The following is a 72,089-nucleotide window of genomic DNA, read 5'->3' on the forward strand; positions in this document are numbered from 1 at the left end:
AGTCTATCAAGGCTTTCGTAGCTGAACCCGCTATAAAAATTTTCCCTGAAAGGTTGGAACGCTAAGTTGAACCCAATAGTTACAAGAACTAAACTTATAGACATGCAAAGGCCAGAGTTCTCCTAAAATAAATTCCCAAAAATAACATTGATTAGAGCATGCAATCCTATCGTCAATTCTATGTTCAAAACCTCGACCCGAAACATAAATTCTCAAAACATTAAATTTCGAATATTAACTTAAAAGCTTTAAGATACCTGTCATGAGCATGGTGTCGGGGTTCGTCTCTGCTGCATGGAGAGCAAAGACTTTGCCTTGGGTAGGCAGACTCCCTTGTGGGCATTGCTGCAGCAAGTGGTCTTGACTAACACATTTGTAACACTTCCCAGAACCATACATACACGCTCCAGCATGGCGGCATGTGACTTGGGACAGACTGGATGCTCAAAGGTCCTCGGGACTGTCCGTCCCTGCGGCTTCTGCTACTGCCGTCCTCTGTTCCGGGGTGGGCCTTGATGAGGCCTCTTATTCTGATGCTGCTGCAGCTGAGGAGGAGGGCGGTGTGGCATCTGGACTGGGCACTTGCCCTCGCGGTCTCTCTCTATATCCTGTTGATCCTGCTTCGCAGCTAGAGCTCTGGAGATGGCAACATTATAAGTAGTAGGGCCAGGCACTCTATCGCAACGCAAGATCGGCCGCAGACCATCTGGAAAATGCCTCAAATTCGCTCCAGAATCATTCGCAATCAGGGGCATGAAATGGCAACCCCTCTCAAACTTACGGATGAACTCCGCAACAGTCGAGTCTCCCTGCCTCGGGTCATGAACTCTCCGGTCAACCTGGAACGCACCTCATCAGTAAAATATTTGGAGTAGAATACCTCCGTGAAACGCGTACAACTCAATGTAGCCGAGTTCAGGCCTACTGATGCCCCTTCCCACCATAAGCGAGCATCTCCTCAGAATAGATAGGCGGCACAACGAACTCTGTCCGCATCTCCAAGCTCCATGAACTCGAAGATAACCTCGAGGGACTTAATCCAGCCCTCGACAATAATGGGATTTGTCGTCCCTGAAAACTCCTTCGGCCGCATCTTCATAAACCTCTCATAAGTAGCCTCGGGCCCTGTCGGCCTGGCTATCACAGCATTGTTCCCCGCAAACTGTGCGAAGAACTGAGTCATCCCAGCTAGCATCTGGGCATTCATGAAGGTGGAGGGGGTGGAGGTCCGTTCATCTCCTGCCTCTGTTCCTCCCTGTCCTCCTGGCAAGGCTCATCATATCTCGTACGCTCAAGAATTCGTCTAGGAGGCATACTGTTCCATACATATAACCCATACGTAACTAACGTGCATAATTTCTATCAGTTCTTTAAAGTTAAATAAATACTGCATAATCGTAATCTGAACGTAAAATATTTCATGAAAACATGCTGTTAAAATATTTCATGCTGTAAACAAAAATGCATAAACGTAAAACTTACACACCGAAGACGTCACTTCGTGAGCTTCTCGAAATCAGTAGTAGTACAACCCTTTACAAGAACATAGGCTCTGATACCAACTGTAGAGGCCCGAAATTCGTACTTGAAAATTTACGAAAAATTTAAAATTTTCTCTTAAAATAAATAAAATGCATCATTCATAAATAAACTGGTAAAAAAATATTCAACGTTTAAAGTAGCAGCGGAAGTAAATGTTTGTTTCAAAGTAACAACTTAAAATAATTCAACAAAATAAAATATGAGTTAGAAATAAAAATGTAAGTGCTGAAAATGAGGTCATCGGGTTCCTACTACTGCCGACCCAAGATGGCTCAATGGTCCTCGCCCTCGGTCCCGACCTCATCAGTACCTACAAAAATCAAGTCTAGTGAGTCTAAAGACTCAGCATGCATATATCGTAAATAACAAGTAAATATAGTAAAATCACATGCAAGTAAAAATTATCATAAGTCTGGAGTAACGTGAAAATATCATGTCATGAATAATTATAAATACGTGCATAAATGAACTGAAAATCGTAAGTGAAATGTTTGCTCAATCGAGCCCTGTCATAAAATAGTATATCATAATTTTCTGTTGAGATTATGTTCTACGCAAGTGGCCCATAAAATGAACTGAATCATCTGATCAGACTAAACCACAGTATACTGGGCGGTAGAGATCATTACAGTCCTTGGACTGGATATCCGTACCAATAAATGAACATGAACCGGTCAGTGGCCACCGGATGAAGTAATAATCCCATGATAAGCTGCAATCCCATGATAGTGAATTGGCCACAAGCAATATCGCATAAATCTCAAAAATGAACATTTTATATTTTTATGCACGTAATATAATTAAAATTCCTGTATCATTTTACCGAATGGGTTGGATCGTTCCCAGGATTGCTGCGACCTAATTCTAGCATGAAAAATATGCGAATGATTTAACTTGACCAAAACTTCGTAATTGAATCCAAAACCAAGACAATTACGCCCAATGACTTAGTATTTAATCATGACTTCGTGCCAACCCGAACCAACACCAAACCATCATTTAGTCATGATTAAATACACTTACAATCATGTCATAATGCTCCAAAACTTACAGTACTCGAAATTTGTGGAATGGAGGCCAAAACATGAAATGCTTTTTCGAGAGTCATTTTGGCACATTGCACCGTAAATTCTCTTACTACCTCTAAACTCAACCGAATCACAAACGGCCAAAAACATGACCTTCCTAACTTGATGAGGCACTGTCCAGTCCAAGACCATAGGCTAAAAGCCAACCAAGAACTCGAAACACCTATGAACCACGGGTACAGCTGCTGTAAAAAATACAGCATCTGTTGGTGCGTTTCCTTGTGTCGTTTGCAAGGATAATGGCCATTGGGGCTTGAACCACCGACTAGAGCCTCTTCCCAACATACTAAGGGTTGGCATGAACCATGGCTAAGGGCTCTAGGCCAGCCACAATCCAAGCAACACCAGAAACAAATTACACGTTCCACCCGAGAGCCAAGCTGCACGTTGGGGACACCTTGCTTGTTCTTGCTGTCATGTGTCATTCCAGTGGCCATATGATCGACCGTGGCATGATATAGAAATCAAGGGGTATGGTGTGTACAATGGCTAAGGGACAGAGGCCAACCAAGATCCACACCAACCCACATATACCGAAACCACTCACACACACGAAAATCAGAAACAGAAACCGTGGGACACTTGCGTTGTTGCTGTCCAACCGACTTGGGACGTGACTCAAGCCACTTAAGGCCGACTTGACCACGTCCTATGATAGCTAAGGAAGAGTCCTAGCGGTGGCTACCATCCCTTGGCCAGCCATGGCGCGAACACTAACCCAAGCAAGCCATTGACCGCAATTGAGTTTAGAAAATGACACTCGATTCATGCTTGCGGATTGGAGCGTCTAGCTCACGATTTTGGGACTTGAATCCTTGATCAAAATTGACCCTAACATACCCTAGGACATGAACTTAAGCAGCCTTGAGCCCCTGGAATTCGATCCATACCTGAACCATGAAAACAGCAGAATACATGAAGTTCACAAGGAAAGCCGAAAGAAATCTGTACATGTTTCGAAAATGTTGCTGTCATGAAATTTCGGTTTTCTTGCATTTAAATCATGTACATGTGATGTTTAAAAATACCTATATGGCTTGATTGAAGAGTGAAAGAAAATATAAACATTCCTTGGTTTGTTTTGAAAGAAAAACAAACGAAACGACGACGCGGCGCGTAGGAGACGGAGTGCTTTACTTTCTACAAGTTTTCTCTCTTTCTTTCTCAAGGCTCTCTCACGATTTTTCCTCTCTGAAACCTACTGAATTTCGGTGGTATGGTGAGGGAGGGAAGTTTAGGAAGATAAATGGGAGGTTGCAAGATAAATGGGAGGAAATGAATCTTTCTATCCTTGAGTTGTTGGTGAGATAAGGGAAATGATTTGATTGAGGGAGATTTGAAGGATAATTAGGAGTGTGTTGGTCGATTTTCCTAGGCTAGATACATGGGAGGAGATTGCTTATTTAATAATTATTGGTGATTTGAAAGTGGGGGAAACTATCTACCAAGAAAAGATTAAGAAATGGTATCAAAGGAATAAGTTGTCAACTAAATCAAATCCTTTATAGTGATGGCCAAAAATTAATAGATAAATTGAAATGAAATATTGCTAAATTATTAATTAATGAGGATTTAAAGTGAAAGGATTATTTATCATGAAAGGGATAAGGAAATAAATCAAATAATAGTGAGTTGTAAATTAAATCAAATCTTTTATGGTGACTGAAATTTTCATGATAAATGGGGATGAAATATTAGTAGATAAACATGGTAGAAAAATTGCTTCAATATTAATTAGTGATGAATAAAATTTTGGGAATTATCTATTGCAAGAAGGGATAAAGAAATATATCAAAAATTGTGGGTTATTCAAATATAAAATTAAATTTCCTAATGGTGGCCGAAAATATGCTACTAAATGGAGGGGAAAATATTTCTTAATTATTGAATTTTCAATCTTTAGTGTTTTATCTACCCAAATATTTTAGTGAGTTAATAAATTAATTATTTAACCTAAATGAACTTATTTATTATTTACCTCAAATTACTTAAATAATTCCTTAAACATTCTTTTACATTAATTTAACTTATTATTTATCTTAAATGAATTCTAGGAATGTTTTCTAAATATTAAATTTTATATCTGTAATGCCCGGAAATTTAATCCCAGTAATCTGTAATTATTGATTTATAATCGATAGGATTACAAAAGGATTAATCGGGACATTGAGAAAAGAATTAGAAATGAAATGGTGAAGGTGAGGCCGAGGGGACACCGCACCCGCGGCCTAGGAAGCACCGCACCCGCGGTTGTGCCTCGGGAAATATTGTGCATCGAGACAGTAGGGTGACCGCACCCGCGGTGCTAACGCGACCGCACCTGCGGTGCAAGACCGCACCCGCGGTGCTAACACAACCGCACCTGCGGTGCAGGACCGCACCCGCGGTGCAGCAATGACCGCACCCGCGGTGCTGCGTGTTGCGCGGAAATCGTGCCACCTCCTTGAACGCATGCACGGCTATATATATAAGCATGCAAGTCGGTTTTCAGAGGAAGAAAATCGAGAAAGGGTCTGAAGAAGAAAGGAGAAAATCCTTACGCCTTTTGCGAGAAATCCGTCCGTCTGATTTTGAATCCGACTTCGGTATTGAGTTCCTGGCAACGTAGGCTACAACTGGACATAAGTTTTACTACGTTTTGACATGTTTTAGAATTATGATATTGTCAGAATTGAATGGAATTCATATATGATGTTCTTGACATATTAGACATCGTAGAATCGAAGTCAGATTAAGAAACGGACTGATTATGAAATTGTTATGAAATTTCTGGGGTATAGTGATTTATACCGGACAGATTTGAATTGTGACGGGATTACGGATTGTATTGGATATGAGTTATGGATTGTAACTATTATCTGTTGAATTGGTATTGACGGGGATATTGAAATTGTACCGTTATACCGTTGATTTGAATTAAATCCAGATTCATCAGATTGTTATTGAGTTGAACGGTATATTGACATGAGATTATTGATGTTGTCATTGCGAGACAGGCTGTGAGTTCAGGATTCGACTGAGCCAGAAACCGACGAAAGAAAGGTATAAGTCAATGTGGTATTGGGAGATGGACTTGAGTCGGTTTGGACTTGAGTTTCCCTAAATCACATACTTTACTTTATTGCATTGATATTTGCATTGAATTGATGATGTACTTGTTCTCTTGATTTTAGATGACAGGTATTAGACGATTTATCTTGTGACAGAAGTGCCTGATAGTAGTGGAATCGCCACGGGCACATTGCACGATGTCTCAAGATAGGATATTAAAGATAGAACTGCAGTCCATGACGGATAGGTCAGGACACCGGATGTTTGGTTATATCGAGTAATAGGAAACAAGAATTCATCTATTACGGAATTCGATATAGGAATACCAGGATATTGGTTATATCGAGTAATAGGAATACGATTCCTTCTATTACGGAATTCGATATAGGAATACCACATTTGGAAACCGGGATCCCTAGACTAGGATTGAGTCTAGTCTGAATTATAGAATCATGTCGACAGATTGATATTGATTATGTTTCATATTTTGGTACATATATCTGTTACCTGATTACATGCTTTATATTGTTTTATATGATTGCATGTTTCGTTGATTTATACTGGGATTATATTCTCACCGGAATTATCCGGCTGTTGTCTTGTCTGTATGTGTACATGACAACAGGTGGGACAGGATCAGGGTCCAGGAGATGAGGAGAGATCGTGATTAGAGTGGAGGCTCCGGACTTGGATTAGAGATAGGGTTGAACACTTGACATTAGTTGTTAAACCTTAGTTTATTTTGAATGCATGCAGTACAGGACTTGTATTGTATTTTATACTGATATGTATATGAGTTTGACTTCACTACGTTCCGCATTTTAAAAAAACAAAAAATTTAGACCCTGTTTTATAATTGATTAATTAGTCCCAATGATGATTAAGAACTTGATTAGCGTCCGGGTCTCCACAATATCAATACTCCAACTCCAGTCCAGCCTCACTTATTTAACTGAAAAAATAACAATTAAACTACTGCATAAAATAATTAAATTTAAAGAAAAGAATTTAAATCCTCATACAATAAAATCATTTTAATTTAAATACTAGAAATTATGCATGGCTTATACATAGTCTGATTTACGGGTTCTACACTACAGCTCTCAGAATATCTTCCAGTGTCTGGATAGTCCGCTCTAACTGTCCATCGGTTTCAGATGATATACGGTACTCAAATGTAATTTTGCATATAGAGCCTGCTGCAAACTCTGCCAAACGTGTGAAGTAAACCGAGGATCGCGGTATGAAACAATCGATTTTGGCACTCTGTCCAGTCTGACCACTTCTCTGACATAGATCTCTGCCATATGGTCATGTCTGTACGTAATCGTTACGGAATAAAACATGCAGATTTGGTCAATCTGTCAATCACAACCCAAATCGCATCGCAACCTCGGGAGGATCTCGGTAGCTTCGTCACAAAGTCCATGGAAATGTGATCCCATTTTCATTCAGGTATAGACAAACTCTGTAATAGTTCTCCTGGTTTCTTTCTTTCGGCTTTCACCTGTTGGCAATTCAGACATCTGGAAACATACTCTGCAATATCAGCTTTCATCTGTTTCCAGCAAAACTGTCTTTTCAAATCATTATACATCTTTCTGCCACCAGGATGAATACTGAATCGACTACTGTGTGCTTCTGATAATATCTGTCGTCTCAAATCCGAAACATCTGGCACAACAAGACGATTATTCACATACAGTACATTATCCCGTACCTAATTCTTTGATCGATGTCCTGCTATGACCATCGATATCAAATTCTGCACATTCTGATCAACTCTCTGAGCCGCTTTAATTTTCAAAATCAACTCTGGTTCAACATGAACGGCATACAATTTCATCGGTCTATGATCTGTCTCAAATACCAATCCGGAAAAACAGCAGTATTCTATCAAATTTGAAACACCCATAGTCGATAAGGACAAAGAACATACCTTTCGACTCAGTGCATCTGCTGCTGCATTAGATTTTCCCGGATAGTATTTGATCTCACAATCAAAATCTTTCAGTAAATCAAGTCATCTTCGTTGTCTCATATTTAACTCAGATTGTGAAAACAGATATTTCAAGCTTTATGATCAGAATAAATCTCAAACTTCTCACCGTAAAGGTAGTGTCGCCATATCTTCAAAGCAAATACAATGGCAGCCAATTCAAGAACGTGAATTGGGTAGCAAGTCTCATGTGGCTTCAATTGTCTCGAAGCATAAGTGATAACATGTCCTCGCTGCATCAGAGCACAACCCAACCCTCTGTGAGAAGCATCACAATAAACAACGAAGTCACCAGTACCTGATGGAATAGTCAAGATCGGAGCACTGGTTAGTCTCTTCTTCAACTCAAGAAAACTGGACTCACAGTCTTCTGACCACACAAATGGAGCATTCTTCTGAGTCAGCTGAGTAATCGGCTTGGCAATGCTGGAAAAATATTTAATAAATCGACGGTAATATCCTGCCAAACCCATAAAACTACGTATCTCTGGCACAGATGTCGGTCTCGGCCAACTGTTCACAGCCTCAACCTTACTGGGATCAACTGATATACCATCTCTGGGTATGATGTGACCCAGAAATACAACCTGTCTTAGCCAAAACTCACATTTCGACAGTCTAGCATACAATTTCTCAGCCCTCAAAATTATCAACATAGTTCTTAAATGTTCAGCATGCTCAATAATATTTTTCGAATAAATCAAAATATGAATATAATTACAAACTCATCAAGATATTTCTGGAATATACGGTTCATCAGACCCATAAACACAGCTGGAGCATTAGTCAAACCGAACGGCATTACAATAAACTCATAATGTCCATACCTGGTTCTAAATGCTGTTTTCGAGATATCAGAATCTCTGATTCTCAGCTGATGATATCCAGATCTCAGATCGATCTTGGAATATACTGAAGAACCATGCAACTGATCAAACAAATCATCAATGCGAGGCAAGGGATATTTATTCTTTACCGTTGCTTTGTTCAGTTGCCGGTAGTCAAGCAGAGTCTCATTGAACCGTCTCTCTTTCTCACAAACAATACTAGAGCACCCCAAGGAGAAACACTCGGTCTGATGTACCCCTTGGCCAGTAAATCCTCCAACTGCTCTTTCAACTCTTTCAATTCGATTGGTGCCATTCTGTACGGAGCTCTAGAAATCGGAACTGTACCTGGTACCAACTCAATGCTGAAGTTTATTTCTCGAATCGGAGGCAATCCTGTAATCTCATCTGGGAAGACATCAGCAAACTTGCACACCACTGGCAAATCATCCAATGATGGACTCGATTTCAGTAAATCAACTGAATAGATAAAGAATCCTTCTACTCCTTTCTGCAATAATCGAGTAATAGACAATACGGATATAAAAGAAATTCTAGATCTAGAACCCTGACCGTAGAATTTCCGCTCATCAGCCATATCCGGTCTGAATCTCACAATCTTGTGGAAACAGTCAACAGTAGCTCTGTACTTGGTCAGCATATCAATACCGATAATACAGTCAAAATCAGATAATCCAAGTACGATTCAATCTAACTCAATCTCATGCCCATCATGCTGTAGCATACAATGTTTCACAGAATTCACTAATATCAAACCTGTACCCAATGGAGAGGAGACAGACACTACAGATGATAATGAATCAACAGGCAATGCATGACTCAATGCAAATCTTTCAGAAATAAATGTATGAGAATCACCCGTATCTATCAATACATAAGCAGGGTAACCACATAAAGAACAGTTACCTGCAACAACATCATCTGGTGCTTCCTGGGCATGCTCCTCTGTCAAAGCAAATACTCTGGCTTGTTGTCTAGGAGGCTGGCTCACAGTCTTGATTCCTCCTGGCCTTTGCTGTGACTGAGCTGGTGCTGGCTGGAACGAGTGAACAGCAGCTGATCGTCTATCAGTCTGTGCTGCTGATCCCGATGATTCGGCTCCCTGGGATCTTTGGAACCTCTCTGTGGACACACCCTAGAAAAGTGTCCCTGCTGTCTGCAGATGTTGCAAGTACCAGATACTCCTTGGCATTGCTCCGTGGGATGTCTCCCTCCGCAAGTTCTGGAATAAGCCCTGGTATAACTCTGGCTCTGTCTGGAACCACTGGAGCTAGAAGAACTGCTGCCAGACTTCTTAAACTGCTTTCCTCTAGCTTTCAGAAAATCTTTCTTCCCACAACTACTACTGCCACCCTCAAATATGGGAAGCTGTTGATGTGGTCTCGGTTCTGGAGGAACATAAGAAGCTCCTCTTTGCCTCATCAGGCCTTCTTCAGCTCCGTTGGCTCGGTCTATGGCATCAGCAAAGTTATTCGGTCGCCCTGTGTTCACCAATGTAAATATTTCCGGATTCAGACCATTGGTGAACTGATTAGCCACAGCTTCGTCATTCTCAGCCACATGTGGAGCGAATCTCAACAAGGCAGAGAACTGGCCACATACTCTTCAATGTTTAACTGGCCCTGTCTCAAATTAGCAAACTCTTCTCCCTTGTCTTTCTTGTACGATACTGGGAAGAATCTCTGATAAAACTCAGTTTTAAAAACCTTTCAGGTAATGTTCATACCTCGATGCTCCAAAGCCCTCTTTGTCGTGATTCACCAGTTCTTTGCAACATCATGCAACTGGTGCCCTATCAATCTGACTCGGTGCTCATAAATGTAATCCACGGAATCAAACAGCATCTCAATGTCATCTAACCAACACTCACAGTCAACTGAAATCTCAGTACCCTTCAGAGTCGGTGGTTTGAATGAGTGAAATCTCTTCAGTAACGTTTCCATCGAAGTAGCCGTGACATCCATCGGATTAGCTAAATTTCTACCCTATTCTGGTACTCTTCGAAGGGGCATATCTGATGTGGGGACCCGGAATGACCACTCTAATCTCGATCTGTCTTCACCTCTGTGACCCTGTACCTGTCCCACCTGTTGTCATGCACACATACAAACAAGACAACAGCCGGATAACTCCGGTGAGATATAAATATCCCAGTATAAACAATGTATTAAATGCAATCATATAAAACATATATAAAAGCATAAACAAACATCAAAACATGTATCTAGTCTGACTACATGAATCAATGACTCGTGATCTAATCTTATCTTATCTTAAATCTAGGGATCCCAATCTAATTTAGACTTTGGTATTCTGTATCGAGTATCTGAGATAGACGTCGATCTACATCTAAGGCTCTTCGATACACCGTAAGTCTAGAGTCTTATCGGTTCTGAGAAAGACTCGGCGGTTCTGCCCTAGCTAGGCTGATCTGCCCTAGACTCGGACTCTGACTCTATTCTAAGTCAATACATTAACATATAAATCTGATAATCTGCAAATATCAATGCAATAAAGTAAAGTATGTGATTTAGGGAAACTCAAGTCAAACCTAACTCGAGTTGTGCAATCCGAAATTAACATTCATTTATACCTTTCTTGTTGTCGATCTGATACAATCAAAGTCTTGATTCAAAGTCTGTCACTGTTCAATCTGGCAATGCCAATATCAATATTCTGTATCAATATTCTAATCAAATCACAACATCTCTGTTTTATCAAATTATGACAGTACAGCAGTACAATCTTGCGATACTGATAATACTATATCAGCCTTTTATCAATTCCAAACATTTACAATTAACCACCGTACAAATTTGATATCACTTCCAGTCAATTTCCTTCTGAAATTCATAACAATTCCATATTCAGTCCGTTTCTTAATCTGACTTCGATTCTACGCTGTCTAAAATGTCAAGAACAACATATATGACGTGTATTCAATTCTAACGACATCATAATTTCAAAACATGTCAACATGTAATAAACTTACGTCCTGTAGTAGCCTGCGTTGCTAGGAGCACGGTATCGAAGTCGGATTTAAAATCTAACGGACGGATTGCTCGAAATCAAATTAAACGTGATTTCTTCCCGGAAGCTCTCTTTCTTTTCCTCTGAGATTCTAAGGAAATTTTGCATGTATATATATATATATATATATATATATATAAATATATTTATATATATATATATATACGAAACATGCATCAGGACGAGTGGCTCGATCTTGGCTCAACACGTCTCGCGCATATGCGCGACTTCCTCGGCGCATATGCGCGAGAGCATCGGGTCTCCGCGTTGAAGCTCTCGACAACTCGCGCATATGCGCGCCTCATCGCCGCGCATATGCGCGAGACCTACTGTCTCGTGCCCACCTACACTCGCGCATGTGCGCCGATGCTACTGTTCTCGCACATAAATTTTCACACGCGATCTCTTTTCGTATCTCGGTTAGCCTTTTCATAATCACATTAAATTAGTATCCAATAATGGTTAATTAACCGTGATTAATTCTCGGCCATTACATTTCTCCCCCCCTAAGATACTATTTCGTCCTCGAAATCACAGGCATTTTATTCGTATCAACAAGGAGTATATATACAAAACTGTATAAGAATTTACATCATCGAAATAACTCTGGGAACTCTTGTCTCATATATGATTCAGTTTCCCAGGTTGCTTCTTCTACACCATGACGAGTTCATTGAACTTTCACAAGTGGAATCGTCTTCGTTCTGAGCTGTTTTTCTTTACGATCAATAATCTGAATCGGTTTTCCCACATAGCTCAACGTTTCATCCAATTCGGCCTCGTCTGGTTGAATATCATGTGAAGCATCAGGAAGATATTTCCTTAATAACGATACATGAAAGACATCATGTATCCCAGATAATGAAGGCTGTAAAGCGAGTCGATAGGCACGATCTCCTATCTTCTCGAGAATCTCATAAGGCCCAATGTATCGTGGAGACAGTTTCCCTTTATTGCCAAATCTGACAACTCCTCTGAAAGGTGAGATCTTCAAAAATACTCGGTCTCCGACCTCAAATACCAACGGTCTACGTCGAACATTGGCATATTTGGCCTGTCTGTCTTGTGCTGCCTTCATTTTCTTTCTAATTAGCTTCACTTTTTCTGTCATATCTCTGATCATATCTGGTCCAATCTCAGGCACTTCAGAGATATCATCCCAATAAAGAGGGGATCTGCATTTCTTTCTGTACAACGCTTCAAATGGTGCCATCTCAATACTCGTCTGATAGCTGTTGTTGTACGAAAATTCACAAAGAGGCAATGCATCTTGCCAATTAGTGCTAAAATCAAGCACTACTGCTCTCAGCATATCTTCCAGTGTCTGGATAGTTCGCTCTGACTGTCCGTCGGTCTGTGGATGATATGCGGTACTCAGATGTAACTTCGTACCGAGAGCTTGCTGCAAACTCTTCCAGAAGTGCGAAGTAAATCGAGGATCACGATCTGATACAATCGACTTCGGCACTCCATGCAATCTGACCACTTCTCTGACATAGATCTCTGCCATCTGGTCAAATCTGTATGTCATCTTGTACGGAATAAAACATGCGGATTTGGTTAATCTGTCAATCACGACCCAAATCGCATCACAACCTTTGGAGGAACGCGGCAACTGCATCACAAAATCCATGGAAATGTGATCCCATTTCCATTCAGGAATGGACAAGCTCTGTAATAAACCTCCTGGTTTCTTTCTTTCTGCTTTCACCTGTTGGCAATTCAGACATTTGGAAACAAATTCTGCAATATCATTCTTCATTTGTTTCCACCAGAACTGTCTTTTCAAATCATTGTACATCTTTCTGCCACCAGGATGAATACTAAATCGACTGTTGCGCGCTTCTGACAATATCTGTCGTCTCAAATCTGAAACATTCGGCACAACCAGACGATTATTCACATACAAGACGTTGTCACGTACCTGATATTCTGATCGATGTCCTGTTCTAACCATCGATACTGATTTCTGTACATTCTGATAACTTCGCTGAGCTGCCTTAATTCTCATAATCAGCTCTGGTTCTACTTGCACCGTATAAAGTCTCAACGGTCTATAATCTGTTTCAAATGCTAATCCAGACCAACAGCAGTCTTCTATCAAAATTGAAACACCAATCGTCGATAAGGATAAAGAACATACCTTTCGACTTAGTGCATCAGCTGCTGCATTAGACTTTCTTGGATAGTATTTGATTTCACAATCAAAATCTTTAAGCAAATCAAGCCATATTCGCTGCCTCATATTCAATTCAGACTGTGAAAACAGATATTTCAAACTCTTATGATCAGAATATATCTCAAACTTTTCACCATAAAGATAGTGTCGCCATATCTTTAATGCAAAGACAATGGCTGCGAATTCTAGGTCATGAATTGGATAACGGGTCTCATGTGGTTTAAGCTGTCTTGAGGCATAAGCGATAGCATGCCCTCGTTGCATCAACACACATCCCAACCCTCTGTGAGAAGCTTCACAATAAACCACAAAATCACCAGTACCGGATGAAATAGTCAACACCGGTGCACTGGTCAACCTCTTCTTCAACTCCAGAAAACTGGTCTCACATTCTTCAGACCAAACAAATGGATCATTCTTCTGAGTCAGCTGAGTAATTGGTTTAGCTATACTCGAGAAATATTTAATGAAACGACGGTAATATCCTGCTAAACCCATGAAACTGCGAATTTCAGGTACTGATGTCGGTCTTGGCCAAGAAATCACGGCTTCCACTTTACTGGGATCAACTGATATACCATCTCCAGATATAATATGACCCAGAAATACTACCTGTCTTAACCAAAACTCACATTTCGACAGTTTAGCATATAACTTCTCAGCCCTTAGAATTCGCAACACAGTTCTTAGATGCTCAGCATGCTCACTCATATTCTTTGAATAAATCAAAATATCATCGATGAAAATAATCACAAAATTATCGAGATATTTCTGGAAGATACGGTTCATCAATCCCATGAATACAGCTGGAGCATTCGTCAGACCAAAAGGCATGACAATAAATTCATAATGTCCATACCTGGTTCTGAATGCCGTCTTTGAGATATCAGAATCTCTGACTCTCAGCTGATGATATCCCGATCTCAAATCGATCTTGGAATATACCGAAGAACCCTGCAACTGATCGAATAAATCATCGATACGTGGCAAAGGATATTTATTCTTTACCGTTGCCTTGTTCAGTTGCCGATAGTCGATGCAGAGTCTCATCGAACCATCTTTCTTTCTTACGAATAGTACTAGAGCACCCCAAGGAGACACACTCGGTCTAATGTACCCCTTGGCCAGTAAATCTCCCAACTGATCCTTCAATTCTTTCAATTCAACTGGTGCCATTCTGTACGGAGCTCTAGAAATCGGTACTGTACCTGGCATCAGTTCAATGCTGAAGTCTATCTCTCTAACTGGAGGTAATCCCGGGATCTCATCTGGGAAGACGTCAGCAAACTCACGTACCACTGGCAGATCTGCCAATGCTGGACTCGAATTCAGTAAATCTACTGAATATACAAGGAATCCTTCTGCTCCTTTCTGTAATAATCGAGTCATAGATAATACGGATATTAAAGGAATTCTCGATCTAGAACCCTTACCGTAAAATTTCCACTCTTCAGCCATATCTGGTCTGAATCTCACTATCTTGTGGAAACAATCAACTGTCGCTCTGTACTTGATCAGCATATCAATACCGATAATATAGTCAAAGTTAGACAATCCAAGTACGATGCAATCTAATTCAATCTCATGCCCGTCATACTGAAGTACACAATGTTTAACCGAATTCACGGATATCAAACCTATCCCCAAAGGCGAAGATACTGACACTACAATAGCTAAAGACTCTACAGGCAATGCATGACTCAATGCAAATCGTTCAGAAATAAATGTGTGTGAAGCACCGGTATCAATCAGTACATAAGCAGAGTAACCACATAAAGAACAGTTACCTGCCACAACGTCATCTGGTGCTTCATAGGCCTGCTCCTCTATAAAAGCGAAGACTCTGGCCTGCTGTCTCGAAGGCTGACCAACTGTCTGGCTTCCTCCTGTCCTCTGCTGTGACTGAGCTGGCACTGGCTGGAATGTATGAACAGCAGCTGATCGTCTCTCAGTCTGTGCTGCTGATCCCGATGACTCGGCCCCCTGAGTTCTCTGCGAACCTCTCTGTGGACACACTTTAGCAAATTGTCCCGGCTGTTTACAGAAATTGCAACTACCAGTCACTCCCTGGCATTGCTCAGTAGCATGTCTTCCTCCGCAAGTCTTGCAATAAACTCCAGTATAACTCTGGCTCGGTCTGGAACCACCGGAGCTGGAAGAACTACTGCCAGATTTCTTGAATTGTTTTCCCCTGGCTTTCAAAAATTCTTTCTTTCCTCCACTACTGCTGCCACCCTCAAATCTGGGAGGTGGTTGTTGTGGTCTCGGTGCTGGAGGCACAAATGAAGCTCCTTTCTGTCTCATCAGACCGGCTTCTGCTCCCTTGGCTCGGTTCAGGGCATCAATAAAATTATCCGGTCGCCCTGTGTTCACCAATGTGAAAATGTCGGGGTTCAGGCCATTGATGAACTGGTCAGCAGTAGCTTCTTCACTGTCAGCCACATGTGGAGCAAATTTCAGCAAGGAGGAGAACTTTGACACGTACTCCTCTATGTTCATCTGTCCCTGCTTGAGGTTGGCAAACTCCGCCCCCTTGTCCTTCCGGTACGACACTGGAAAGAATCGTTCATAAAATTCAGTTCTAAATATATTCCAGGTAATATTCGTACCTCTATGCTCCATGGCTCTCTTCCTCGTAATCCACCAGTCCTTGGCAACGTCGTGTAACTGGTGTCCAATTAATTACACTCTCTTCTCATCTGTATACTCCAAGGATTCGAACAACATCTCTATATCATCGAGCCAACTCTCGCATTCCACAGCGTTCTCTGTTCCTTTCAAAGTCGGCGGATGAAATGATTGAAATCGTTTCAGTAACGTTTCCATTGGAGTCGGTGTGACATCCATTGGAGGATTGGATGTACTTCCCTGCTCTGGTACTCGTCTCGGAGGCATATCTAATAATCAAATAGATTAGTAACAAGTACAACAATTCTGTTTCAATCCTCCTCTGATCATCTTACTGCTGATCTAGAATCAGTACTGATCCAATCTCAATAAAACATATTACTATATCAAATCAGATAAACAAGTAACATGTAATAAAGCAGTAAGACATGCTAGCATTCAAAAGCAGGAAAGAAAGCCTCAATCTACCCCGCTCACTAGCCTCTTCTATCTTAATCTAAAGGATCTATCGCTCTGATACCACCTGTTGTGGGGACCCGGACGCTAATCATGTTCTTAACCGTTATTGGGACTAAATCAATTATAATAATCAGGGTCTAATTTTTTTTTTTTTTTTTTAAATACGGAAGGTAATGGAATCAAACTCCTATACATATCAGTATAAAAGTATAAGTCTCAAACATCATACAATAAGTTAACTCTCAGGTTCAACACCTAACTATCAAGTGTTTAAACCCTATCTCTAGTCCAAGTCCGGAATCACCACTCTAATCTCGATCTGTCTTCACCTCTGTGACCCTGTACCTGTCCCACCTGTTGTCATGCACACATACAAACAAGACAACAGCCGAATAACTCCGGTGAGATATAAATATCCCAGTATAAACAATGTATTAAATGCAATCATATAAAACATATATAAAAGCATAAACAAACATCAAAACATGTATCTAGTCTGACTACATGAATCAATGACTCGTGATCTAATCTTATCTTATCTCAAATCTAGGGATCCCAATCTAATTTAGACTTTGGTATTCTGTATCGAGTATCTGAGCTAGACGTCGATCTACATATAAGGCTCTTCGATACACCGTAAGTCTAGAGTCTTATCGGTTCTGAAAAAGACTCGGCGGTTCTGCCCTAGCTAGGCTGATCTGTCCTAGACTCGGACTCTGGCTCTATTCTAAGTCAATACATTAACATATCAATCTGATAATCTGCAAATATCAATGCAATAAAGTAAAGTATGTGATTTAGGGAAACTCAAGTCAAACCTAACTCGAGTTGTGCAATCCCAAATCAACATTTATTTATACCTTTCTTGTTGTCGATCTGATACAATCAAAGTCTTGATTCAAAGTCTGTCACTGTTCAATCTGGCAATGACAATATCAATATTCTGTATCAATATTCTAATCAAATCACAACATCTCTGTTTTATCAAATTCTGACAGTACAACAGTACAATCTTGCGATACTGATAATACTATATCAGTCTATATCAATTCCAAACATTTACAATTAACCACCGTACAAATCTGATATCACTTCCAGTCAATTTCCTTCTGAAATTCATAACAATTCAATATTCAGTCCGTTTCTTAATCTGACTTCGATTCTACGCTGTCTAACATGTCAAGAACAACATATATGACGTGTATTCAATTCTAACGACATCATAATTTCAAAACATGTCAACATGTAATAAACTTACGTCCTGTAGTAGCCTGCGTTGCTAGGAGCACGGTATCGAAGTCGGATTTAAAATCTAACGGACGGATTGCTCGAAATCAAATTTAACGTGATTTCTTCCCGGAAGCTCTCGTTCTTTTCCTCTGAGATTCTAAGGAAATTTTGCATGTATATATATATATATCCGAAACATGCATCAGGACGAGTGGCTCGATCTTGGCTCAACACGTCTCGTGCATATGCGCGACTTCCTCGGCGCATATACACGAGAGCTTCGGGTCTCCGCGTTGAAGCTCTCGACAACTCGCGCATATGCGCGCCTCATCGCCGCGCATATGCGCGAGACCTACTGTCTGGTGCCCACCAACACTCGCGCATGTGCGCCGATGCTACTGTTCTCGCACATAAATTTTCACACGCGATCTCTTTTCGTATCTCGGTTAGCCTTTTCATAATCACATTAAATTAGTACCCAATAATGGTTAATTAACCGTGATTAATTCTCGGGCATTACATCTGAATAACACAAGGATTAGTAACCCAATACAACAAACCTATTTCAGTTCAGTTCCCTCTCTGATCATCTTACTGCTGATCAAGAATCGGTTCTGATTCATTCTCAATAGTACATGCTTTAAATAAAATCAGATAATCAATTAAACATGTATTATATAAAGTAGTAGAACATGCTTGCACAAGAAAAGTAGGAAAGAAAACTCAATCTACCCCGCTCACTAGCTTCTATCTCAATCTAAAGAACCTACTGCTCTGATACCACCTGCTGTGGGGACCCGAACCTAATTCATTTCTTATTCATTATTAGGATTTTTATTTAAATATGGGTCTAAATCTTTTTTTAAAATGCAAGTGTGGAAACGTAATGTACTCGATCTGATATACATATCAACATAAAGTACAAGTTTTGTACAACATATGTTTATCGCAAACTAAAGTTCAGCCACTACATCAAGTACTGGAAATCAATCTACTCTAAGTCCGGATCTCCATGCTAATCTTGAATCTCTCATTCTCTTCGTGACCCTGATCCTGTCCCACATGTTGTCATGGACACATACAAACAAGAAAACAGCCGGATAACTCCGGTGAGAATATAATCTCAGTATAAACAATGTAAACATGCAATCATATAAAAGCACATAAAAAGCATGAACCACATATCAATAGCATGTATCAAATCTGAAAAACATGTATCGCTATCAAGTAATAAATAAAACTATAGACTCGTCACTTCAGACTCGACTCATTTCTCATCTAGGGATCCCGGTTGATTAAGAACACAACGTCCTTATTCTCAGAATTTGGCTATCTATATCGAATAACTGCAATAGAAGTCGATATACTCCTAAGCACATCGATATATACCCAAAAGTCCAGTGACTTGGCGGTTCTGCCAAATACTAGGCATATCTGCCCAAGACTCTATCTCATGCTTTGCTATAAATCAATAGAATAAGCATATCATTATCACACATTGCAACATATCAAGGCAATGGTAATTCAGTATGTGATTTTGGGAAACTCGAGTTAAATCAAACTCGAGTTGTGCAATCCCGAATCAAAATTGATTTATACCTTTCGTTCTATCGATCTGCTGAAATCGAAGTCTCAGATTCAAAGTCTGTTAATACTCAATCCGGCAATGAAAATAGCGAGGAAAACAATATCAATACGCCACTCAATCAATACTGGATATAATCAGAATTAAATCAAATTCCGTTTCAACGGCATAACGGTATAATCTCAACATACCAGCAATACCATATCAATAAGATATCAATCCCAACATCTCATAATCGATAACAATACGATTCAGATATCAAATCTCAATCAAATCAACTCTGAAAATCATAACAATTCCATACGGTATTTGTTCTTTAATCCGTTTTCAATTATATGATGTCTAACATGTCAAGAACATCATATATGAATCATATCCGATTCTGACAATATCATAATTTCAAATCATATCAAAACTTAAGAAAACTTACGTCCAGTTGTAGCCTGTGTCGATAGGAATACAGTATTGAAGTCGGATTGAAAATCGGATGGCCGGATTTTACGTAAATCACAAATCTTTACTTTAAAGAAACTTAAGCATTCCTCAGCTATTCTCTCTGTTTCCTTCTAAATTCTGAAGGTTGAAGCCTTAACATATATATATATTTCATGTCAAGGGCAAATGGCTCACCCTAAGAGCAACACGCCTCGCGCATATGCGCCAGACCTACTGATCTCCGCATCCCTTTTCTCGACAACTCACGCATATGCGCGCTCCATCGTCGCGCATATACGCGAGGTTTTCTTGAATTGGCATTGGCTTCTCGCACAGTTCGCGCATATGCGCGGCCTCACTTCGCGCATATGCGCGAGGTTTTCTGCCCATTTCGCGCATTTGCGCGCATTCTGTCGCGCATGTGCGCGTATGGTACTGTCCTTGCACATTAAATCTCACATGCAATCTCATTTCGTGTCTCGTAACGATCTTTTCTAATCATATCAAATCATAAATCGATAATTACAGATTATCAGATAAAAATCTCGGGCATTACATTTGGTCCACGGGGGTCGATTCATGGTTCACGACGGTAATTTAGGCATGAAAAGTTCATGATAAAAGTTTGGGAGTAAAATATTAAAGTTTGAATTAATTTGGGAATTAAATGCTTTAAGAATTATTAAATAGGAAATTAAATCGAAAGCCTCAAATTTAAGCTAAATAAAAATGTTAGAAATTTAATTTAAGTTTAAATAATTATTTGGGATGGTCTAGAGTCAAGGAAAGTTACAAAAAGTCAAAATCGAGAAATTATAAGTCTAGGGGTAAAAAGATCATTTTACACCTGAAAAATGATAGACGTCCTGGCAGTGCCCTGAATGTTGTAATATGTGCTAAAATGCTTATGAAATTTTATGATGAAACGTTAACGTTAAAAGAGGTGTTGCATGCTCGGTTAAAAGAAAAATGATTTATATATGTATGGATGAATATTTACAAGTGATGAAAATATGAAAATTTGAAGGAGGTAAAGTAATTATGACTAATACGATGATATGATTGGAGATATCATGACGGAAAAAGCCCTAGAGAGAGCCCGTTTACGGAAGAAGGCCACAGAGGGAGCCTGAAGATCGTATTTTCATCGGCATGATATGATGATGTGATAGACCAAGGCTCAGTTGAAGGGTGAGAGTTTCGTTGATGTGCCCCTGCCCAGTACTATGGTTATACGTAGATGGATCCATCGACCTTCAGCTGATACGAAAGTCACAATTAACGATCTGAATTCAATAAAAGGAAAAAGTTTATGTATATGATGACAAAAAAAATGTTTAAGCTTATGCATGTTCATGAAAAGCTGTTTAAGTAAAAATATTTTCGCTGTTGCATTTTGATGTATATGTATTACTTGTTATCATGGTTAAGGTTTCCTGAGTCAATAGACTCACTAGGTGTAATCGATTGAGGTGCGCATGATGTTGATGTTAATGAGGGACTTGATGGTTGATCTTGTTGGACTGAAGGTTTACACAACCCGAGGACCAGCGCTAGTTTTCCGCAATTATCTTACGATTATGATTTACGTTTGTGGCTTATGTTTATGACTTATGCTAATGATTTTTGTACTTTTAAGATTTTATGGCTTATGAGATTTTGAGAGGTTTTTGAGATGATGTTAGAGTTAAGTTAGTTTTGAAATTGTTAAAGTTAGGTTGGTTGACGATTTACGATTTTGTGCTTGAATTTCTTTCCTTAGGATTTTCAAATAATAGTTGGTGAATTTATTTTAAATGATGCAAAGGTTTTTTTAAAATATGTATGTGTATGGTAGTTCGGCCGAATAGTGTATGAAGGTAAAAAAATTTCTAGTATATTTTATAGAAAAACGAGTAGTGGACGTTTGAACTTGGATCAAGACGAGATGGTGCAAATGACAATAAAAGTCGAGCAACAACTCAAAAGGCGAGGAGTTGGCCGCACCAATCAAATTTGGGGTTTGTCATCTTCTTGGCGACCAAATTTGGGAAAACATGAAGAAAGTAAGGTGATGACCAAACCCAAGACTAAGACCAAGCAAGAGACGCCTAAATAAGAGTGCAAGGTAAATCTAAAACTCCGCTTACTAAATGTTTTAGGTGTCAAGGGGTTGGTCATATTGCTAGCCAATGTCCCAATAAGAGGGTAATTATATTGAATGACTATGGTGATCATGAGTCTCAAAGTGAGGGTGATGATGATGAGATGCGTGCATTAGAGGATCCTGATGAGGGATATGAGGCAGTCGTAGGTGAAGCACTAGTGACTAGGCAGATCATGAGTGCCCAATTCAAGGATGAGGAGGCTAACCAAAAGGAGAATTTGTTCCATACTAGGTGTTTAGTAAATCAAAGGGTTTGCAATCTTATAATAGATGGGGGAAATTGTACTAACGTGGCTAGTGTTGAGATGGTGGAAAAATCGGGTTTAGCTATACTGAAGCATCCTCAACCATATATGCTTCAATGGTTGAATGATTGTACGAAAGTGAAGGTGAAAAAACAAGTGTCGGTTTCTTTTTCTATTGGGAAGTATGTTGATGAGGTATTGTGTGATGTGATGCCAATGCATGCCTGTCATATCTTGTTGGGGAGGCCGTGGCAGTATGATAGAAGAGTGATGCACAATGGGTATAGGAAAAGGTATTCTTCTGTTCTGAAGAAGGAACCTATTGTTTTACTTCCTTTGTCCCCAAATCAAGTGTTGGAGAACCAACTAAAAAAAAGAAGAGAGATGAGGCCGAAAGAAAGAGTGAACAAAAAAGTGAGATGACCTTTGAAAGCAAAAAAAATGGCTGAAAAAAAAAGAACGATCAAAAGAGTGAGACAAACATACAAAAGAAAAAAAAGGGGCACTACAAGAAAAACGCCCAACAACAACACAGCTACGACAACGGTTTTTCAAAAAAACCGTTGTCGTATAGTTTTTAACAACGGTTTTCACTAAAACCGTTGTCGTAGGTGTGTTTTGACAACGGTTTTTACAAAACCGTTGTCTTTTATGGTGTCAACGACAATGGTTTTCTAAAAACTGTTGTCTTTCAGCGTATTTTTTTGGACAATCGACAACAGTTTCTTAAAAACCGTTGTCTATGAGCGATTTTTTTTGGGATACGACCACGGTTTTAAAAACTGTTGTGTATGAGCGTGTTTTTTTTCGACATACCACAATGGTTTTATAAAAACCGTTGTGGATTGGTGTTTTATTTTTTGACAAACGACAACGGTTTAATAAAACCGTTGTTGATTGACGTTTTTTTTTATAGAAACGACAACGCTTTTAGTGAATCGTTGTAGATTAGCGGTTTTTTTTTAGAAACCACAACGGTTGTAAACAACTGTTGTTAAAAATATAAATCGGCGACAGTTTAGCGACGGTTAAAACAAAACACCGTCGCTATTACCGACGAATTTACTAACACCGTCACAAAGTTTAATGTAGCGACGAATTTAAACCCGTCGCTAATGGCAGATCGGCGACGGTTTTACACAATCCATCGCCGATTTAAATTAAAATAGCAACAGGTTTTTGAAAACCGTCGCCGATTTAAAATAGCGACAGGTTTTTGGTCATTATTCTATTTTTAAATTTTTTAACAATTATTGAGTGTCTTTTATCCGTTGTCGTTTATTCTATTTAGCGACGGTTTTTGTTTAACTGTCGCTGAACGTAGCGACGGTTTTACTTAAACTGTCGCCGATTAAAATATTGTGACGGTTTAATATTTAAACCGTGGCTAAATTAGCGACAAATAAATACAAAGCCGTCGTAAAGTTAGCGACGGTTTATATTAAACCGTCGCCGATTTACAATTTCACGACAATTTAAATAAAACCATTGCCATTTTCAAAAAATTTCCTTCCCCCCTAAATTTCCCCCCATTTTCTTTCACCAATCTCTATAAATACACACAACTTTACTTCAATTTCTTCCACTTCACTTCACAACAATTAAAATTTTTCTCACTTACACGATTTTAAAATTTCACAACATTTAAATTTTTGTCTCTTCACGATATTACAACTTCACAACACTTAAAATTTTTATCTCTTACACGATTTTTTTACCACTTCAAAACGATTAAAATTTTTATCTCTTACACGATTTTATCACTTCACGACTTTTAAATTTTTTATCTCGTCCACGATTGTATCAATTGAAAACACAGATTTATTAAATTCTTAAATTTTTTTTATTTTACCTAAAATATTAGCGACGGAATATATAATTCGTCGCTAATTAGCGATAGTTAAGCACATGAATACCGTCGTTAAACGTAGCGACGGTATTAAGTAAACTGTTGCTAAATTTTGCGACGGTTTTGTAAACCGTCGCTAATCAGTGACGGGTATTATATAACAACCCGTCGCAAATTGTAGTTTCCACATCACTTTTTCTTTTGCGACGATTTTAAAAACAGTCGCAAATTGTAGCTACGACACCGGTTTAAAACCCTTGCATAACCGTTGTCGTTGCTAGAAATTACAACGGTTTAACACTGTTGCAAAACCGTTGTCGTTGCTAGAAAAGACAACGGTTTAAAACCGTTGTCGTTGAAGACACTTTCAACAACACCCTCAGTTACAACAGTTTTATCTGGCCTACGACAACGGATTTTATCCGTTGTCGTTTGGCGTTTTTGTTGTAGTGGGGAAAGAAAATGATATGAAAGAGGCCTAGAAAAAAACATATATGGCTCAAAAGAGTGAGTTGAAGCTTTTTTTGCACAAACATGATCCACTTGTGTTGATTCGTTTCAAGGAGATTCTGCTTAATACAAGTGATAAACTGGATCCCTTCCTAGCATAGTTATTTCACTTTTGCAAGAATTTGAAGATGTATTTCCGGAGGAGCTACCTCAAGGATTACAACCATTGAGAGGAATCGAGCACCAAATCAATTTCGTGCCTGGGAGTGCATTGTCAAATCGTCATACTTATAGGAGAAATCTAGAGGAGACTAAGGAGCTTCAATGGCAGTTAAGTGAGCTTTTAGATATCAGTTGTGTGCGTGAGTCCATGTCTCCTTCTGCTGTACCTGATTTATTAGTTTCTAAGAAAGATGGCTCATGGCGTATGTTTGTGGATTGTAGGGCAATCAATAATATAACCATCAAGTATATACATCCCATACCTTGACTAAATGATATGTTAGATGAATGTCATGGTGCTTGTATCTTTAGCAAAATTGATTTGGAGAGTGGTTAAAACCAAATAATAATGAGAGAAGGTAATGAGTGTAAAACGGCTTTTAAGGCCAAATACGGAATATATGAGTGGATGGTAATGCCTTTTGGCTTAATTAACGTTCCTAGCACCTTTATGAGGTTAATGAACCATGTTTTGCGTGCACACATAGAGAAATTTTTTGTGGTCTACTTTAAAGATATCCTAGTCTATAACAAAAATTTAGAAGAATATGCTGAACACTTAAAAACTTGTGCTAATCACACTTTAAGTGGAAAGTTTGTATGCAAACTTAAAGAAATCTGATTTTTGTACTAGCAAAGTTGTTTTCCTTAGTTTAATTGTAAGTTCATAGGGCATAAAAGTGGATGAAGACAAGGTAAGTGCTATTCGAGATTGGCCAACGCCTACTACTGTTGGTCAAGTCTGAAGCTTTCATGGCCTTGAAAGCTTCTATAGGAGGTTTGTAAAGTATTTTAAAACACTGGTAGCACCGATGACAGCGGTGACAAAGAAGAACGTTCCATTTCATTGGGACGAGAAGCAAAATAAGTCCTTAAATATTATTAAGCACAAACTAATGCTTCTTACTTGTTTTGCCTAACTTCGCTAATACATTTGAAATTGAATGTGATGCTTTAGGTGTAGGGATTGACGGAGTTTTGATGCAAGGAAGACGGCCAGTGGCGTACTTTAGTGAGAAGCATAATGGAACAGTGCTAAACTATCCAACGTATGACAAGGAGTTGTACGCACTTGTGAGGACTATAGAGACGTGGCATCACTACTTGAGGCCTAGGGAGTTTGTGATTCATATGGACCATGAATCCCTAAAGCATCTTAAGGGGCAGTAGAAGTTGAACAAGAGACATGCCAAGTGGGTGGCATTTTTGGAGACATTCCTTATATGATCAAATATAATCAAGGTAAGAAAAACGTAGTGGCCGACGCGCTATCACGAAGGTACCTACTATTCTATACTTTGGAATCTAAAATTTTGGAGTTTGAGCATGTCAATGAGTTATATGTGCTAGATGAGGATTTTAAGGATGTGTTTGAAACATGTATGCATGGTCTACTTGAAAAATTTTATTTGTATCATGGTTTCTTATTTAGGAAAGATATGTTGTGCATTTCTAAATCATCAATTCGTGAATTACTTGTTAAGGAGGCACTTGAGGGTGGTTTGATGAGACACTTTGGTGTGACAAAAATTTGAGTGCCTTGCATGAACATTTTTATTTGCCACATATGAAACATGATATTGAGTGTGTATGTGAAAAATGCATAACATGCCAACAAGCTAAGTTTAAAACACAACCACATAGACTGTATACACCACTTCATGTCCCTAGTGAACCTTGGGTTGATATTTTTATGGATTTTGTTTTAGGTTTGCCTAGGATAAGAAGGGGAGGGACTCAATATTTGTTGTCGTTGATAGATTTTCAAAGATGACACATTTTATTTCTTGTCACAAAACTGACGATGCATCTAACATTACTGATTTGTTCTTTATGGAAGTCGTTAGGTTGCATGATATGCCTAAGAGTGTTGTTTCTTAACATGATGTTAAGTTTTTTGAGTTACTTTTGGAAAACATTGTGGGCTAAACTTGGTACTAAATTACTGTTTTCTATGACTTGTCATCCTCAGACTGATTGACAAACTGAGTTTGTTGATAGGACGTTAGGAACTTTGTTACGTGCTATTCTTAAAAAAACTTAAAAATTAGTAATAATGTACTATAATCATAGTGTGCATTCTACTACAAACTATTCGCCATTTGAAATTGTGTATAGTTTTAATCCTTTGACTACGTTGGATATGATGTCTTTACCTGTGAGTGAAATGTTAAACATGGATGGCAAGAAGAAGGCTGAATTTTTTAGGAGTTTGCATGAAAAGGTCAAGGCCGACATAGAGAAGAAAAATGAGCAATATACCAAGCAAGACAACAAGGGGAAGAAGAAACTGGTGTTTGAGAAAGGTGATTGGGTGTGGCTGCACTTGCAGAAGGAAATGTTCCCCGAGAAAAGGCATTTGAAGCTATTTCCAAGGGGTGATGGACAATTTTCAGTCCTTGAAAGGATCAATGACAATGTCTACAAGCTCGATCTGCCAGGTGAGTATAATGTCAGTTCTACTTTTAATGTTAGTGATCTTTCGTTGTTTGATTTAGGTGATGAACAAGATTTGAGGACAAATCCAAGGGGAGGATGATGCGATCATGATAGTTCAAGCTCCAAGGAAAACATGCGATCATTTAGAGTTTCCAGAGGGACAAATCACGAGAGGACAAATGAAAAGATTCAAGGAGACACTATATGGAGTCATGAGCAATCAAGAAAGGCTTACCAGCAAGGTGAAAATTGTCAAAGGGTTCGTGAAACATGGGAGTAAGTTTAGTAGTCAAAGGAACATTATTCAAGTATTAAATGATGAGAAGTTTAGAAGCCTCGGTGCTAGGGTGGCCAAATCTTATCGCCCGAGCACCACACATACTGACCAAGATGATGATTTCCAGAACACCCTGCGCCCGAGTGACCAAATCTTACCACCCAAGCACCAAAATTCCAAAACAATTCGTGCCCGAGTGGTCACATCTTACAAAATTCCAGAACACTCGGCGCTTGAGCGATCACATCTTAGCGCCCGAGCACGAAGACCCGCGGGAAAATCCTTGTTTCTTAGTTTAGAGTCCTAATTATTTTGGGAACTAGATTTGATCTCCTTTTGATATTTAAACATATTTTGCACGAATTTTTGAACACTTTTTGACAATTATCATTGAGTTTATACAACATTTCTGAGTTTTCACTCAAGGAAAAAACTTGTGTGAGACGGTCTCACGGGTCGTATTTGTGAGACAACCTCTTATTTGGGTCATCTATGAAAAAGTATTATTTTTTATGCTAAAAGTATTACTTTTTATTGTGAATATCCATAGGGTTGACCCGTCTCACATATTAAGATCCGTGAGACAGGCTCACATGAGACCTACTCTTCTCTCAAATCTTTCAAGGCTTGTGCTTTGTTATCAAAATCAAACTTATCAAAGTTTTTGTAACATTAGCCACTATAATACTACCACCCAACCACTCAATCAAACCGAAACTTCCCTACACGCACATCCATAAAAAACAGTTTCAAAACAAGCATTATAACTACCACCCAACCACTCAATAAAATAACTGCAGTTATCAAGCTTTAAAAATGCAACCAAATCTCTTAGTCTACTATTTGAAAAGAACTCAACATCTGTCAAAGAATAAAAAGATGCAAAAACAATTTAAACATTGTTTCACCCTGACGCATAAACATAATATGTGGAAGAATGCAAGGTCCTCCGGTTATCGTGCACACTCACAGCTCTGCTTACTCAGTTTTCAGCGCCTCAAGTCTCTGCCTCATCATGCTCACCTGCATCAATCACACCCAGTGACTCTAAAGACTCAGACACCTGTAGCATTATAACAAATACATATACATAACATGCATAAGTGAATAGTACTGTAATTAAAATTAATTTCATGATCTTTATAAGAGTGAACCTAAAAATAACGTAACATAAACATATTCAAATCATATATCATCATGTAATCATATGCGTGTTCATTTTTTTTTTATTGAATTCAGATAATTAGTTGTGACTTTTGTATCAACTCTAAGTCAATGGATCCATCTATGTATAACCTCGGTACCCGGAGGCAGGGACATCGGCGACAGTTTTCGCCTTACAAGTTTCGTGTTTGTTTTAGTCAAAACCAACTCATCTCCTTCAAAAACATGTCATCGTATTCATCAATTATAAAATTCATGCATATAAATACATTTTCTTAAAACCAAGCATGCAATGTATTTTCCCGTATTTTCTTAAAAATTCATATTCATATTAAACATATACATTTTAAACATGAAATTTCGGTTATCGGGGTGCTGCCGAGATTTTCTTACTCAACCCGCGTGCAAAATGATCATTTCTCCCCTGGAAACCCTAATTGACCATTTTACCCCGGGACTAATTCGAGCCCACAGAATAAATTTCTATAATTCGTTTTAAAACTTGGATCGGGGTTCCGGATTTAATCCGAATTAACACGAAACTCAACAAAACTTTCCCAAACTGAAATCATGGCCTAACCACACTATACCAGACCCTAAATGACATATTCCTAGCCATTTAGGACCCTTGAAACTCTGCTGAAACTTGTCGTACCTATCGGTTCTTGTGGAGGTCGAAACCCTTGCCTCACCATCAACAATAAACTCGAACCTAGCCCAAACTAGCCTGGACCAGACTCGAACCAGACCACTCTAGGACGTTACTGGACCCTCCTAGATGGATTCGACCTAGGACTAAGGTCCCATGCATGTGGCCGTGCGTGAAACTCCCGGAACACCACAAAGCGCGACCCTTCTACAGTTTAGGACTAACCATCTGGTCTTGGGATACGGCCAGCTGCACTTGGAACACCCTGAAGAATGACTCAGACCCACCAGGGTCTGCACCATTGACTGGTTTGGCCCTTACATGTCCTTGTCTCCTTACCTCTCCTGATTGGCCACCACAAACACCAAGAACATGAGATCCGATCGACCCTAAGCCGCACGTTTCAGACTTGATCTCAACACTTGAACCTTCACTAAACCTGCTTTATTTCATCCCTTGCACGACCAAGCCCTAACAGCCCCTTCAACCACACCAAAAGCGTGAGTTCATGGAAAGAAAATTGTGAGGCCCATTTACTCTAATGAAAATTAATGATCAAACAATAATGGTTTGACTTAAAGCTGCAGCGGAAAAAGATTTAAAATACTATAAAACGGATCTCAGGGCCTAGAAAAATTTCGACATTACCTCCCCGTAAGTAGGACATCCCAAAAGCTCAAGCAGCAGTTTATATCAAAATATACTCCAACTAGAGTCATTAAAAACAAAACCAAAGTTAAACAACTCATAGACGCACTGGCCAGGAATAAACAGAAATTAACATTTACCAAATACTCACGAGATCATAAATATCACAGAGTCGACTCACAACATCACAAGAGCAACCAAATATCACTACAGATACACAGGGCATCTTCCCGGCAAATAAAGTACATTACAAGACTGAAACAAACTCAAGTCATAGATATAGACTAACTGGGAGACTCCACTGAACAAAACCAAGCAATCCAACCTCAATCCCGAGCTCCACTGGCGGAACCTTGGCCTGATGCTGCAAAACGACTCGGGAGATCTACCATGGTGCCCAATATCATCCACAGAAGCCCCCCAGTAAACAACTGAGTTTAGGATTATGGTATGAAACAGTTCAAAAATAACAACAATAAACATAAATCATGCATAATCATATAATAAAATGTAATATGCAATGCATGAAAGGCTCAACAAATAATCGGGATAATAGGAGCCAACAAACGGTACGATAACAACTGGAATAATGCTCGAGCAACAACACAGGGGAGCTACATCATCATGCAGCTAAACCGCCCTGCCAAGTATGCGAGGTATGCCAAGCTGTGCTAAATAACACCCCTGACTCGGCCTCCATACAGCTGATACGATATAACAGGATGGCACAACAGAACAAACTAGATGACACAATCCCAGCGCTCACCTCAAAAGGCTGGACTGACCACGAGATTGTTCAATCACATCTACGGTCTCATGTTTATAGACCTATCAGCCACACAATGATCCAGAGATAAACAAAAGTGCCAGGTAACAACGGATATCAACAATGGGATAACAAGAACGATAGGGCTCAACATGAATGTCATAACTGTATGCCCGATGACAAATGCCAATATTATGTCATAATAATAAACATAGATCACAACGAAGGCATTTAACAATTTACAACAGTCAACAAATCATAAACACGATCCATGTAAAACAGAATGACAATTAAACATAATTTATGTTTTACCGTAGTATGTTACCGAGCTGTAACATACCTATACCAACTTGAAACTCCAATATCAACTTCTCTTCAAGACTCTCGGCCTAAACAAAACCACAATAAGCCGATCATGAAAATACATTCCATACCAATGTCCGATTTGGCACAAAATAGCATAAAATTTGTATCTCGCTCAATATTCGCCAATTGGAAATGAAAGATAACTCAATTATCTAAGTTTCTTTAGTTGAAACCATCTTCAGAATTTCAGTAGATTATTCTCAGAATTTTCAAGAACACACTGCTACTTCCGAATTCGCGGACAGAATCTCATACACCGAGCAGTTCCAGCAAAACAAGCATAACTTGCTCAATTCTTAATGGAATTTAACGAATCTTATTTCATTACAAAGACAACACATGGCTCTATAACTCTTATTGGAATCACAAGTCCAGAATCCGAGCGATTAAATGCCATAAACCCGAATTACAGTAGGTGTTGTACACAGCTCCAACACATAATTCCATTTTGTCACATTTTGGTAGAAAAATCATAAAAAATCCGTTTCTTATCAAAATTCGATGATTTTAGCGGCTATAGAAGCTAAAAAACAGAGATACAAGTTCTATTTGAACCACAAGTCGAGATTCTTAACGCACAATACACAAAACTTCGAATTTCAAAAGTACAAAAACTGAACTCACCAAAATACTGCACAGAAATAGGGCTCATGAAATGGAGCTTTGATCTGCTCTCTTCCTTGCTTAAAATTCGTGTTTTATGGCTCAAAACGAAGGTACTGATGTAGGGAAGACAACCCCTCAAACCGATCGAAATTTCGACACCGGACGGAGGAGATATCGCAACTTTCCCGCAGCTGCTCCAAGGGTTGCGGGAATTGGGTTTCTTCTTTCTTTCCTTTCTCTCACTTCTTTTCTCTTTTCAATGAGATATGTGTGTATGTATATGTATATGTATATTTATATATTGTGTATTTGGTTACTCAAATCGTAACTCAAGCCTATTTATCCCGGTCTGAATTTATTTTGCTCTCGTGTGTTATTTAAACTCTATATGTGTTTTATATCGTTAAATTCTCTGATATTCTAAAATACATATTTTTAACAAACTTCTTGAATTTTTTTGGCATAAATAATAATTTTAATTTACAACTCAATAATTATTCTAATTATGCCAAATTACCGGATAATTAATTAAAAGGCCTTACAAAAATGCAACATGTTTATGTAAAACCATGAAGGACCGATGCATATCATTAGATCCATGACATATCTTGTAAATGCAATCAAAATATGTACTAGGGTGTGAAAGATGAGAAAAACGAGGTATATGGCATGCCTTTGCATATATATATGCTAAAAAACCTTGACAATAATTGCATAGAACAGATACCAGAGGGACTGGGAAGACCTTGGCTGGGTTTTTCAAAAAAGAAAACCGAACAAAAAGTGAGCCAGCTCTGCTGAAATATCTCAAGGGAGGGGCAGCCGAGTAGTGATGGGGTGAGGGTTAAGCTTTGAGGGTTTTTAAAAGAATAAAAGTAGTGTATATTTGGGCCTATGTTTTAAAATAGTGAGTGAAGTGGGCTTGGCCCAAAAATCTACTAGCATAAGCCCATTAGGCCCAACAACACGCCTGTAAAATATTTTGTTTGGTACGTTGATAGGATCGGGTAAAGGTGAAAGAGTGTTTAGAAGGGGAGTTGAATAAACGCTAACAATTTTCACAACATTTTCTCGTTTTGTACGTCAGTTTAGTGATAAACTGATACTCGAAAATCTTGTAAGTCGATATCAATCATATAAAAATTAAAGTGCGGAAATAAACTGGATATAATAAAACTGAAATAAGAAGACACAAGTTTTACGGATATTCGGAAATTTCGAACACTCCTACGTCACCCCTTCTATCACAAATATATGATATTCACTAAAAGACTTTTATCAATATAAAGAGTTGTACAGACCCGCTTCAGTTATGGACTTAACAATGCCAAACTGAAACTCTTAGTTACAAACAAGTTTATAGTAATCGAATAGACTGAAATAATTTAGCACAACTGATCTCTTCAAGATCATGTATTAAAGCAATAACAGTTTGTGCTTGTGAGCTCGAAGTCTAGATTTTAATTTTATGAATGTATACAACAAGCATGAGCAAGGATTTCAGCAGAGTAATAGTTCAGTTTAAAGTATAATAATCGGGTCGATTCAGACTTGGAGAAAATCAGAGAGTTTCTCAGCTGTTCTTATCTGCTATTTATAGGCTTTGCCTCCAACGTTAATATTGAATGCATTTTGAAACTTTCTATCCGTTGATTGTCACGTCAATATTCTTCTGACAGTCGTACACTGCAGCCTTTATGAAATGCGGCGATCCCACTATTTATTGCAGTCAGCTTTTGTATAGTTTTCGGTCGAACATCCTTTTCCTTAACTAATGACATGTCCTGCTAAAAGATCATCTAATAGAATGTAGCTGATAAGCTCACAACTGTTTGTAGTAACTGATCAGTTCCAATTGATCAGTCAGTTGTGTGCGTAGTTCAGTTGCCTTCTAAAATCTGCATACTAATTTTCAGTTATGGGCAACCGATAGTTTGCATATTTTAAATCAGTTTCTATCAGTCTTCTTGATCAGTTAGTTCAATATTTTAAGCTTTCAGTTTGTCAAACTTCCGAAATTCAGTTTCCAACAATTTCCTCATTTTTGGCGTTTCACAAAACTTAGAAAATATGAACTGATCAACTGAACTCATTGTAGATAAAATAACCTTTTATTGAACTTTCAATGTAAAGATTCGTACAAAGAATGAAAGAATAAATGAATCTTCTAACTGACTAAAATAATCTTAAAAATCTTCCATATATCTTCAGTTTATTGTAGATTCATTCTTTGTTGATTGCTCCTGCTGATCTTTTCCTTCTTCTTCCCCCTTTTTGTCAAACCCATCAACCTTCTTGGATAACATACGAACATCCGAGGAAAGGTTTGATACTACATTCATCAGAATGTTTTGCATTAAGTCCATTCTTTTAGAGACAATGTTTTCCAAAAAATGAAGGCGTCTTGAGAACAAGGCTTGAGTTTGGAAGTGTGCTTGAGCTGACTGAAATCGCTGAAGACTCAATCAGCTGATTACTACAGATGCAGTTACATCCTTTGTGATTTGCTGAAGTCTCCCCATAGTGTATTCCTTTGTGGAGTCGAGCTTCATAGTATTCAGAAATTGGGTTGACTTGATGTCAAAAATGGAAGTCATTATACCGACAAAGTGGGTTTGAATCGCCTGAATTTCTTCGAACATGGATTCAGTTTCTATTGATATACCAGGAGACATGGCTCCAGAGGTTTCTGGTTCCTTCTCCCTGTTTTCTTGATTAAAGATCACCAAGGCCCTATCAGTTGTTTCATCTTGAAGACTAACCATTTCTGGAATATCATCTGGTATAGCTTTCTGATGAAGCTCTGGAGGAGAAGAAAGATTCGGAACAACAGTAGAACTTGAAGGCTCTGTAAGTGGTTGATCAGCTAATTCAACAGTTGGTTCTTCAGTTGGTTGCTCAGCTGATTCAGAAATTGGTTCTTCAGTTGTTTGAGCAATTGAAACTGTGATTGACTCTTCAGCTGGAACCTTTCCAGATTGTACCAAGTGCATATGAGCCTATTCAGTTGTTAGAACGATTTTTTTCAGTCATGGGAGATGACTGGACTGGCTCTTTAGTTTCTATGACAACTGCCTGTTCAGTCATTTTCTATGACAACTGCCTGTTCAGTCGTGGCAGTCGACTAAACCGGCTCTTCAGTTGGTTGAGGAATGTCCTGGGAAGCTGGTTCTTCAGTCGTGATTTGTTCTTCAAATTCTTCTGTAGTAATCAGCTGAATATCAGCGGCAACTGATTTAATAACTTCGTCGATATTTGTCGATGATAATTCAGCATCAGTATATAGTTGAAGTTCGGCAGTTGGGGATCTAGGAGCAGAAGCTGACAGTTACACATCCTTTGAGGAAGAATCAGTTACTTGTTCAGAAGCTTCAGCAACTGGTTCTTGGGATGGCTTTTGAGGTTGAACTGATTGTTGAGCTTCCTCTTCTGATGAAAGATTTCGGGAATCTGCTAGAATAGTCAGTTCTTGATCCAGTTCTCAATGTTTAATCTGCACCTGTAATGAAAAAAGATCCGAGTCCAGTTGATCATGAACTTCTTTGTCATTAAAGACAGTTGGACTGGTGGGATCATAATTTTGGCGTAGCTTATCAATCATTTGTTTTAACTTCTTTGCAAATACTTGGTCATCAAAGAAGTACTTCTTCCTCTGCAAAGTTTAAACCGCTGAAGCCGCCTTGACCATTTTTAGGACTATAGTTTCCAGGGCAATAAATTTCTTCAAAAATGATTTCTTCTGTAGTTGCCTGGCAAACACTTCAGTCCTAAACCTGACCCATTCATCATAAGCATTTAGCTTAGTCTCAGAAAACTCATTGAACTCTTTCCTGATTAGGTCAATATGAGTTTGAATTGTGTTTGTGGGTCTGGGTTTTTCTGTTATCTTAGCCTTGCTCTTTGAGTCAGTTATAACACGAGGAATACTCAGTCATGATCTAGTTTCATCAACCATTTCTCTATTTACTATCCCTTTGGTTCTGGCAAATGACAGAGGGGGCTAGAGATAGTGATCAACGGAGCTTTAACTCCAGCAAGTTTCTTCTTATCACCAGATTCGGTGATAGTCTTCTTGTGTTGAGCAACAGGAGGAGGTAACTGATATTCAGTTGAAGATCCAACTAGTATTGCTCTCAAAGGAGTAGCTTAGATCGGCTTTCCAGCTCTAGATTTATCAGTGTATCAGTTGGGTTTGTGCTTAGAACAGTTGTTGGTTTTGTCTTGATAGTTCTGGGCTTCTTGACGATTTTAGGAGAGGGAGTCTTCTCAGAATCAGTCTCACTGACAATCAGTTTGCGTTTGATCGTCCTCTTTTGAACTGTCTACTTTGCTTTCTTAACTGATTTGGGAGCCTTCTGCGTCCCAATATCCCTTTTCACCTTAATGAACTGTTCAAGAGAGATGTCCGGCTTGAGCTTTGGCAGCTGAACATTTTTCACATTGAAGATTTTTAAATTGGATGACCTCTCAGAGGAGTCACCCACCAAGCCTTTGCTTTTCAGCAAATAACTGAGCGGCATTGCAAATCTCTTCGATTGTTTCGATGACTGAAACATGTTTTTGAGAAGGTTGAAAATGATACATTTCCATTGCAATCTCTTTCCAGCCATGGTAGCAGTCATGACTTGAAATTTTTTCAGAGTGAGTGTAGCAAAAGATCCTGCTTTGGAGAGTAGCCCTTTGGCCACGATATCACTGTAATCAGACATTGATTAATTGATAGAATTGAGGTTGTAGGAACTCAAGTGAAGAAGCCGGGTGTTGGTGCATTACAAGCCAAGATGTTGGACAGAACATCTGGCGCCCGAGCGGTAGGAAAAGACCGCCCGAGAGCCAGTGAACCATAAGTTTACCATTCGGACAGAACGTCTGGCGCCCGAGCGGTAGTTTTTGACCGCCCGAGCTCCAGCGGATGATAAGATGAGGGCTTGGACAGAACATGCCGCGCCTGAGCGGCACATTACAACCGCCCGAGCGCCGCCTAAAATAGGTGGAAAAAGAGACACGTATCATTGCCCATGCAATTTGATATATATATGGTCATTCCTTCAGCAATTCAGATGAAAGAAGCTCGAGAAAATCCTCCAGAAATCCTTATGCCTTTTCATAGTTTAGATTTGTGATTGTGCAAGATCCGTCCGTCTGAATTTCAAGTCGACTTCAGTATTGTACTTCTCTTGTCAAGAGATTCAACAAGACATAAGTTTTACTACATTTTGATATGATTTGAAAATATGATATTGAAAGAATCAGATATGATTCATATATGGTGTTCTTGAGATATTAGACATCGTATAATCGAAATCGGATTGAAGAACAGATACCTTATGAAATTGTTATGATTTTCAGAAGGGATTTGATTGCGATTTGATATCAGATTTGTATTGTTATTGCTTATGAGTTATTAATATATACTGATCTGTATTACCGATATTTTGGAATTATACTGTCGTGCCGTCAGAATTTGATAAGACTGAGATGTCTTGATTTGAATGGTATATTGATACATTATATTCGATATTGTCATTTCAGATTTGAATTCGAGACTTCGACTTCGTCTGACCGAGAAAAGAAATGTATAAATCAATGTTAACCGAGAGATCGACTCGAGTCAGATTGGACTGGAGTTTCCAAAAAACCACATACTTTACTTTATTGCATTGATGTTTGCAATTCACGAGATTGATATTCTTAGTCTATTGATTTATAGCAGAGCGTATATTGAGTCATGGGCGGAGATGCCTAGTCATTGGCGGATATGCCAAGTCTTTGGCGGATATGCCGAGACACTGGATGTTTGATTTATATCGATGTTGCTTAGGAGGAGATCGACTCCTATCGCTGAGATTCGAGTATGAGATGACGAGTCACTAGTGGATTTACAGTTTTATATCGATTCATGTTTTAAGATTTGATACATGTTATTGATGACTGCTTATGATTTTATATATGTTTTTATATGATTGCATTTATTCATTGTTTATACGGGGATTATATTCTCACCAGAGTTATCCGGCTGTTGTCGTGTTTGTATGTGTGCATGACAACAGGTTGGACGGGATCAGAGTCAAGAAGAGGATGAGAGAGAACAAGTTAGCGTGGAGATCCAGATCAGAAGTAAATAGGCTTCAGCACTTGATATATAGTAGTTGAACCCTAGTTTGATTTTAATGTATTGAGTATGAGACATGTACTTTATATATATATATATATCGAAGTGATTCCATTACGTTCCGCATTTGTATAAAAAAAAATTTAGACCCTGTTTTATCTTAATTGATAAAATTATTCCCAAGAACGATTAAGAATGAATTAACGTCCGGGTCCCCACAGCGGTGATAGTGATGTTGTAGTCAGGAGAGATAAATCCATTGGCATGGAGATCCTGAATCTCTTTTGGATAAATTTCTTGGGAAGATAATCCCAGAAATGTCTTCAGTCCAGCAGCCTCTAGTTGGAGAAACACATTCTTGATAACCTTGTCCTGGACAGACATGACTGAATTAAAATCAATTTCTATTGCGTTCAGCATGTACGCCGGAACTTGATTTGCCATTGCTGAAGGATTGGTTATCTGCGAGTGAGAAAATTATGTGTATTGATTTGCTCTGTAGACTGAAATACGCATAAAGAAATTGAAATGAAGCGGGTTCAAGTACATATGTATGTGACTGTTCAAATTTTCGGACACGTGTCAGCCCTTGATTAAATCGTGTTTTCGTGTGGTGAAAATGTGTGTAGAATTTAAATGGGCTACGTGGGGCCACGTTTTAAAACACTATTCATTGAAAGACATCAATTAAATGCGTAATTACCAGTCACATCACTTGTTATGAAATATTTATCAATTTATTAGTTAAGTTATTGGAGAAGATCAGTTAGGTCAGCAACTGAGTGATCAGTTGAAATATGAGTCATTTCAGTTGAAGACCAACTGACTGTTGTCTTCTCGGTTAACCGTATATGATCAATATTCTCCCTCAATATATGCATATTAATAAAAGAAAGGGTAAGAGAAGTTTAGTCTGAATCAGTCAATGGCCTTTCGGTTGACTAGAGTGTCTTCGTCTTCTTCTATTTCTTCAATATATGTCTGTCTATAAGTAAGAGCACAGTTATTAGTTAATAAAAGTTAAACACCAATGGATAGTTCAAGCAGTTCCAATGTCTCTCTTTATGCATTAACACCTCGCCGTTTGGAGAGTTTGAAGGAAGATAGCGAAGAACTCGTCTTTTCAAAGGTCATGTCCACTTGGACCAAGATACACGAGCTCTAGACCATTCAACGTGATGGATTAGTTGCTACTGATAAGCAGAGAGAAACTGCAAGAAAGTATAAGAGGTGTCTTGAAGTCAACCATACTTCAGATCTTGCCATTAATGAAGGTCTTATTAAATTGATGCTTATGAAAGAGTGGAATGTACTGGAAAATATTTCTTCTTCAGAACGTTTTAGAAGAGTTAACTGTCATGAATTATCTAATTGGTTGTCCCTTTGGCAAGATGCCACTGAAAGGGAACTGAATCATGTAATCTGGATGAGATTTTATCTACAAAATTGTAGTTTCGATTCATTGCTGTTTCCTTATCTCCATATGAATTAATATCAGTTGACAAACAGTTAACTTACTCATAATGACTAACTGAATAATTATTAACTGATAATTGACTAACTGAATAAAATTAACAACAACTGACATAATAGCATTATCATTGATATAATTAAGACATATGAATTAAACCAAGAATATTGCGAAAATGAGGAAACGTAGTCTCTGTTAACGGTTTGGTGAAGATGTCAGCTGCTTGTTGTTCAGTTGTTATGTATTTCAGCCTTATTACTTTCTTCAGAGCATGATCTCTGATGAAGTGATGTCTGACATCGATATGCTTGGTCCTAGAGTGAAGAACTGGATTGTATGTATTTCCAATCATGCTTGTATTAACACAAAATATTGGTGATTCTTTTGCAATGACTCCATAGTCTTTCAGTTGTTGCTGAATCCAGGTCAGTTGTGCACAACAACTTCCAGCAGCAAGATATTCTACTTCAGTTGTGGATGTTGCTATGGATGTTTGCTTTTTACTGAACCATGAAATCAGTCTGTCTCCTAGAAACTAACATGATCCACTAGTAATTTTACGATATACTTTACATCCTGCATAATCTACATCTGAATATCTAACTAAATTGAAAGAAGAGTCTTTAGCATACCATAAGCCCACATTTTGTGTGCTTTTAAGATATTTTATGATGTGTTTAGTATCTGAAAAATATGATTGCTTAGGATCTTCCTGAAATATAGCACACATACAAATAACAAATACAATATCAGGACAAATAGCAGTGATGTACAATAATGAACCTATTAAACCTCTGTAAAGTGTCTTCTCAACTGATATTCCCCCTTGATCATTGTCTAGTTTTATTGATGAACTCATGGGAGTATTTGCAGCTGAACATGTTTCCATGTAAAATTTATTAAGCAATTCCTTCGTATATTTGGTCTGAATGATAAAAGAACCAGTTTCCAGTTGCTTCACTTGCAGACCGAGGAAAAATGTCAGTTCACCCATCATACTTATCTCGAATTTTTCCTGCATTAACTTGGCAAATTTCTCACATAATTTGGGGTTAGTTGACCCAAAAATAATATTATCAACATATATTTGCACAAGTAAAATGTGATCATTCTTTGAAAATTTGAACAGAGTCTTATCTATTGATCCAATAGTAATATCATGATCAGTTAAGAATTTTGAAAGATTTTCATACCAAGCTCTTGAAGCTTGTTTAAGACCTTATAAGGCTTTGTTATAATGTTAAACATGATCAGGAAGAAAGCGATAACAAAAAATGGTGGTTTTTCAACATATATTTTTTCCTGCAACTGACAGTTTAGAAACACACTCTTTACGTCCAAGTGGTTCACTTTAAAGTTCTTGAATGAGGCATAAGCAAGGAACATTTTGATTGCTTCCAGTCTTTCAACTGATGCATGAGTTTCATCGTAATATATTCCTGTCTTGCCTATATCCTTGTGCAACAAGTCTCGCTTTGTTTCGCACAACTGAACCATCTTCATTCAGTTTGTTTATGTAAACCCACTTTTCACCTACAATGGTTTTAGAAACTGGTCTTGGAACTGAGTTCCAGACATTGTTATGGGTAAACAGATTTAGCTCTTCTTCATGGAATTTATCTAGTTAGGATCAGCAAAAGCATCATCAGTTTTCTTAGGTTCTAGTTGGGAAACAAAAGCTGAATGAATGAATAAATTAAACATTTGATTATGAGTTCTTACCGGATCAGATGGATTACCTATTACAAATTCTGGTGGATGTGATTTCTTCCATCTGTACTCAGCATTTTTTGCATCCAACTCAGCCACTGCTTTAATTGGCAACTGAATATTTTCTTCAGTTTCAGTTGCTGCTGTATCAGTTGGTAACTTAGTATTATGATTTTGCTCCACCAACGGATTATCAGTAATAATTTCTTGTTCAATTAATTGATCCAGCACTTCTCGTTCTGGTGTTTGAAGGATATTTCGATTGATGTGATTCTTTTCTTCATCATTATCATCCTTCAAACTGATATCTGTAAAGCGATCAACTATCTCAACTGGATCAGTTGGCTTATCAGTTAGCACAGATTCATTAAATACAACATGAATAGACTCTTCTACATTCAATGTGCATTTTTTAAAAACTAGCTTTACTAACTGATGAATACCCAAGAAATATTCCCTCTGCAGATTTATCATCAAAAGCTTTTAAATTATTTTTGTCATTATCAAGAATAAAACATCTGCAGCCGAATAATTTGAAATAAGGAACCATGCTTTTGCGTCCATGCCAGATCTCATACGGTGTTTTCAAATGATTTTTATTAATCATTGATCTGTTCTGAGTGTAACATGCAGTGTTTACTGCTTCTGCGCAAAAAACTCTGAGAAATATCAGAATCAGCAAGCACTGTTCAAGCAGCTTATTTAAGGGTCCGATTTCTTCTCTCAGCTACACCATTTTGCTGAGGACTTATTTCTTCTGAGAGCTCTTGCTTGATCCCAGTATTTTCTAAAAATTGTGAAAGATTTTGATTGATGAATTAAGTCCCTATATCAGACCTTATTCGATCAATCCCAACTAATTTTTCATTTAATAGTCTATTGAAAAGCTTAATCAGTTGTGCATAAGTTTGTTCTTTGGATTTAAGAAAAATAACCCATATAAATCTTGAAAAATCATCCACGACTATTAAGGTGTATTTCATTCGCCGTAAGCTCATAACTGGTATAGGACCAAAAAGATCCATATGTAGCAGTTCTTAGCATCTGGAAGATGATTTACAACCCTTGTTTTAAATGAGGATCTTACTTGCTTACCAAACTAACATGCTGAGCAAATTTTATCTTTTGAAAAATCTATTTTGGGAAAACCAGTTACAAGACCATGTTTACTCAGATAAGCAATAGATTTAAAGTTTAGGTGGTTCAACTTCTTATGCCACAACTAGTTTTTAGAAGATTTGGAAGCTATAAACAAACTGGTGCATAAGTTTGATAAGTCCAACTGACTTTGTAGGTGTTCGCACAACGATTGTCAGTTAGGAAGACCTCATCAGTTGAGTGTCTAACTGAGAAAGTGTGTCTGTCGAACTGAACTGAGAATTCGTTGTCGCATAAGTGACTGATGCTAATCAAGTTATACTTTAAATTCTCAACTAGTAAAACATCTTTGATAGTAAAATTACTATGGATAAGCCTACCCTTACCCATAGTTTTACCTTTGGAGTTATCTCCTAAACTGATGTTTGGACCAGTTGTATTCGATCAGTTGGGACACCAAATTTGCATTCCCTGTCATATGATGCGAACATCCACTGTCCAGATACCATGTAGATTCTTTGTTTGTACCTGTCACTTGCAATCACACACAATATATAATCTTGGTACCCACATCTATTTGGGTCCTAAACTGATTATTCCTTTATGAACCCAGAGTTGCACCAGTCCAACTGATTTTTCAGTTGTTGTTTTCCAAATAGTTTTTCTCGGCTTGTGTGTGCTTGATGTGTAGTGTGCAGATGAAGTAATATGAGGTTTAGCTTTATTCAACTGGTTGTTCAGCTGATATGTTTTCTGAACTGGCTTGCTTTTATAGTAATTGGAGTAGTCATTAGAATAGTTCAGGTATTTATTGCTTTACCTTTTTGATGATTGACTTTGTGCGTCAGTTGAAATTTTTGGGCTAACCAATACCATACCTTCTGGCCTTATTCTTATTTTCAATAGGCTGTACAACTGGTTAAATTTCTCATATTGTTCTTGTACCACAACTGATTTTACAAAGTGAATATATTTCCCTTTGCACATGTTCAGTTTTGGCTGAGTACACTAGTGGAATTTTCATCTTGGTTGCTAAACCCTAAACCAGTTTTATCAGTAACTAATTTTTGCTTATCTTTTATTTCAGTTAGTGCAATAGATGATTTATTCCATGATTAATAAGCTCAGTTTGCTTTGAATTCTCAAGCATTAACCACTGAATCATAGATTGATTCTTGTTTCTTTCAGCATCCAGCTCAGAAAACTCCTGTTTAAGACTCAACAGATCAACCAATTCACCAGTTTCAGTTTTATCGTCTTTGAAATCCGTTTGCTTTGCTCTGACCTTATCAAAGATAGGACAAGTTTGTAATAATCATTGACCATGTCATTAAGAGTAGAAATAAGATCATCTCGTGTGAAGTCAATTGAACTAAAGTCGAATACCTGTTGACTGATTGACTCCAATTTTGTGTCATTAGAATCAGACACTTGACCTCATCACTGGAGCAGCTCAAGCTCTCAGGTTTTGAATCATCACTGTCAGATTCTGCTCATTTGGACTTCATTTCCTCTGCTAGAAGGACCTCATGCTTCTTTCTGTATGATTTCTTATCATCCTTAGTTTTTCTCTTGTGCTCGTAAGATTTATTTCCCTTTTCAGTTGAGCCTCGATTGTCCTTATTTGGCTGAAGACAGTCAGCAATAAAGTGACCAGCTTTGGCACATTTGTAGCTAGCATTAGGTTCTTCCTTGGAGTTATTTCTCTTATGTTTTCTTTGAAAGTTTCCTTGATTTTTTCTCATAAATATTCCAAACATTTTGATAAATAATGACATAGCGTCATTGCTTAACTGATCAGTAGATTTTTCAATTGAACCAGTTGGTTCCAGTTTGACAACAGTTAGGGCAGTTGTAGCAGCTGGTGTAGAAGGTTCCCCTTCTCTGGTTTGCAACTCAAAATCATAGGATTTTAAATCTGGAAATAAATCATGAAGTTTGACCTTGTTCAAGTCCTTTGATTCTTGCATTGCCCTGGTCTTAACATCCCATTCCTTGGGAAGACCTTTGACTACTTTAAGTGCTATCTCTTTATTTGAATACACTTTTCCAAGTGCATTCAGTTCGTTTACTATGCTTCTGATTCTTTCATCATATTCGTGCATGGATTCTCCAATCTTCATCTTGATATTGTCGAATTTTTGAACAACAACAAATAGTTTATTCTCCTTAGTTTTCTCATTGCCTTCACAGAGCTAAATTAGCTTCTCCCAGATTTCCTTAGCAGTTTTGCACATTTTTATTTTCCTAAAAGTGAATTTATCCAACATTTTCTACAAGATGTCTTTAGCCACGTTTTCCAAGTTGGCTTTTCTCTTGTCTTCAGCTGTCCATTCATCTCGGGGTTTTTCAATGCGATGTGGTGCCCCATCAGTTATGGCAACAACAATGTTTTCCTTTAATATTTTCATGGGTCCGTCTGTAATAACGTACCACATGTCATCGTCTTGTCCAGCTAGATGAGCCTGCATTCTGATTTTTCAATCATCAAAATCTTCTCTGGAGAACATTGGAATTTTTTTGAATGAATACATGGTAATTAGTTTATATATTGGAATATTCAGGAACAAGATTCAACTACTCTGATACCACTTGATAGGATCGGGTAAACTGATACTCGGGAATCTTGTAAGTCGATATCAATCATTTAACCATAAAAGTGAGGAAATAAACTGACTGACAGATAGAATAAAACTGAAATAAGAAGACACAAGTTTTATGGATGTTCGGAGATTTCAAACACTCCACGTCACCCCTTCTATCACAAAGATAGGATATTCACTAAAATACTTTGATCAATACAAAGAGTTGTACAGACCCACTTCAGTTATGGACTTAACAATGCCAAATTGAAAATCTTAGTTACAAACAATTTTACATTACTCGAATGGACAAAAATAATTTAGCACAACTGATCTCTTCAAGATCAAGTATTAAAGCAATAACAGTTTGTGCTTGTGAACTCGAAGTATAGCCTTGAATGCTATGAATGTATACAATAAGAGTGAGCAAAGACTTCAGCAGAGTAATAGTTCAGTGAAAGTATAATAATCGTGTTGAAATTTGGAGAAAATCAGAGAGTTTCTCAGCTGCTCTTCTATGCTATTTATAGGATTTTGCTCCAATGGTAATATTGAATGTGATTTTAAACTTTCAATACGTTGATTTCCACGTCAACATTCTTCTGAAAGTCATACACTGCAGCTTTTATGAAATGCGACGATCCCACTACTTATTGCAGTCAATTTTTGTACAGATGTCGGTTGAACATCATTTTCCTTAACTGATGACGTGTCCTGCTGAAAGATAAGCTGATAGAATGTAGTTGATAAGCTTACAACTGTTTGTAGTAACTGATCAGTTCCAATTGATCAGTCATGAAACGTCCACTAATCGTTTTTCTTAAAAAGTACTATAATTTTTTTAAAAAAAACCTAACTATTGCATCGGCCGAACACTCATACAAATATATAAAATATTTTTGTAGCATTTTTAAAATAAAGCAACCAGCTAATATTTAAAAATCCATGGAATAGTCAAAACATGAATCGTCAAACGTTTTACTAAACCTAAAAATCAATAATTTGAAGAGTATAGCTCATACTAGCATCTCTCAAAACCTCTCAAAAGCATAAATAAATAGTCTTAAAATCTTTAACATAAATCATAATCATAAGTGGGGAAAAATAGAAGCGCTGGTCCTTGGGTTATGTGCACCGATAGTTCAGCAAAGTCAACCATCAAGACCCCTATCAAACTCACCTGCATCAATCACACCTAGTGAGTCTAAAGACTCAACATATCATAATCTTTATAAAAAGTAATACATATACTGCTCACAAGCAACAATGAAAATGATTTTACGTAAAATAACATTTCATAAACATGCATAACTTAAACTTGAACTTTTTCCTTTTTATCATTTCCTATCATATATCCTTCCATCATGAGCCTATACATTTTTCCTTTTTACTGAATTTGGTTCGTTAATCGTGACTTTCATTTCCTCATAAGGTCAATGGATCCATCTACATGTAATCGCAGTACTGGACGGGAGGGACATCAGTGACACTCTGACCCGTCAAATGACCCTTGACCTATCATCATCATATGGAAAATACGATCGTCGGGCTCCCTCTGGGCCCTTCTCCAATAAACGGGCTCCCTCTGGCCTTCTCCTATAAATGAGCTTCCTCAGGGCCTCTTCCCGTAAATGAGCTCCCTCCTGGCCTTTTCCCTCACGACATCCTCATTCATATCATCATAATAGTCATAATCACTTCACCTCTTCTAATGTTTCACATTTTCATCACTTTATAAAAATCATGCATTTAATATCATTTTTCTTTTAAAAACAAGCATGCAACATTTATTTTAACTTTATCGTTTCCTCATAAATTCAATAAATAATCATAAAATTTCATAGACATTTAAAATAAACCTTTGAGCATATAAAATAGCATTTACAGCACTGCCATGGCGTTTACTAATTTTTTGGTGTAAAATTACCGTTTTACCCCTAGAAGTAAAATTTCACGTTTGTGCCTTTTTCTTAATTTCATTGACTCTAACTTGTCCCAAATAATTATTTAAGTTTAAATTAATTTTCTCATAATTTTACTTAGCTTAATAGTAGACTTTTTAATTAATATCTAATTATTCGTATTTAAGGCGTTTTAATCCCGAATAATTTAAACTTTAATATGATATTCCTAAATTAAAAACTTAGACTTTTTATATTAATTTAGCCCTCGTGAACCACAACGCGACCCCCGTGAGCCATGTTTCGATTTATTTTCAACAACGAAACCCTAAGTTTACGCCTAGACTTCTCCTTGAGCCATCTCCGATTTTTGTCGAGCCCTGATCGAACCATCATGAGCCAACCTCAAGCCAACCCTCCCTTGGACCCTAAGAACCAAAGGAAACAGACCCTAGCCCCAAAACCGAATCACACAAGCTGATGCATGAAGTGGCCAAGACTCATTTTGTGAGTGGACTCCAAGTTTGTGTGCCTAGGACTCTAGCCATCGAACCAGCCCTTGAACCAGCCACTTGTGTACCCACCTAGGACCCTAAGGAGTCACCCTAGCCCAGCCTTGATCCCCCTGGCCGAGCCCCTTAGCCCTGCAAGCCTGCGCAACCAGCGCATGATGCATGCTTCTTCTCGGGTGAGAGTCCTAGCTTCCCAGCCCTCGTAACTCGAGTCCTAGCCTAGCATGGCTAGGACCCTCTACCTTACTCATACCAGACCCTAGACAGCCCTGGTTCCAAACGAACCCAATCCAAGCAACCAAGCCCCAAACCGTACCCCTTGATCAACCCACACCAGATTTCGGTTCTAGCTTCTATTATGTGTGTGTGCAGCCTGATTGGTGTGTCTTAGGACTCTTTTAAACATGTAGAAACAAGCCTTAAATCTTTCCAAATCATGGCATCCCCTTAGGATCATGTTAAACATAATTTAGGATCAACACACATGATTTAAAAACCATCCTTGATGCAAAAACGAAAATATAACCAAGTGTCCCTTATTTTTCATACAAAACATGTTCAGGAAATTACTATGGTGTGATAGATGAGTAGAAGGGAAGAATATGGTGTGCCTTTGCGTGTTTAACGCACGATTATTCGTTGACGATTGAAGAACGACGTGGAGGAGGGCCTTGGATTGAAATCCTAAGCAATTATCGATGCTTTTCACTTCAATATGATGTGTGTATCGTGAAATTTGAGGAGAGAGTTTTTAAACTGATAGGGTGTGGGGCGTGGGGTTTTGAAGGGTTATGGGAGGGTTTTTTGTATATTATATAGTTTAATTAATACACTATTCAAGCTTTGGCCGATTAAGAAGATTAATTAGGCCCATTAGTGCTTAATTAAAATATAAAAATTATTTTGTTTAATAAAGTTTGTGAATTTATTAGCTGAGTTGCCAAAACGTCTGTATTTTTTTTGAAAAACCAACACCGATAAAATTTACGTTCCAACGTATCAAATCACCTCAAAACCCCTTATTTTCAAAAATAAGAAAAAACATCAACCATATTTTAAATAATTAAAAACAATTATTTAATAAAAAAATTTTCTGTATTTCAGCCACCGATCTCCGTTCCTCGATCGTAACTCGAATAACCCTTAAAATACATTTAAATGCATGGAAGTAGAAAACCGCTAAAACATCATAATACATGTCACATAATCAATTTAGCAATTAACATAAATTCATTAATCTTTTTTTCATATTTCCTGGATTTGCATACAGTTGGATTACGTCGTCTTAAATTTGGACTTTATAATTCAATTTTCTGCGTAGTTCAGTTTTATAGTTTAGTTGCCTTTGAAAATCTGCATACTAATCTTCAGTTATGGGTAACCGATAGTTTGCATATTTTAGATCAGTTTCTATCAGTCTTCTTGATCAGTTAGTTCAATCTATTATGCTCTCAGTTTTTCAAACTTCCAAAATTTAGTTTCCAACATACGTTTTTTGAAAATATTACCCAAAATCTCAAAAAGTCCTCCGTTTTGCTAAAAATTGCATACTGGTTTAAAAATATGTCTCGACGCGTAAAAATACTTTAAAAGACCCATTTTAGGAAATTCCCTCATAATTAAATCATATATTAAATAATTAAAAATAATTATTTATTAAAAACAATTTTCCTTAACTGTCAATGGTCTCCGTTCCTCGTTCGAGAGTGAAATACTTCTAAAAGCCCTACATCATGCAATCTTAATGAACAAAGAAACAAAAACACATATTCATGTCACAATCATGCTTTTAATGCATTAAAAATAATTAAACACACATTTTAACAAAACCCTAGATTTGCATGCATTCAGGTTACGTAATTCGAATGTCTAGACCTTACTATTCACCCCCTCTTCCTCCCTAAACTGAATTTCTTCCTCAAAATTTAAAACGTGCCGAATAGCTTCGTGTAGCGACTTCTCATCTCCATCTCAGTCTCCCAAGTATCCTCCTCCTCGGAATGATTCAGCCACTTGACTTTGACCATCTGCATCACCTTGTTCCGGAGTCCTCTCTCTTGTCTGTCCAATTTCCAGGTAGGTCTTTTCCTCTAAAGACAGGTTCAGCGTCAGCTACAGAGGCTCATAATTTAGCACATTCGAAGGGTTTTACATGTACTTCCGCAGCATCGAGACGTGGAACACTAGCTCGAATGATTCGACGGTAATGCGACTCTGTAAGCTAGTTTCCCAACTCTCTCGAGGATCTCGAATGATCCTACGAATCTAGGACTGAGTTTGTCGTTCTTACAAAATCTCATCACACCCTTCCTAGGTGCGACCTTCACGAACACGTGATCACCCACTGCAAACTCTAGTCCCTATGCTTCTTATCTACATAACTCTTATGTCGACTCTGAGTAGTCTTCATCCTATCTCGGATTTTTACCACTAGCTCTGCAGTCTGTTTGACAATGTCTGGACCCAAATCTGCTCTTTCCCCTGTCTCATCCCAATTGATCTCTGACCTACAATTTCTCCCATAAAGCGACTCATATGGAGCCATACCAAAATATGCCTGATAACTGTTGTTGAACGTGAGCTCCACAAGAGGTACTTTTGTAACGCCCCAGATTCGACGACTGTCCTCACTGTATCAAGACGAGTCTTTCTAGCGTGCTTATGTCCTCACTTACACGCACCCTAGGAAACTTCCCAGGAGGTCACCCATCCCAAAATTTCCCCAAGTCAAGCACGCTTAACTTTGGAGTTTTTATGTGATGAGCTACCGAAAAGAAGATGCACCTTCGTGATATGAGTAGTACCAATCAAAACTTTTAAGCCCTCTTCAACTGTACAGTCCATTACATTGAACAATCTCGAAATCCCTCCCCTTCCGGTGTAAGAACGGTTCATTCATGTTCCCTCCACCTAGAAGCCTGCCAGGAGCCGCTCATTGTCCGTGCCACCTCATGGCACCGGCGATCACCCCCCGCCCTCTTCGGCCCCGGGCCTCACAACTTTGGCTCCCAGCTGCCCTGGAAGTCGATCACGCAAGCTCTGAGTAGGTTCACCAAGATTTGAATCACCCTCTCTAACTGACCGTCGATCTAAGGATGGAAGGCTGTACTAAATAGTATCTTGGTACGCAATGCCTGATGCAGAGTCTTCCAGAATGTAGATGTGAATCTCGGGTCCCTATCTGACACAATGGGCACTAGAATCCCATGCAGTCTGACTATCTCTCTAATATACAGCTCTGCATATTGAGTCAAGGTGAAAGTATTCTTAATCGGTAGAAAATGTGCTGACTTGGTAAGCTGAACAACTATCACCCAAATAGCATTATACCCTCCAACTGTCCTCGATAACCCTGTCACAACTTCCATCGTGATGTTCTCCCATTTCCAATCGAGAATAGGGAGCTGTCTCAGCTTTCCTGCAGGTCTCTGATGCTCTGTCTTAACCTGCTGACACGTCAAACACTCAGACACAAGATGCAAATATCTCGCTTCATGCCCGACAACCAATACAAGGTTTGCAGATCTTTGTACATCTTTGTACTCACTGGGTGAATAGAGTACGGGGTGCTGTGGGCTTCCCTCATAATGTCTTCTCTAATCGAATCACCGCTAGGAAACGACAGTGGGTCGCGGTATCAGACTATGCAATCCTCCACAGAATACAATCTCAGCCCCTTAGACTCGTCCCTCTGTCTCCACTTCTATAACTGCTCACCAGATGACTGCCCCTGCTCGAATCTTGTTTCTCAGCGTAGACTGCACTGTCAGGGTAGAAAGAATAAGAGCATCTCCCCTAGCATAAATTGCAAGCTCAAATCTCTGGATCTCTATCTGCAATGGTCTCTGTATCGAAAACTGTGAAATCACTGCAGTCTTCCTACTCAGTGCGTCAGCTACCACATTAGCCTTACCTGAATGGTAGCTAATGTCGCAGTCATAGTCCTTCACTAGCTCCAAACATCTCCGCTGTCTCATATTCAGCTCTTTCTGTGTGAATAAGTATTTCAAACTTTTGTGATCGGTGAAAATCTTGCATTTCTTCCCATACAGATAGTGTCTCCAAATCTTCAGGACGAATACTACTTCTACTAGCTCGAGGCCATTAGTTGGATAATTCTTCTCATGAACCTTTAGCTGTCTGGACACATAGGCTATCATCATGTCATGCTGCATTAGAACTGTGCCCAAACCTATCTTCGAAGCATCTTATATAGCACATACTCGACTTGCCCTGATGGTATAGCTAGAACTGGCACTAAAGTCAACGCTTGCTTCACTTTTTCAAATATTTCCTGGCACTCTGATCTCCAAATGAATTTGGCATTCTTCTTCATCAAGACGGACATGGGCACCGCAATAGAAGAAAAGCCCTGATTAAACTTCTTGTTGTACCCAGCCAATCCCAAGAAACTACGGATTTCGGTCACATTCTTAGGCACTGGCCAATCACTGACTGCCTCGACCTTGCTACGATCAACCTCGACTCCATCTCGGGATATTATGTGGCCCAAGAACGCCACTCTTTCTAGCCAGAAATCATACTTTCTGAACTTGGCATACAACTGTGAACGCCCCGAAAATTTGAAGGTTCACGCGAACCACATGTATACCAGTTATTAAATTCCTTGTCTATTTCAATTAATTCTTTTAATTGCATAAATTAATTATGTTGTGCAAGTTGACATGTTCAAATATACTTTTCTGCATGGTTGCATTAAAATGTATTTTAAAGATTATTCGAGTTGCGATCGAGGTATGGAGACCGATGGCTGAAAAATGGAAAATGTTTTTAATAAACAATTGTTTATAAGTATTTAAAATATGATTATGCTTTTTCTTATTTTTGAAAATAAGGAGTTTTAAGGTGATTTTGTACGTCGAGACGTGATTTTTATTGGTGTTCGATTTTCAACAAAAATACGAACATTTTGGCAACCCGGCTAATCAATTCACAAACTTTATTAAACAAAATATTTTGATTAAACACCAATGGGATAAATGGGCCTAATTAACATTGTTAATGGGCCTAAGATAGAAATTAGAGTTTGGTTAAGATTTTATTAACATTTAAAGTGCTAATCACCCCAATTAAACCCATTGTAAACCCACACCCTCAAACCTGCAAACTCTTTTTACTCTAAAGACACGACACACACACAATATTTCAAGGAGAAAGTTTCGGCCATCCCTAGTCTTCAAGCAAAGGGTTCTCGTTCGTCGTCCTTCTTCGATCCGTCAACGTATATTCGTGCGTTAATCAGGCAAAGGCAATCCATATTCTTGCCTTTAATCATATATCACACCATAGTATTTATTTAATTGAGTTTTTGCATGAAACACAAGTGCATCATGAAACATTTTTGTTTTTTATTACATGTGAATTTTTTAGGCATGAACTTGACCCAAATTTATGTTTAACATGTTGCTAAGGGAATGCCATGATTAGGAAATGTTTGAGGGTTGTTTTTGCATGTCCTAAAGAGCCCTAGGATACACGAGACATGCTGCAACATAAACAGAACAAAGCTGGACCCAATTGAATGTTTTTGTGGTTAGGTGTTCGGTTAAGGGGAAGTTTGATGCATGGCTTGTCTTTGGCTGGACCAGGGCTGGGCTGGGGTCAGGTATGAGTCAGGGAGAGAGTCCTAGCCCGTGAAGCCCCATGGAAGCCGCCCAAATACAACAGCTTGTGTAGGGAGGAAAGGCTCGGCCAGGGGCTCTGGACTGAGCTAGGTTGACTCTTTAGGGTCCTAGGAGGGTGCATGAGGGGCTGGCTCGTGGGTTATGTGGCTAAGCAAGAAAACATGGAGTCCTAGTCTAGGTGGGTTCTCGGCCATTCTTGTGCTGAAGTGGGGGCTTCGGTTTTGGGGCTAGGGTCAGGTCCTAGAGGTGATATGGGTTCACGAGGGTCCAGGGGATGCAGGTTTGAAGTTGGCTCAGACCGGCATGAGCGTGGCTCGATGGAAATCGAAGATGGCTCAAGGGTGATAAGGTTGGTTCAAATTAGGGTCTTTCTCATGGGTTTAACTTTGAAACATGGCTCACGGGGGTCTATTCGTGGTACAAGAGGGCCAAATAATTATTAGGAGTCTAAAGTTTTAATATGGGAATTTTATATTAAAGTTTGATTTAATTCGGGATTAAAACGGATTAATATGTTATATTTAAAGATTAATTTGAAAGTCCTCGATTTAAGCTAAATAAAAATACGAGAAAGTTCATGTAAGATTAAATAATTATTGGGATATGTTAGAGTCAATGAAATTAATAAAAAGTCGAAAACGTGAAATTTTACATCTAAGGGTAAAACGATAGTTTTACACCCACAAATTAGTAAACGTCATGGCAGTGTTCTGAATGCTGTTTTATATTCTAATATGATTATTGAAATGTTTATGAATTTTTATATGTTAAAAAATGTGTTTAAAATAGTTATGGATTTTTAATATGTTAAAAAATTTATTTTAAATGTTTCTGATTTTATATGTCAAAATGATTATTTTAAATGTTTATGATTTAATATGTTAAAAGTTTATTTTAAACATTTATGGATTTTTATTATGGAATATGTTAAAACGTTTATTTTAAAATGTTTATGGATTTTTATATGTTAAAATGTTTATGGATTTTTATGAGGAAACGATAACGTTAAAAGATATGTTGCATGCTTGGTTTTAAAGAAAAACATTATATGCATGTTTAATTTTATAAAGTGGTGAGAATACGAAACGTTGAAGGAAGTGAAGTAATTGTAACTGATACGATGATATGTTGGAGATATTGTGAGGGAGAAGGTTCTAGTGGAAGTCCGACGATCGTATTTCCATTGATACGAATACGAATACGATGATATGTTAATACGTAAGGCCAAGGCTTAGTTGACGGGTGATAGTATCGTTGATGTCCCTGCCGCCCAGTACTGTGGTTACATGTAGATAGATCCATTTCCTAATACGTGGACGAATACAAAAGTCACAATTATCGATCTGAATTCAACGAAAGGAATATGAATATGAATATGGATATGGATATGGAAACGAATACGAATATAAATATGAATACGTTTACATGGATATGATTATGATAAATATGGATCCAAGTATTTTCACTGTTGTATGTGAACTGTCTATGTAGTACTTGTTATCAAGATTATGGTGTGTTGAGTGTTTAGACACAGTAGGTGTGATTGATGCAGGTGATTATGATAATAATGTTAATGGAGGTTTGATGGTTGACTTCGCTGGACTGAAGGTGCACATAACCCGAGGACCGGCGCTAGTTTTCTGCCCTAGTTATGATTTATGATTTTAAGTTATGTTAAAGATATTTTATGACTTTTATCATGATTATGAGTTGTTTTTGAGAGGTTATAGTATGAGCTATACTTTTCAAATATTGTTTTTAGGTTTGGTAAAACGTTAGACGATTTGAACTATTTTCTTTTAGATTTTTAAATGTTAGTTGGTTGTTTTTATTTTTAAAATGGGGAAAGGAATTTTAAAACTATATACGTGTATATTTCCAATTATTAAGATTAAGGAGGGAAAAAAAATTTGTACCATGTTTTAAGGAAACGAGTAGTGGACGTTTCAAACTGTCTGTCCTTCAAAGTCTGTAGCGCGGTCCTCGAGTGCTGACTGTCTTCATCTCTACTATTTGAGTAGATCAGAATATCGTCTATAAAAACTATGAACAACTGATCTAAATACGGCTGAAATATGCGATTAATGAAATCCATGAAAATTGCTGGCGCTCGTTAGTCCGAATGGCATCACTATAAACTCATATTGCCCATAACGCGTCTTGAAATCCATCTTATGCACATTAGACTCTCATAATTTCAGCTGGTGGTATCCTAATCAAAGATTTATCTTCGAACACACTGATGCTCCCTAAAGCTGATCACACAGGTCTTTGAACCTAGGCAAAGGATACTTGTTCTTGTTTGTGATTCTGTTCAGTACTCTGTAAACGATTCAGAGACAAATGATGTCGTCTTTCTTCTTGATTAATAGAACGGTGCACCCCATGGAGAAAAACTAGGGCGAATGAAACCCTTGTCCAACAAGTCCTGAATCTGATCCCTCAACTCTTTAATCTCTGCAGGTGCTAAAGGATAGGGTGCCTTAGAAATCAGCACTGTACCTGGCATCAGCTCAATGGAAAAGTCCACCCCTCGGTCTGGTGGAATGCCTGAAACATCCTCTGGAAAGACACTGGGAAAATCCCTGACCACCTCGACATACTTTAGCCTCTGACTGACTAGATCAGACATTGTCACAATACTAGCCAAAAAGGCTTGGCAACCTCTCTTCATAAGTTTCCTCTCATAGATACAAGAAATGATGCGCGGCATATTCTTGTTCCTTGCTGCCGCAAAAATAAAAGATTTTCCCGCTAGGCAGTTGAACAGATACTAACCTCTGCCGGAAATCTATGGAAGCTCAATTTGACGAAAGCCAGTCCATACCCAGAATGATGTCAAACTCAAGCATCGGTAGCACAATCAGGTCTGCTTAAACAACATTCTTCTGCAAAAGAAGCTCTAGTTTCCTCACTATCCTCGATGTACACATCTGATCGCTAGAAGGAATCGAAACTCTGAAACCCAAATCCATGGCCTCTGGTACGGTTCCCCGTCTCTTGACAAAAGTCTCGGATATAAATGAATGTGTAGCTCCAGAATCTAGCAGTGCATATGTGGCTACACCATAAATAAATATTCTTCCCGCGAAAAAACATACCATCAAATCCGATCGTGTTGAAACTTAAGGAGTTTCAATCGTTAATTACCCCAAGTTCTCGACAATCTCCATTTTAGTCCTAATAATTCTTCGGAAATTACACAATTAGACCCTAATAGTTTTTGGAAATTGCATTTTCAACCCTAAAGTTTCGAATTTTCTTCAATTTGGTTCTTTATTTTTCGAAAATTTGCGTTCTAGCCCCAATAAAATTCGAATCTAATCAACTTGAAAATCATTATTTTGATCCTTAAAATTTCAGAAAATGTAAAAACAGTCCCCAATTATCAAAAATTTGCTAAACAGCCCCTAACCTTTTTATTTAGTCTCTGAATTTTCAAAAATTCTGGATTTTTCCCTTGAACTTTCGGTTCTCTCAAATGCAGTCCTTTCACTCTTGAGAATTTTGGTTTAGCCCATCTAATCTCAGCCCTATGCAATTTCACCCCTTAACTTCTCGGTTTTGTACTTTAGCCTCTATATTTTCGATTATTGTAATTTGACCCTTAAGATTCTTAATTAAGTCAATTCCACCCTTAATTCCACCTATTAGAGCATGAAACTTATTTTATATTAGGTTCTCGATCCCAAAGGTAATTTACTCAACCAAATTAACATTACATGCAATCGAGGCGATAAATATAAAATCTTCAAAAAATGTTACCAGTGATCAATGCAGAGTCTGGCTTCGCTTCCGTCTCCTTGACATGCATAACGTAGGCTCTGCCAATAGTAGGACCTTGTTCCTAGGGCAATCAGCAGCTTTGTGGCCCTGTTCTTGGTAAATAAAGCACTTAAAATTCCCCCAAATACAGTTACCGTAATGAAAACAATTTCACTGCTTACAGGACTATCTCTCCTCTAGCTTAGGAGCAACTGGAGCCTGTGGTGGCTTTTGTTGTCCTGGTTTCTTGAACTGTCCATGGGGCTCTTGCTGCCCCTGATTCTTGGGTAGCCATTAAACTGCTTCTTCTGAGGCTGTGAACTTTGTTGGGCCTGATGCCTCTTCCGCTACATCTCCACATCTATATACCTCAGGGCTTGCTCTGCCTCAAAAGCACAAGCAATGACAGCATCGTAAGTATCCGGCCTCATCAACATGACATCCCGGCGTATGGTGGGTCTGAGGCCATCCAAGAAGTGCCTCAACTTCTCAGCTGCATCTCTCGCAATAAGGGGCAAAAAGTGACAGCCCCGATTGAACCTCCTAAAAAACAAAGCAACAGACAAGTCAATATGTCGGAGACTCATCAACTCTCGTGTAAGGCATCCCCTGGCATCAGCCGAAAAATATTTGTTGTAGAAGATGTCCTATATATATATAAATATATATATAAATATATATATATATATACACACACACACATATATATCAGTCTGGGGTCTCGGAGCCTACTAAGACTGATCCATCAGTCGTGCAATACCCTCTAGAATTCAGGTAGCAAGGTCACCTGGCGGCGGTGCTGGAAAGCCTTTGTCACCTCGAGGATTATCATACTGCCTGTCGGTACTGGGAGCTCTTCTGGGAGGCATAATATCTGAATACAATCCAAATTCTAAACGTAACCCATCATGCAATTCAATCTAATTTTCAAAACATTTAATTCCAAAAACGGTTAAACATGTACTGTAAAACATAAATCATGTAGACATGCAGGTGATAGCATAGAACTTTCAAAATATTTAAAACATGTACACTTACAGACTTGAGGCTTGACGACTGAGCTTCTGAAGCTGGTGGTGGCGAAACTCTCTACAAGAACCGTTACTCTGATACCAACTATAACGTCTACAACTAAAATACTAACTCATCATGATCACCTGCATCAATCACACTTAGTGAGTCTAAAGACTCAACACACTTGAACTGTTATAACAAATGCATATACATAACATGCAACAGCAAAAATTACTGTAATTAATATAAACTTCATGATCCTTAAAAGCGTGAACCTAAACATAACGTAACATAAACATTTTCAAATCATATGAAACATCTACTACTTAAAAATGCTACTAATTTTTTAAGAGCTAAATCTCGAAAATTTCATGAATTATGCATGCATGCAATACTGCAGAAAAATACATCTTTTCAAAAAAATAATAGTAATCAAATAACATATAAAATACTGCAGTTAAAAATTGCGAACTCGGCCATCATAAATCTACATAAAAATAAATCAAGTAAAAATCTTGATAACTAACAATATAACAAAACCAATCGTAATAAAATGTTCACTTCCACTCTAAACTCATAAAAACATGATGTGCGGAAATATGGTCCTGGGGTAATTTGCGCACATCTAGCCCCGCCTGCTCAGAATTCGGCACCTCCAGCCTCCCTATCGACATGCTCGCCTGCATCATCTACACCTAGTGAGTCTAATGACTCAACACGCCTTTATAACGAATACCTATACATAACATGCAACAATGAAAAATACTGTAAGCAACATGGATTTCATGATCTTAAAAAGCATAAACGTAAGCATGTCGTATAATAGCAAAACATGTCTCATCATATCATCATATACGTATACATTTTCTTTAATTGAATTCAGTTAATTGGTTGTGACTTTGGTATCAGCTCTATCATCAGCTCTATTTGATGGATCCATCTAAAACAACCGCGGTACCCGGCGACGGGGACATCAGCTACAACATTATCCATCCACTGAGCCTTGGTCTCAGCTCATAATAACTCATATAATCGTATTATACACAACCAACTCTCATCCTTCAAAACGTGTCATCATATTCATCACTTAATAAAATAACGCATATACATAAATTTTCTTTAAAATCAAGCATGCAACGCATTGTCATAATTTCAGAAAAATCATGTTTGTGATACATAAACATTATAAAAAAAACATGTTAAATTTTTATCAGGGCGCTTCCAGAACTAAAATATCGACTCGGTTGCAAAATGAGCATTTTTCCCCTAGAAACCCAAATGACCATTTTAACCCCGACTTCTAAATTTCGACCCTAAGCCAACTTACTCATAAAAAACGCCTCAAAAATCATTATAAGCATTTCCTAGATGTAACCTCGAGCCTCTCCTGTAAATTTTGCAATTCGTCTTAAACTTCGACCGGGGTCCCGTTTAACCCGCGACTTGTTCTAATCATTAAACATATTTTGATGTTTCTTAAATGTACAACATACGACCCTACTTTTACCTCCCATAATCTTGGAACACCCGGCCTAGCTTACTAGAACAGCCAACCTGAGGAAGACTCCCTGAAATCGAAAAAAACTCAACCATTGGACAAGCGCCTAGGCGCTGGTTGTGCAGGGCTGCGGCACTGCCAAAGCCGTGCCTTAAGCACCGCGGCACTAGATAGCCAGCACTGCGGCGCTAGCGCCCTCTAACCAAAATCCAAAAACGCTGCAGATCCAACTCGACTCTATTCTCGCCCAGCCCAGAATAGGCTTGAACAAACTCATCCTAGACCACAACAAACCTTCCAAGCTTAGCCCTAACCATGATACTTGAACCCATGCTCTCGGATACCAAGACACCACTCGATCTACCCTTCGTGTGCACCACTCAACCCATTCGCTCACTGCCCTAAACCAGCCATGTTTCGATCTCCTCTCAGCCCTAGACTCCATCGATCTGCACGTATACAGCCCCTAACATGCTATTTTTGCAACCCCCTTGCGCAAAACACAAAAAAACGTGAGTTAAATGCCTGAATGAACATATTTCGTGACAAAATGATGCATAAATGTTGCTATATGGTAGATCTATGATTTTTTCATGCAATTACATATACATCAGCATATATAGAGTGAATGATGAGAAAAAGAATGGTACAAAGAGTGCCTTGACGTTTATGCCCTTGAAAACTTGAAAATCTACGCGCAGGACGCAACCTGGGGAGGCGGGGAAGCCTTTTACTTGAAAGCTTGAAGAATCTTTTTGAAGTTGTTGCTGTCAAAAACATGGTAAGGCTGCTGCAAATGGGCAGGGGACGACTGCTGAATATTGAGGGGGTGATTAGGGTTTAATTAGGGTGGATAATATATATAATTATACACTAATGGGCCATTAATGAAATTTTAAGGGTTTAAATGGATTTTTGGCCCATTAAGTAACAAAATAATCCTATCAAGTTCAAAAACACTCTCGAAAAATATTTCATTTAGCTACGTTTTTTAAAATATTACATGAACCCTCAAAAATTCCTATAATTCGCTAAAATTTGCAAATCGAAAAAAAATGTGACCCGGCGAGTAAAAATACCCACCAAATTCTCTACTTTGCTACGTTTTGCACCTCACGTGGATGGGAATGAGGAAGTTGTAACTGACCGGTTTATTAATGGATTGAATCCTGGAATACTTGCATTGGTAAATGTAAAGCGACCCAATACTTTTTTTGACGCCTTGAATAGAGCAAAGAGAGCCGAGGCATGTTTGATTCGACAACAAGAAAGGCTGTATGTGATCCAATCTCAAAAAGAACAACAATCTCCAGTCCAATTCCTGCAATCCCCTTTGAAATTGGAGGTTGGTAGTAGCAGTATTGGGAAGAAAGAACAATTGAAAGCTCGAAAGAAGCAGTTCAAGAAGTTAGGGAGCGGTTCATCTAGCTCCAGTAGCTCTAGCCCGAGTTATACCGGGGTCTATTGTAGAACCTGTGGAGTAATACATCTCACAGAGCAATGCCAAGGAGTGTAGGTAGTTACAACATTTGCAAACAGCAAGGACTCTTTGCTAGAGTTTGTCCACAAAGAGGTTCCCGAAGATTCCAGGGAGCAGAGTCATCTGGATCAGTGACTCAGATCGATAGATCATCTTCTGTTGTTCGCTCTTTCCAACCACCCTCTACTCAGTCTCAACCAGGGTCAGCAGGAGGCCAGAGTGGTTGTAGTAACCGAGGAGCTGACCCAGGATGCACTTGATGATATAGTTGCAGGCAATTGATCTTTTATGATTATTCTGCAGATATATATATTGAGGAATATTAGTACATCCTGTATATGATTTCTGAATGAATTGCATTGATATATGCTTTATCTGTTGAGTTCGTATTTACTGCAGCAATTATCTTCTTACCTATTGGGAAAGAGGTTTGATATTAGTGAATTCTGTGAGACATCGGATACTGCAGTAGGATAAGAATGAGATTGAGTTAGCTTGTGTTTTACTGGTGTTATCTGATTCTGGCCGCATTATTGATATTGATTTGTTGGCCAAGTACAGAGCTATCGTAGACTATTTCCAGGAAATGGTAAGATTCGGACCTGAAATGGCCGAATAATGAACATGGTATGGTAAAGATTCTGGATTTAGAATACCTTTGATATATGTGGTATTCATGATTCAATGATTATCGATTGAAACGAAGTGATTGCTTATGTATTCAGTTGATTTACTGAGATGGAGCGTATCATTGACTGATTTGCCAGTGACAAGAGCGTTGCTAAAGTCGTCCCAGATGAGATTTCGGGTTTGACTTTAATCAAGAAGATTGATTTCAAACTTGACTCGATATCAGGTACTGTTATTATTTCTAGAACTTCGTGCCGAATGATACTGATTGAATTGAAAGAAATGAAATATCAGTTAAAGGATTTACGGCATGAGAGTTACATCGGAGTAAGTGTTTCTCTTTGGAATGCTTCAGTTATGTTTATGAGCTAATAAACTCTGTGTTCAGAATATTTAGATGATTCTCTGATTTGTTGATCTATGATATTCTGTTATATTCGCAGCATATGACTGATTTTGTTAAATATCTGACTACTGTATTGAATATTCTGAGAAATGGAAAGTGGTACACAGAAACTGTTGAATTGTGAATTTTGACTGAGACAGATTGTATTTAGGGTAACTGATATTCGGAAATAGTATACCGATTGATTCTAACACAGTTGAGACCGCGATCAGTTGGCCGAGATCGACATCAGTGTCAGAGATTTACAGTTCTATGAGTTTAGCAGGCTATTATCGATGACCGATGTTTTGAATGTAATTTGAAATTTTTGTTTTTCTGAATTAATACTTGATACAGATTGTATACCGTTGAGATTTGATACCGTCCAGGTTGAACCAGAACTGATTTCGAGAATTAAAGCAGTCCAGAAAATTGATCAGAATGTTCAGAACTTGATTTCGAGGATTAGATTAGAGTATGAATCAGATATCAGGTATGTGTTACTGTACTGCATATGAATAATTGAATTGTTGTGCCAGATATTTCGGATGTGAAACGTCAACTATTATCAGGAATGCACAAATTTTTTAATTCAAACATTTATTTTGATGATAGAAAAATATATGATAACTTGAAAAGACAGATTTTGGGGAAACAGATGAAACCAGTTGTGGCAAAATTTGTATTGAAATGTCTAAATTGCCGACCGATGAAGACAGAAAGAATGAAACCAGCAGATTGGTTATATAGATTATTGAGTCCTAAATAGGAATGGATCACATTTCCAGGGATACCATAGTGAAACTACGGCATTCCTCTTGAAATTGAGCATTTATTTGAGTTAAGAATGATAGATTGATCAAGTCTATGGATTCTAGTTCGTACATGAAGACGTACAGATATGGCTAGATTACTGAGATTTCTGTCAAAAGATGGCTAGATTACACAGAGTGCCGAGAGTTGATTATATCAGACCATGATTTTGGTTGACTTTGCACGTTTGGCAGAGTGTATAGCAAAAGTTGTGTACAAGATTATATCTGAGTACTGCATATCATTCACCGACTGACGGACAGTCAGAGTGGATTATCCGGATTTTGGAGGATATTCTTAGAATTGTAGTGCTTGATTTTAGCACTAGCTGTTAGGATTTATGTTATGTCGTGAGTTTACGTACAACAATAGCTATCAGACGAGTATTGAGATGGCACCATTTGAAACGTTGTACAGTAAGAAGTGTAGATTCTCTCTTTATCGAGATGATATCTCTGAGGTTCCTGAGATTGGACCTGATATGATTAGAGATGTGACTGAAAAGTGAAGCTAATTTAGAAGAAATAAAGACAGCTCAAAATAGACAGATTAAATATGTCAACGTCAGAAGATGACCATTGATATTTAAGGCAGAAGACTGAATATTGAATTAACTGGAATTAAACAGATTTGATAACAGCTGTTGATGTTGATTTGTTATGAGCTGTTGATTGCTATATACGGATGTTGTATAGCCAATATGTGGAGATTGATTTTATTAGAAATACTTCGAGTTATATTATGATATTATATTTCTTGAAGTACTATTCCAGATTGAAATCAGAATCAGTAAAAGAAAAATAATTCAGAATGAAGACTATTCTGCTGTTGAAAGTTCAATAAAGTGGTTAGAATATCGAAGAAGCTACTTGAAAGAATGAATCTGAAATGAGACATCGATTACAGAATTGTTTCATTAAAGTGAGTTTTACGTCTCTTAGCTTCTGTATATATCTCCTTCTTGTATCTGATTTGCTATCTGATATGATTATCTGTGATATACGAGTTGATTGCTTGTGATTTCGGGGAGGAAATCGTATCGTAGGGAGGGAGAAATGTAAAGCTCGAGAATTTGATTACCGTGATCTGAAATGATTTGGTAATAATTGAGATGATTATAGATGGAAATGATTAGACCGGAAAAGACGGAAGAAAACACGAATTATGTTCGAGGGCAGAACACCTTGCGCATATGCGCGACGAGGATCCGCGCATATGCGCGTAAGTGGCAGAAGACCTCGCGCATATGCGCGCATGCGCGAGCCATACGAGAAGCCAAGTAATAATTCCAGAGGAGTTGGCGCATGTGCGCTGAGTAATGGCGCGCACATGCGCGGGGTGTTCAGTAGCCCAAGTGCAAAACAGAACGTTGGGCGCATATGCGCGAAGTGATTATATTGCCACACGCCGAGACAGTAGGTCTCGCGCATATGCGCGAGGCATGCGGAACAAGAACTTGACACTTGGTCTCTCATATGCAACGTGTATATATATATATGTATATATATATGTATATATTACAAGCAATTCATTTCTCAGAAGCAAAAAGAAAGAAGGGACGAAGGAAGCTCAAGTTCTGATTTTGATTGTGAGTTGCGAAAGATCCGTCCGTTAGATTTTGAATCCGAGTACAACACCGACTTCCTAGCGACGACAACTATAACAGGACGTAAGTTTTATTGAATTCTGATATCATTTGAAATTATGATATTGGCGGAATTATTATTTGACTGATATTATGTGTTCTGGATATTCAGATCAGTATATAATTGAAATCAGATTGAAGAACGGACTGTTTATATAATTGTTATGAATTTTCAGAGTTGATTTGATTGTGATTAGATTGAATTGATATCAGATTTGCGTTGTTATTGATTATGAGGTGTTGGGATTGATATCTGACTGATATTGTATTGCTGGGTATATCGATAGTATTCAGACTTGGGTCAGATGAGTTGTTGATTCGTATATACTGATATTGTATTACCGGTATTGCGAGATTGTAAAGATTTGATATTATAATATGTTCTTGTTAAGATTATGGGTTGTACTGATATTGATTATGAGCCGTGTTGTTATATCTGTGATGTGGAAATTGGCGGGGTTACTGAGATTGTATTATTGTGCCGTCGAAACATCAGTAGATTGATATTAATCAGATTCGTTTGATTGAGATTGTATCGTAGTATCGTTGAAATTGATCAGATTATGTCTTGATTTGCGTATTGATCAGAACAGGCCTTGAATTGAGTTGTATATTGACACAGTCTATTCGATATTGTCATTTCAGATTGGATATGGACAGATTTGACTTCGACACTTCGACTTCGTCAGACCGAGAAGAGAAAGGTATAAATTGATGTTGATGCGGTATTGCACAACTCGAGTTTGATTTGACTTGAGTTTCCCAAAATCACATACTTTACCTTATTGCATTGATATTTGCAATTGAATGAGGTTGATATATGTAATCTATTGATTTATGTATTGAGTCATAGGCGGATGCGCCTAGTCATAGACGATTGATCTCGTGACAGGGGTGCCTGATAGTGATGGAATCATCACGGGCACATTGCACATTGTCACAGGATAGTGATTTGGCGAAAGTGCCAAAGTCTGTGACAGATAGGTCAAGACACCGGATGTTTGGTCATATCGAAGTGGATAGAATTGGAGTTTCTTCTATTACTGATATTCGATATGGAAAGGGCCAAAGTCCGTGAATAATAACATACCACCACCCCGATCGGGAGTGTAGGTGGGTGTATGTTCTTGTTCAGATCGGGATCCCTATATTAGGACGAGTCGAGTCCGAGTTTAAGAATCACAGAGTGTAATTAAGAGTTTGTATTGATTTATGTTCCGGATTTTCATATATGTTATGAATATTTGTTTCATGCTGTTATGTTTGATTATATGAAATGCATGTATACATGATTTATACTGGGAATGTAATTCTCACCGGAGTTATCCGGCTGTTGTCTTGTTTGTATGTGTGCTTGACAACAGGTGGGACAGGATCAGGATCAGGAAGATGATGAGAGATTATAGTTAGCGTGGAGATCCGGGCCCAGAAGCAAAATAGGATTCAGCACTGAATGTATAGTCGTTGAACCTAGTTGATATAGAAACATGTAGTACATGATTTGTACTTTTATATTGACATATATATCAGATAGATTACTCTTACGTTTCCGTATTTATATTTAAAAATAAAAAATTTAGTCCGACTTTTCTTAATTGTTATATTTGCCTTTAATAATGATTAAGACATGAATTAGCGTCCGGGTCCCCACAATCTATTAGACCGACCAATGGGAAAACATTCATCTTTGAGGCGGCGCAGAACAATTAAATGCCACAACACATTATTTCAAGCATTCGTTTGAAGAAGCATATCCGAAGAGGCTTCCAAGGTTACTTGCTAGTATTATATCCTTACCCAACACTGGTAGTCGTTGATAGAAGATGTGGAAGTTGTCAAGGAATTTCCGTATGTGTTTCTTGACGATGTTTCTAGCATCCCACCCGAGAGAGAGGTGGAATTTGCTATTGAATTGATGTCTAGTACTGTGCCGATCTCTAAGGCATTATACAGGCTAGCGTATGCTGAGATTAAAAAGTTAAAAGATCAAATTCAAGAGCTGCTAGACAAGGGATTCATTCGCCCTAGCTTCTCTTCATGGGGCGCGCCAGTACTGTTTGAGAAGAAAAAAGATAGGAGTATGAGACTGTGTATCGATTATAGATAGCTAAATAGAGTGAGTAAAGAATAAGTATCCACTACCCTGAATCGAGGATTTGTTTGATACACTGCAAGGAGCTTCCATATTTTCAAAGATAGATATTCGGTCTGGATATCACCAGTTGAGTGTAAAGTAGGCAGATGTGCATAAGACGGCTTTCAGAACACTTTATGGGCATCATGAGTTTTTAGTGATGCCTTTTCGACTGACTAATGCCCGAGCGATCTTCATGGATCTCATGAATCGCGTTTTTCAGCCGTACCTTGATCATTTTATTATTGTCTTCATCGATGATATTTTGATCTATTCAAAGAGCCGAGAGGAGCATGATCACCACTTGAAGACCAAATTGCAAGTATTACGAGATTGGAAATTATATGCAAAGTTCAGCAAGTGCGAGTTTTTGTTAGAAAAGTTAGCATTACTAGGCTACATCATTTTGAGTGAAGGAATAAAAGTCGACCCATATAAGGTCGAGACAGTTAAAGAGTGGTCAGTTCCTAAAATTTTGATGAAAATCTATTGTTTCTTAGGTTTAGCTGGCTACAATCACATGTTCATCAAGGGTTTTTCATCCATTGTAGTACCCTTCACATCTTTAACGAAGAAGAATGTGAAATTTGTATGGGGACAGAGTGTCAAAATTGTTTTGATCAGTTTAACAAGAACTTACTACCACGTCAGTTCTAGCTATGCCTAAAGAACAAAGGGAATATATGTTATATATGGATGCTTCGAAACTAAGATTAGGTGCAGTTCTCATGCAACACGATCGAGTCATAGCATATGATCTAGACAGTTGAAGACCCATGAGGAAATTTATCTGACGCGTGATCTTGAACTTGCAGCAGTCCTATTTGCGCTTAAAATTTTGAGGCACTACTTATATGGTGAAAAATGCAAAATCTACACGGATCATAAAAGCTTCAAGTATTTTTTCACTCAAAAGGAACTGAACATGAGACAAAGAAGATGTCTATAATTTATAAAGGACTACGACTGTGAAATTAGCTATCACCCTGAAAAAGCTAATGTAGTTGCAGACGCCTTCAACAGAAAATGGACAGTCTCGGCCCATATAATAGTGCCGAAAGCTCTACAAATGGAAATTCAGTAGTTTGAGCTTGAAGTTTATACTACAGGAAAGGCCCCTAATCTCGCTACTTTAGCAGTACAACCTACTCTACGAGATAGAATTCCAGCTGGACAGTCTAATGATGAGCAACTGTAGAAATATTTACAACGAGATGAATCAAAAGGAAGCATGTTATATTTAGTCGAAGATGGCATTGTCAAATATCGAGGGAAACTATTGGTTCCTAGTTGAGATTTACTTAGAGTTGATATTATGACAGAAACCCACAGTACCCCTTATTCTATACACCCCGGAAATAAAAAAATGTACAAGGACTTGCAACACTTATATTGGTGGCGGGGAATGAAAAGAGATATTATGCACTTTGTATCCGGATTTTTGACGTGTCAACAAGTGAAGGCCAAGCATCAAAGACCAGCAAGAATGCTCCGACCACTTCCCATTCCAGAGTGGAAGTGGTAGAACATCACTATGGACTTCGTAGTAGGTTTGCCAAAGACGTTGAAAGGATTCAATGCAATTTGTGTAACAATGGACCGTCTTACTAAATCGGCACATTTCTTACCGGTAAAGAAAACTTTTTCCATGACACAATATGTGGAGCTATATATTCGAGAGATAGTCAAACTGCATGGAATTCCCGTTTCTATAGTGTCAGAAAGAGATACACTATTCACTTCATCATTCTGGAAAATTTTGCGTACGGCCTTGGGGAGCAAGCTACTATTCAGCACCGCATTTCATCCTCAGACAGATGGTCAGTCTGAGAGAGTCATACAGATTTTAGAGTATCTACTCCAAGCATGCGTGATCGATTTCCAAGGGAGTTGAGATCCAAAGCTACCTCTAATGGAGTTCACTTACAACAACAGTTATCAGTCATCTATAGGAATGGCTCCATATGAGGCACTCTATAGAAGAAAATGTAGATCACCCATCCATTGGGATGAGGTAGGAGAAAGAGCTACGACGGGACCCGAGATAGTTCATCATGCTGCAAAAATAGTCGCCAATATCCGAGACAGAATGAATATTTTTCAGAGATGACAAAAGAGCTACGCGGATAAAATAAGACGAGATCTCGAGTTTGCAGTCGATGACCAAGTATTAATAAAGATAGTACTTATGAAAGGTGTTATGAGATTTGGCAAGAAAGGAAAACTCAGGTCAAGATTCATCGTACCATTCTAGATACTCAAAAGAGTGGGAGCATTAGCATACCAAGTGGTGTTGCCACCTAATCTCGCAGGAGTTCACAATGTCTTCCACATATCGATGCCTCACAAGTACATGTCAAACCCTTCACATGTACTGAATTTTGAGCCACTCCAGCTTACACCAAACATGTCCTATGAGGAGAACCCTACTCAAATCTTGGGTAGAAAGGAGACAATGCTGAGGAACAAGGTGATAAAGATGGTCAAGGTTGAGTGGCTGAATCACTAAGAGGAAGAAGCTACTTGGGAGACCGAGACTAAAATGAAGAGTCACTACCCCGAATTATCTGGTAAATCTTAATTTCGAGGAAGAAATTTTATTTGAGGAGGGGGATGATTTGTAAAGTTCAAAAGTCAGCCCACGTAAACTACATGCAAGCAAATTACTTAAATTGCTTAATTACTTTATTTAATTGATTTTAAATGCTTAAATGATACATAATATATGATTGAAGGTTTAATTGCATGATTTCATGAAAACCGAAGATTTTATCCCAACATTCAAAAATAGACTGGGAAAAAGAGACTTAGGATGACCAAGATAAAATCATTTTTCGATAATTTTTTTTGATACTCGATAATATGATCAAATATGATTAAAATTTTCGAAAAAATGGGGAAAGAGTGGCTTGGTTTGAAGACTATGGCTCGATTTTGGGCTAGGAAGGAAAAGTTGTTTGAACCATGGTTCATGGGGGATAGTTCTTGGGTCACGAGGGTAGTTTAATATGAAATGTCCATGGTTAAAGTTTGGGAAGAAAATATTAAGTTTAGAATTAATTTGGAATTGAAACGCTTCACAGTTTAGTTAATAAGTCAATAAATCGAAAGACTCGGGTTTACGTCTAAGAAAAATGTTAGAAGTCAAATTTAAGCTTATATAATGATTTGGGATAGGCTTGAGTAAATAAAAGTAAGAAAAAGTCAAAATCGAGAATTTTAGAGTCCAAGGGTAAAATGGTCATTTTAGGTCTCGTGTAGTACGAACCCGAAGAATCATAATACATACTGAATGATATTTTAAAATTCCTATGATGCAAATATGATATTTTTACGATATATGAAAAGGCTGTATGATTTTTACTAAAAAATGTTGTTTTAAGATTTTGAATGATATGATATTTTATAAATAAAAGGAAAGGAAAATAATTTGAAGGTTGTGAATTGATTGTAACAATTATGATATGATTGGGGATATCGTGAGGGAGGATGCCCAGAGGAAGTCCGTTTATAGGAGAAGGCCCCAAAGAGAGCCCAAAGATCGTATTTCCACTTTTGACGACGCCCAACGTTGGCCTCTATGTATAATGGTGAGATCTGACTGATCAGTCGACCACATGATGATACAATTAAAATTAGTTACTTTCAAGGATCAAAACTTCACCCAAAAATTATATAATACGATTGAAAGATTTACGATTTATTTACGCTTACAAATTTATGCTAAGCTTATTTTAAATAAAAGTAAGATTTTTAATTCATGTGCCTGTATACGTATTATCTTCTACATATGGTTAGAGTGTGCTGATTCATTAGACTCACTAGGTTTGGATTTCTGCAGGTAAGGATGATTTTGAGGGAGGCCTGACTCTTGAGTAGATCGAGTCCGACAATACACTTCCGAGAGACATTCATTTTCGGAATTTACTTAGTATTTAAAGTTTTTATGTAAAGATTTTTAGGATTACTTACTTCGAGATATATGCTTTATTTTGAAGTTTAATTTTGGAGTATTTTAAAGGTTGACGTATGAATTTGGTGGTTGACGATTTATGGATTTTTATGCATTTATGATTTTTAAATTTTGAGTTATTTTGGCATGAAGGTTTCGAATTTTATTAAAAAAAATTGTAGGATTTTAAAGTTAAAAATAAGGGACATTTCATTTGTACACCATAATTTCCAGGTGAATGTAAATGTGTAACATCCAAAACCCATCTCACGTAAACCACACGTATGCAAATGATTTAAATTGCACATTTATTATTTTAAATGCTAGCATGATGCATATGACATGATTAAGAGATTGTTTGCATGATGTTATGAAAACTATATATTTTATTCGAATATTCGATAATAGGCTGAGGGAAGGATGGACGACCAAGATAAAATGAATATTTTTGATAAATAATTTTAAGGTGTATTAATATGATTAAATACGATTAATTTTTCTAAAAATGATAGAGTTTGCATTATTTAACGAGACGATCTTGATTTTATTCAGGAAGCCGGTTTTAGGAAAACGAGAGACTTTTAAAAGATAAAAATTATTATTTTTGAAAACTGAAGTTTATAAACTTTTATTTTCCAATTAATTATGTGTTATTAGGCCTAATTTAATTAGGATAAGTAGACCCAATTTCTCCTAAACTTAAAGACCCAAAACCCAAGCCCATTAACAAGCAAATTAAAATCTATAAAAAATATTCCTAGGTATTTTTCTAAAACTACAGCAGCCGAACACACACACACACACTATACACACACGAAAAATTCGAAACATTGGAGAGGAAGAAAACTACGAGTCTTCGTCGCCGTTCGATCATCCCTGCGCCCCACGCTGACGATCGCATATTCGAGCATTATAAAATGCAAAGTCACGTTTCTAAATTTCTTGACGCATCATTCAATCCATATTATGCATGTTTTATGTATTTTTGCATGAAAAATATTGGATTTTAAATTGCTTATCGTTTTGACGATTGATTTCAAATTTTTGAGGAATTTTACCCTCGTTCGGAAAACATTATGATTCCTAAGGACGTGCTGCCATTAAGAGGTGTTTAACGGATGCGAAAAGAGTCTTAAGGGGACAAAATACATGCTAGAACCAAGCTTGGCAAGGGAGGAAACCCACCTAGGGTTTTCGAGGGTCTATTCAAGGAAGAAGGCTTGGATTGGTTCATGGCTACATGCAGTTCTGTCAGGGCTTGGGTAGAGGCCGTGCTAGGTGCGGTCCGGTGATAGGAAGAGTCCTAGCATGGCTAGGACTCTTGTACAACCAGTAGGGGAAGAGCCACGCATGCAAGGATTCTTCCCATGCATGCGTAGGGGCTGCTTCTGAAGGATAGTGCGTAGCTTAGTTTTGGTGTTCTAAGCTGGTCCAGTAGGGTCGGGACCGGGGCTGGTGCAGCATGGCTGATGGTGGCTTGATAGGTAGAGGGCTGCGATTCAAAGGAACAAGGGAGTAGGGCTCCAGGGCTCGTGTGTGGCCTAGGTGAAGTCTAGGAGGGTCAGAGCTAGGTGTGGTCCATGGTGGCTCGAGGGTAGCTCAGGTTTATGGGGAGCTGTGGCTTGGTAGTTAGGCTTGTGTTCAGATTTTAGGATTTAATGGGAAAAGGGATCGAACCATGGTCCACGGCAGTCGGTTCATGGTTCACGATGGTAAATTATGTATAAAAAGATTTTTTTAAAATTTGGAAGAAAATATTTAAGTTTGAATTAATTCGGGAATTAAACATTTTACGAATTATTAATTAAGGAATTAAATCGAAAAGCCCGAGTTTACGTTAG

The 72,089-nt window shown here is 38.1% G+C and overlaps 1 long non-coding RNA gene across 1 annotated transcript; it reads right to left on the reverse strand.

Moving 5' to 3' along the window:
- Positions 1-30,317: 30,317 nt before the first annotated feature.
- LOC140807785 (uncharacterized) lies at positions 30,318-32,135 on the reverse strand. Its single transcript, XR_012112759.1, has 3 exons — positions 31,920-32,135; positions 31,270-31,318; positions 30,318-30,548 (listed from the first exon to the last, which is right to left on the reverse strand). It is a non-coding gene; the product is annotated as an uncharacterized lncRNA (long non-coding RNA).
- Positions 32,136-72,089: the final 39,954 nt, after the last annotated feature.

Source organism: Primulina eburnea, chromosome 12, assembly GCF_022965805.1.
Source record: "Primulina eburnea isolate SZY01 chromosome 12, ASM2296580v1, whole genome shotgun sequence".
Lineage (NCBI taxonomy): Eukaryota > Viridiplantae > Streptophyta > Magnoliopsida > Lamiales > Gesneriaceae > Primulina > Primulina eburnea.